A 72,089-nucleotide genomic window follows, 5' to 3' on the forward strand; every position below is an offset into this window, starting at 1 on the left:
GAGCAGCAAGTGCAAGAGCTCTGAGGCAGGATGGAAAATGAGGCAGTCATGCCTGCAGATATGAGAAAGTTGGGAGAGTGGTAGGAAATGATTCAAGGACAGGTTCTGGGAGGACATCTTAATATGGTCATGTCAATCATTGTAAGAATTTTGGCTTTTATTCTATGTGAAAAGATTGGGATTTGATAAAAGGAGTGACATATAATGTGGTTTAGATCTAGAAAAGATCACTCCAGTTATTCAGTTTAGCCTAGGCTCTAGGAGCTAGAATGGAAGCAAGACATTCCAATTCTGGATAATCTATACTTTGAAGGTAGAGTGTACAAATTTGCTGATACATGACATGTGAGGTTTATGAAAGACAGAAATCAAGGATGACTCCACATTTTTAGTCTATGCAATGGGAAAAAGGTACTGAGACGAGGAAACCATGAGAAAGCTAGGTGTGGGGAGGAAAATCCAGTTTGGCTTTGACTGTGTTAAGTCTGATAATGCCTAATGGACAAGGAAAATGGAGATTTAAAGACAGGAACTTGTGTAGATTCCATGGTGTAATGATGAGGTAGGTGTGTACTCTATTCAACTAAAAAGACAGCAACCTATACCTTAGGGGGGATTCAAATGAGTAGGTGTCCAAATTTCATAAATTTACTTGAAGGAATCCATTATATATATTTGGTTAGGCCTTCAAGTTTAAGATAATGGGAAGCTGAAATGTCTTAAGTTGTTCTTAATGTTTACGACTATATATCTAGTAATACTTTAAATCCTATATTTTCATATATTTATTACTTATGTTTTACCTCTCCCCTCCAAAAAGATATGAGGTTACATTAATGACGGTTTCACACTGAAATCATTAAAAAAAGGAAAAAAGAAAAAGAGCTGTCCACAAAGACTAGTTGCATGAATGTTCACAGCTACTTTATTCATACCAGCCATAAACTATAAACAACCAAAATACTCATACATAGGAGAAAGGATAAATTATGTTATATACAAAATATGAAATATTATTTAGCAACTGAAAAGAAACAACTTCTAATTCATCAGCATGGATGAAGGCCCAAAATATAAAAGTGGAAAAAAGCCAGGCAAAAAGATAATATATATATATTATTGGGTTTTGATTATTCTCTGGAAGTAGAATGGAGATAAATGAGTTTGCAAAATAAAATCAATAAAATAAAAATAGCTCTGTGTGAACTTTCTCTGGATGTCACTAGATTTGTGCTTTATAAATGTCTTTGGTTGAGAGGATAGAAAAGGAATGTCTAAATACACCAAAGAAGAGCTATGGAAACAAAATTGTATGAATTAGGTACAAAAACAAATATAAATCAAAATTTTAAAAAATCCCAAGCATATCAGCTATGTATGCTACCATGGAACATGCTTTGTTTCAAGTATGCACAATTTTATTCTCTGTGGCTATGAATTAGGACAAAAAAAAAGATTATGTACATACGGATTACATACTATATGATTCCATTCAAATAAAATTCAAGAACAGGCAACTAATCTGTGGTCATTGTTTTGCATGTAAATTATATGTAAAATATACAACAAAATGAAGAATTACTTCAAGTCCTACTGAAAAGGTTACATACTAGAAAACCTAGTTTAAAATTAATTAATTCTAATTAAGCAGAAGTTTCAGCTTTGAGTTTCTCAGCAATCAAAGGGAAGAAAATGAATTATCTAGATCTACTACATAATCAAAAGTATCAAAAGAGAAAAAAATTTCCTAACACTAAATTTTAGAACATCTAGACAAGGAACATGAGACATTAAAACGTTAAAGGAATGTTATTGACTCGTTTTTTCTACCAATCCTCAAAAAAGGAGAATATTAAGTCATGACTCTGTATAAAGGACTTTCTATGGGGAGTTAAAGGAAGGTATCAATGCAGAGTTGTCTTCCAGAATACCAGTTAGCTGCAGGGAGAAGAAAAGAATCCTCAGATTTCACAGGTTGTTACCTTTCTGGACACCTCAGTAAGGTTTGCTTATTTTATCTTTAATTTTTTTCTTTTCAGCAGGGTTTGTGATGGAATTTGGATATCAAATAAGTAGGGATAAAGTATAATGTTCTCTAGAGTTGATTAAATCTAAGTATGTCAGTTTAGCTACTAAACCAATACTTGGCTAATGATGAGGTGTTAAGAAAATGCTCTAAGAACTTGCCATGTTCATACTCAAATGGAAAACCTCTATTTACTTGAAGGCTTAATGTTTACCTTTACCTCTGGCATTCTGAAAACTCCATTCTGAAAGCTCTTCTGAGTCCCCTTTCACACTTATGTAGGGGCATAATTGAAATCAATAATTTGTTGTGAAGAACTCCCTACATTAACATTTGGCTCCATCTACTAAATATAAGGGTATCCTCCAGTCCTGTGTTAAAAAAAAAAAAAAAAGAAAAAAAAATCCTTTAGTACAGATGCCTTTTGATAACACTGGGTCTGGAAGAGCAGCTGGCCCCAAATACCAGTCCCTATAGAGGATGGATCTTGGTTTGAAATATTCACATCTACTCCTGTCATGTAAAAATCTTAATATGTCCCCAGAGAAAATTTAGTTTAGTTTTGTTGTTTGTTTTTGTACTAGGAATTGAACTCAGGGGTGATTAACCACTGAGCCACATCCCCAGCACCTCCCCCACACTTTTTTTTTTGAGACTGGATCTTGCTGAGTGAGACCCTGTATCAAAGTAAAAAAACATAAAAATGGCTGGGGATGTAGCTCAGTAGAAAAGAGCCTCTGGGTTCAATCCCAGTTCCAAAGGACAAAAAAAGAGAACTTTTTGGGAAATGATATATTATTGAAAACAAAGGTTACAATGGAAAAGACTAGGGTAGTACAGAAAGGAATACTTCATTCAATAAGTAATAAAGAGCTCCAACTATGAGCCAGACACCCTATTAAAATACCAGTCTAGGCACTAGAGATACAGCTCAGTGGCAGAGTACATGCCTATCATGAGGCCCTGGGTTTGATTTCCAGTAACACCAAAAAAGTAAAAAAAAGAAAAAGAGAGAAATACAGGATACTATGAGATTTTCTGAGAACAAGAGAAACTTTCTGATCAGTTCAGGAAAAGTTGGTTGCCACTTAGGGAGGAACACATAAACTAAATTCTGAAGACTGAATAGAAGCTAACTAAAGGGCTTAACAGGAAATAGATGGGAATAATTTCACAGGTGTGAGAATAGCATTCAGCAAAAAGCCACCAAGAGCCAGTGTGACAGATGCCAAGAACATCCTGTTAGATCAAGATGTGGTTGAGAGTGAATTGGGATTAGGCTGCACAGCAGTTAAGTATTTCGGTCTTAAAAACCAGAAGTCATGACAATGTTTCCAGCAGGAGGTGTGATAATAAAAATATCAAATTTGTGCTTTGCAAAGATCAGTGTGACTGCTGTATGAAGAAAGGATCATAGATAAATACAGGGTGGGTGTGGTGACGGGTTACCCATGACTATGGAAAACCCAGAAATTGTTGGGAAGACTGGTGACTGTCCAGTGTGTGGGTTTCTGGTTGCCTTCTTAAAAAAATATTCCAAGTTTGTTTGATGGAAAGACCACATCTTATGACCAGAGGAAGTAGTTTTTATCTTAGTCACTAATACAAGAACCAGGTTATCCAAAACTGTTGACAACAGATTCTCTTGGGGAATGAGACTGGAGTGAGGATGGTAGAAAGAGGAAGACAGTCATTTTTTACTTTTAACACTTCTATATCTAATTAAAAAATATTTTTAGTTGTAGATGAACACAATACCTTTATTTTGTTTATTTAGTTTTATGTGGTGCTGGGAATTGAACTCAGGGCCTCACATATGCTAGGTAAGTGCTCTACCACTGAGCTACAACCCCAGCCCCTATATTTTTTAAATAGTGAAAATGTAAATACAAATGTTTAAAAAATGAATATATGAATTGCATAATTTATATATAAATTATTTATAAATAAGTGGAGAGAGCTAAGGATCATCTTGTTTCATGTCATCTTAGGACTGGATTTTGAGCTCTGAAGAACTCACACCCACCCCTTTGGCTTCACAGGATTGAACTACAATAGAAAACTAGAAGAATTAAAAAGTGTAGAAACTATAATTTACAAATGGTATTTGGAAATATTTTAACTTATAGTTTCAAAATTCAGTTAATATTTCAAATTATCTTATATTGCTTTTAATTTTTTTTTTTTTTTTTTTTTTAGTAAGACAAAAGCCTAAAGTGATCAACTGTCAGAGAGCTGAGACTGAACTATGTTTTTTCCTCAAAACCATGAACCACAAAGACCTACGGAGTAGAAAGCTAGAGATGACTGAGGTCTGTGGACATGAAGGGTTGTGCTTTTTCTAAATAGAGACATGAGAAGTCCTTATCATGGAAACAGTCTCAAAAGTTAAACAAGAAAGGATTGGTGTCTAACATAGAATAGGATCTATATAATTCTGGGCAACAATCTCTTTGTTAGGTAAATCTTACAGATTTATTCAGCATTAACTCAGAACCACATTCAAATGTGGAATTTGGATTTTTTCATTTCAACAATCTACTTGATTTTCATTTGCATTATTAAACTGCCTTTGAATTTCTTTAATCTCTGTACTCCTACTTCTGATATTTGAGATAAACACTATTTAGAACACTGTGTACTTTTTTTTTGCATCCCACTTATGAATATGAGTGTAGAAAATATCTAAAAAGGATTCAAGAAAAAGCAAAGAAAAATTATGCATTAAAAAAATAAGATCAGTGTTTACTTGCTAACAGTGGTGATAAGGGTCACAAAAAGCATTAACACCTACAAAGTACTGAGCTATATCATGTGTACACTTTCACACTCATTATTTATTTGCCAATTCTGGATCAGAGATTCTCATTCCTGTGTCAGATAATTGATCATCATCAAAGTCCTAAAAACTTGCCAAGATTTATATTATCTTATTTTCTGATTTCTGTGCTCTTTATTCAGCTAGTACTTATAAAATGTGCTGCACAGGAGCAGGACTAGTGGTCTCAGGTAAAGTCACTCACATAGACACACACACACAGGGCACTTTATGATTCAAATGTTTGTGTCCAAATTTAGGTGGAAAATTCTAACCCCCAAGGCAATCACGGTAATTAGGAGATGGGCCTCAGAGAGGTAATAAGGATGAAGCCTTCACACGTGGGATTAGTACTCTTCTACAAGAGGCCCCATAGTGACCGGCCATGTGAGATCACATGAGGAAGCAAGCCCTTACCAGATAAGGAATTGCAGGCAGCTTGACCTTGGACTTTCCAGTCGACAGAACTATGGGAAACAAATTTCTACTGTTTATAAGCCATGCAGGTCTATATTTTGTTACAGCAGCCCAAATGTAGTAAGAATTCAAGGATAAGGAAGGATAGTTGAATCTGTTTGGAACCCACTAGGTAACTGGACAGTCCCCTCTGTATGTCTTGATTTTCTTTGTCATCTTTTAATTTCCATTGCACTTTGGTTTTTCCAAACTACACCAGGAACACAATTTCCAAGGGAACAGCCTAGCAACTCAGCTGGAGCACCAAAACTCCTAGAAGACATCAGAATGACCAAGCTTGGGTGAGAGGTGCACTCTCTATTCAACTGACTCTAAGTTAGGGAAATTACTAGTAATGGAAGTAAAGTCGTTATGAGCACCGTGGTAGATCAATCTGGCCAAATCAATTATAAATGTTATGAAGTATCCTGTGTTTTACTAAGACAATTATACAAAAATCTTTAAAAATTCTAATGAAACAATTGTGTTATAGTTAAGTACAATTATGGGTCTCTGGGAGGTTAGAGTCTGCCTGTCACACTGGACTTTGATGAAAAAGGCAAACACTTGAAGGCAGTGAGAAGTTGGGGTGGTTACCACATTTTGCTACCCTAATACCTCATTATGATCAATGGGAAAACAGAACATTTTCTTCCAAAATACAAACCTTTAATGGTCCATAGACTACTGAATAAAGTCCTCAAGATGGCATATAAAGGAACTGTGGGGGGGGGTAGCTCAGTGGTGCAGCATGTGTGAGGCCTTGGGTTCAATCTCTAGCATCACATTTTAAAAAAAGGAAAAATAAATAAATAATAAAATAGAGAAGGTCCTCCATAACTCAGTCCCATGCACTTTGCATTCTAAAGTTCTCACTAACCCTCCTGGGTCTGCTTTTCCCTTACAGCACTGATCATTGTGCATTATTGAAGCCAGATTTACAGATAGGTAGTTAGTGTAGTTAGGTAAATTGGGTCTAATATCGAGTAAGAGAACTAAAATGGAGGCCATTATAGAGAATGGAGTCCAGGAAAGCAGAGCAGCACTTGGTTAATGTCCCCAAGGCTTGGGACCCATTCTAAGGAACTGTTAATGAAACAGCTCTCAGCAAACAGGGAAATGCTGAACAAAGCTGCCCCAGGCCCTTCCTGCCCAGGTTACACCTTCAGCGCCCCTATCTCCCACCTTTTGGGCCTTCCCATCTGCATTCTATCACTGAAAGATAAAGGGAAACAAAATACATGAGTGTGGGAAAGCTGAAAGAAGACTTTAGCTATAAAAAAGGGAAGACCTGCCCCTTCCACGGATTCCGGATTCTGCCTTTTGGGTCCCCTTCTTCCCCTGGGGAGAAGTCCTTTCTGCCGTTCTTTAATAAAGCTTCTACTTTCCACTCTAAACTTGCCTTGGTGTGTTTCTCTGATGTTATACTTCAGCATTCCGGTAAGCAAGAACTCGTCACCAAGCCGATGAACAGCGGTAACATTATAATTGGCTGGTTATACATAAGTCCCTTTTAGTATATTGTAAGCCTCCACAAAGGTGTATCTTTTAACATACAGTGTTGGGTATATTTAGGATGCTCAGCAAGTATTTGATGAATGAATAATATGCTCCTACATTTTTATCATGAAGTCATAAAATTTTAGTAGTTCTCCTTTTATCAGAATGCGATCATTATGTATAATTTAAGGCACCAATTTTAAAAAAATGAACATAACTCTTTTAAAATGAATTCTCAATCCCTAGATATCCACCTAGCTGGCCTAGCACTTTAACAATGTTACTGAAATCAAACCAAGAACCAGGAGTTGAATATAATCTTTCTGAATTAGAATCAGTTTCTACATCAAATCCTTTACAGGTTTTTTAAAGCTTTAAAATTTTTGAAATTTTTTATCTTAGTAATTTGCAATTAAATCACTCTCTGGTTGGTTGGTTTTTTTTTTTTTGGTACTGGGGATTGAATCTAGGGGAACTCAATCACTGAGACACTTTCCCAACCCCTTTTTTGTATTTTATTTAGGGACAGGGTCTTACTGACTTGCTTAGGGCCTTACTAAATTGCTGAGTCTGGCTTTGAACTTGTGATCCTCCTGCTTTAGCCTCCCAAGCCGCTGGGATTACAGGCATGTGCCACTGCACCTGGCACTCTCAGGTATTTTAAATGGTAGTAGATTCTGAATTATTTCAGACAGGAAGCAAACTTTGACAAATAAATTCACTATAATAGCTTGCTGGACTCCTTGATGCACATCTGTCCTCCCAGTTACTTGGGAGGATGAGGTAGAGGTTCACTTGAGACAGCCTGAGAAACACAGCAAGACCTCTTATTAACACCAAATGAATATCACTACTTTAACTCAAAATGCACCACTTTTGCTGGGCGCAGTGGCATACATCTATAATCCTAGCGGCTTGGGAGGCTGTAGCAGGATCACAAGTTCAAAGACAGCCTTAGAAAAAGCGAGGCACTAAGCAACTCAGTGAGACTCTGTCTCTAAATAAAGTATAAGAAGGGCTGGGGATGTGGCTCAGTGGCCAAGTGCCCCTGAGTTCAATCCCTACTATCCCACCCCCCCATCCCAAAACGCACCATTGGTGAAGAGGATATACTCAAAAGAGTACAGCATTTTATGCTTCTTGGAAACTTTAGACTTTACTACTAGTCCTGCAATTAAACATAAAAGGTATTTTATTTTGAACAGCTTCATTCAAAAGTTGAGTCTTAAATGTTACTTTAATAGTATCCAAAAAGAATCTGGTTTAGTTATTAATGACTTATTTTTATTTTTAAAAACTCTAGTATTTTACTCACTGTATATAGAGAACTGAATTTTTAAAAAAGAGTTTCTATCTTTATGTGGATTATCTTGAGATATGAAGAACCAAATTATTCTTTGGTTTTATTACACGGGAAAAACAACACGCAGTCTAGTCAAACAACTTTGTGATATTTATATTCCATTGCACAGATATGGGTTATACAAATTAGTAACACAAGTTATTTCTTAAACTCCAAACATTTTCTAAAATATTATTACAGCATATGCCTAAGATATTAAAACATCAAGGTGGAAATCATACTCTAAATAGTTGAATGCAACACTGAAAATACTGTACATTTTAATTAAAAGAAAATTAAAATGTGTGCTCAAATGCTCTAACAAACTAGGCAGCAGGGAACTAACAACTACAAATAAGTCACTGTGGTCCATTTTAATGTATGCACATATATGATTATTCTTTAGATAACCCCTCCTCTTGAAAATGCATAATTAAAACATAAAAATCCAGATAAATGATTAAAAATTTTAATTCATCCTAACACTAAGATTGGTGGTGAAGTGCAGTATTATCCATGACTTCATACAATTACTAATTCGAATATAAAAGACACCACACTTAGAAAGAAGAAAAGATGTTTTTAAAGGTAATGGTTTTAATTGAATTAATGAGATGAAAAGATAGTGAAGCCCTGTTTGCTACTTACATGAAAGTAGATTTAAAAAATAATCACTGCACAAAATACAAAGGATGGGGTTATGCTGTGGTATTAAATTTTTCTTCATGTTTTTCTTAACTGTTCAAGAACAAATTAAAGTTTCCACGGCAAATTTGTTTTCAAAATGCCGAATTGTGACACAATTACTGGCTTCACGTTTCTGAATACCTGTTTGGGAGAAAAAAGTTTTTTAAATTTTTTGTTCTTTAATAAAAAATACATTAATCTTCAGATAATGTTTGAGATGCATGAAAACATTTCATTATATTCCATAAACTTCTATAGCTTTGCTTACATTATAGATAATTTCTCTCCCTTTTCTGAATTAAGCATCTTCACAGATCATAGCAACAATAATAAGACTTCCAGATTGTTTGCAAATTTTTTAACCTGAAGGTTTTGGAAATGTTTTACATCTTGACTGTGGTAGTATTTGCATGACCACGTGTACATTTGTGGAAACTGAGAAATATACAATAAAAAGGAAAAATTTCGGTATGTATTTTGTATGTATCCATTTGTATGAATCTGTTTTGACTTTAAAAAAATTATGAACCTATCTACAAAGAACAAATTTAAAAAATTATGAACCAAGATAATTTTTAAATGTTAAGAAATCAAGTGGTAGTTTTCAGATGACTCATCAGCCCCAGGTGAAGAGAACAGTATTATTATTGTTAATAAAAGCCAGGAAAGCTGGGTGACACAAAGAAGTCATACCACAGTGCATCTGAATGGCACTTCTTGATTTCTATAGTTCTGTCACAGGTACTCTTGTATTATTTTTACAATAGAAAATAGGAACATACTGTTATCCTTATTTTTCAGGTGAGAAAACAAAGGTTAAGTGATTTGGCAAAGTGACATTAGTTGGATCAAAGCTCTTAATTCCTCACCCTAATTCTTTTCTAACTAAACTATGATTATCCTCAATGTGATCTAAAAGACAAACAGCTTGCTTATGATCCAAATCACTGAAAATACAAGTGAAGATCTGGTCTGAAGAGACCTTCTGGATAACAGAATGGATGAGACATGGTGGGGATAGAAAGTCAGACTAGGCAGCTATATGGAAAGCGAGACACCTGTTTTTTTCAAGACAATGCCATTTCAAACTGACTTGTTTTCTCTATCTGCAAAGGGTATATTTAGAATTAAGACGATTGTATAAATCTGGAAGTATTACATAGTGACACAATATCATTTTATTTTCTCACCGCAAGCATACTGAAAACGATGATCAAGCTTCATCTAAATATTTTAACACAATGAAGTGGCATAATGGAATTTTCTGCCAATACTTTTAAAGTTAAAAAGTATTACCTTTAATAGTTTCTCTGCGTTGCAGTTTGTAAGTTTCCTTGTCATGACACAGTCGATAAATAAAGAAACCCAAGCGATCGATGTTTTCAATGCGATCAGTAATAACCATGTGCTCATGAATCAGGTATGACTGTGGCAGATAGGTTCCAGCCTACATTTAGAAAATAACATAAGAAAACCTCAAAATGTACATTGAACAAACTAGGAAAAAAAGGACACAATTCTTAGAGATTTTAGTATTATACAAGAATTGACAAACTACTAACCATCTACCATATACATTATATATATATATTCTTATGGATTTTCGTTTTTTGAGATAGGGCCTGCTATGTTGCCCAGGCTAGCCTCAAAATCTTGAGCTCAAGTGATCCTCCTGCCTCACCCTCCGAAATAGCTGGGACGATAGGTGCAGGCCACTATGCCCAGCTATAAACAAAGAGTTTTGTTGGAATACAGTCATGCCTAGTTGCTTACATATTGTCTATGGCATCAAAATTAAATAGTTGGCTAATACTTACTCTCTAGTCCTTTAATTGTATTTTAATTTCAAAATATAAAACTTTCAAAAACTAAAGAAGACAAAAAGCTATGAGTCTGAGTAGTTCTTTGTAAAACTCTTGGTTATATTTTGGTAAGATGGGTTCCTATAGTGCTAATTTCTCAACAGAGAATTCTAAGACACTGTGACAATATTATTAATGAAAATACTAAACATTTTTATACCTTGATGTTAATAAGTAACTCCAACAGGTTTCTGGGCGGCATAACAATGGAAGTGTTCAGAGGGATCACATAGCATTTATCCAGGTGAAGATCTAAATACGCAGTGAGTTTCTGGGAAGAAAAAGATGCATTTTAGTTAGATGAATATCTGTAAGACAGGCAGCAACTAGATTTTTGAGATTAATTGGTACCAATAAAATGGGTTGACTTTAGAATGTATCAATCATCTGTATTTCAATAAATTAAGAATTTGGCGAGATAGGAAAATAGGAATGGGGGAGAAAAAATTATTGCTAGTAAATAAAATTCTTCCAGGGGCTTGTTTCTATAATAAGTAATAATAGTACCTATTAAAATTAATTACAAATACCTATCATTGGATTGGGAGATTTGGTGCCCTTCATTTATAAGCCCAAATACCCCTTCCCCTCTTATGTATGTGAAATACTAGCACCATCCTTAGAGCACTGGGAAAACGACCTCTTAAAATGATTTTGTCTTCTGTGGTTCAGATGAGAAAGCCCAGTTCACAATATAGCTTTGAGGACAGAGTTAAAGTGAACCCTACAACACTGAGATTTCTAAGAACTCGGTGTTAGCTACTATTATTTACTGTTTGCTTTGGCTAAGTTTTTTAACTTGAAGTAATTTCTCAAAATGGTTTATATGAAATGTCTGCAAAATTAACTGCAGGGATACATGTCAATGTTCAAAATGGCAAAACCACAGGCAATCAATGAAGGTCTGAATCTCTGAATCCTGGTTTGAGGAAGCAAGTTCCTAGGATGAAAGTACTGGGGAAATTGAAATATAAACTAATATAACTAAATAATATGTTAATTTTCTTAGACATGATAATGACATTGTAGTTGTGTAGAAGAATATCCCTTTTCTTAAGAGATAACAGATTAAGTATTCAGGGGTAAATAGTCAAATGGTAGGAAAATAAAGATGAAGTAAATATGGCAAAATGTCGGAGCCGGATTGGAAGATTTGGGTATCACATCAACTCTTTTCCATTGCATAAAAATGTTGAAAAGTAGGGGGGAAATGCAGAATGAGAACTTAGACAAAGATCAATAAATAATTAATTTCTGAAAAATTCTATAAAGAAGTGGGAACACAAATTACATCCTTCTAAGAAAATATGGGAGTAAGAAAAAAAATAAAAATAATTTGCCAGCAAAGGAAGAAGAGCCATGAAGTGGGCTTTCACAGTAGGTAAGGCAAGGGAAGAATGGATGTAAGATGTGAGAAGACCAGGTCCCTAGGGGTCTGCTTGAGAGAAAGCAAAGAAATCCAATTCCATTTTTAAAAGTAAAAATTAAATAGAAAATTTAACAAACACTGAAATTAAACTACAAAAAGCACAAACGAAAAACCTACATTCTTAAAATTTTGGACACTTGGCTCACCTTGTTAAAGTCATGAACAATGTTAGCAGGATCACTATCTGCAAAATCTGGGACAGGCACGCTGATGAATTCAACCGCTTCTTCTTCAAAGATTTTAATATTTTCTTCAATTGTCTGGTAGCGAGCAGCTGGGGCATCTGCAGAAGGCTCATTTAAGATGACATCATCTTTGATGTACTTTATTCCACAGTAGTACACGTCATCTGGCTATAGAGAGTTTAAACACTCATTTCAGCAATTCAGGGTGAGACAGGTTTTTAAATGTAAGCATTACTTAAGCTGCCACCTCTATCTAAATAGCATTTTGCTTGCAAACTCTTACTTTTAGATGACAGGTCAGACAGTTTAATTACAGAGTTAACACATTCTTTAAGATCAGGTTCTGAAGTAATATTAAAAAAAAATGGCTTCAGAAGGAGAAAAGCAGCTGATTTTTCCCTTTACTTTTTGTGGTAGATAAAAACAGAGTGTAGGAGAAATTATTCATCTAGTGACAAGTAAGTGTGAAGAAACACACAGGCCTACTTCTACCTGCAGGCACTGATTTTCACAAAAGAATATATGAAGAAACAAGTCATGTTTTTGTCTGAAAGAACTTGCTTTTGATGTAGTTTACTTATTACATGATTTTTCCTTTATTAGCCAATACTGATAATTTTTTGAATTTTACACATAAGTACACGTAAATCTGATTTTTCCTTTATATCATAATTAAGTGAAAAACAGAGTAAATCTTTGTAATTGTATTATATTTAAATGTAAGCATTTCTGAAAATGCTACAAAGCCAAGTTCCAACCTCTATCTAAATTGCCTTTTTCTTGCAAACTCTTTTACATTTTGATGATAAATAAACCAAAATATAGACTTCATGTGTGTGTACATGTGGGGGGTTGTTTACAGTATACATAAATAGGAGGCCTATTAACAAAATGTTTTGGCGCCAAATGTTATCTCTGAACAGTAGAAATGCCAAATGATTTTTGTCTGTATCACATGTATTTTTATAAAAAATTATATTTTTAAAAATGACTAGTGGGCTGGGTTTGTAGCTCAGTGGTAGAGTGCCTGTCTAGCATGTGTGAGGCACTGAGTTCAATTCTTAACACTGCATATAAATAAATAAATAAATAAATAAATGCCGGCCCATCAACTAAAAAGACATTAAAAATAATGACTGGTATTTCAGTAATGTCCATCAACATGCTGTCATCTTGAATAATACAGAAAAAAGCATAAGATTTATTCATTCTATATTTCTAAATTAGTTACTTCAATTTTTAAAGTGAATTAGTTTTCAACTGTTTCTTAAAATTCTGAAACATTGAAATATTTGAAATAGTCATTAAAAACTTAATTTCCTACAGCAAAATTCCTAAAGGGGAGAAAAAGCCCTACTGCATGATTGCCTAGAGGAATATACACAAAAGAAGTCATAATTAATTGAAAGAAAAAAACCTATGTCTCAATTCACTGGGATTACTATTAAAAATTCTAATTTATAAGCAAATTTTACCCTAGGTTACTATATTATCACTGCTGCAGTTATCCTACTCTTAAAGAAATCAATGACTTTCGTCCGGGCTCAAGAGCAAATGGCTATTGTAGGGGTAAATCAAATTGGTTTACCCATTAGCCACAAATACTGTCTATCAACAGACAGTATTTGTGGCTAATGTATTTATTCAAATAGCAATTCATGATACTATACCTTTCAGCCGCTAATTATAGTAGGAAAATGAAGTCAAGTCGATTTTGAAAAATTACCCAACAGTCTAAACCCTTTAGTCAGCGACATCTCAAAATACTGCTATTCTGCCTTTTGGCAAACATATGATTAGAAGATTTTTTTTTTTTTTAAATACAGCTTAAAAACAGGACCACCATTCTGGCTAAAAGCCACAGACTGAAAGTAGAAGCTTAGGACTAGTTAGGAAATCTTTCTGATACACATGATGGGAAGGCCAAAAAAAAAAAAAAAAAATTTTTTTTTTCCACTTACTTGAAGTGCAAAATATTTGTACAGATAAGCTCCTCCAAGAATGACACCTGCTAGCATAAATGCTAGTCCAAAGCACATGCACCAACACCAGGCTCTTCTCTGGCCAACTGGTACCACATCATCTGGATCCTAAGATATAAAATGGACAGTTAATATCTCTGAGCAGAATCACAAAAGGCTCAGAACTAGAAAAACCTTAAGGATTATTGTTTTAATAAATGAAGACATAAAGACCAAAAGAGTTGAGACCCTGATCAAAATCAACCCAGGAATAATAACTGGTAGTAATAATAACCTCAATGCCTGCTCATCTGGAGGACACTGGTCCCTAAGGAGAATTAAACTGATTCTAATTTTCAATACCATATCTGCTAATCATGTCTAAAGCAATGATATACTCTATAATTTCTATTTTCCATGCATTTTTGATGCTATTATCTAACATCTAAAAATTCACAAAAGGTTACAACTTTGTCTTGCAGTATTATGATACCAAGCTTCATGTATTACACTGATCTAGGGAAACTTATCAGATCAGTCTCAAAATTATGTGTTACCCTGCTATAAGTAGTTCATGCCAGGCATAAAACCATTCCTGATTCATCCATAAGAACAAGTAACAGGAAAATAAGAAAGGACAGAACAGACAATACGATGCTAAAATTCTTTAAACAATTAGAATCTCAAAGAGCACAAAGTTACTCAGAAATAACCCTATAATTCCATTGTTCTAAATTAAATAACAGTTTGCTAAAGTTCCTCATTTTATTCAAAATCAAAGCAGCAGAAAAGAAAAAGACCAGTTATTAATTAAAAAAACTTATTCAATAATTAAAAATTAAAACCTAATATGGAGTATGTTAAGGGAGAAAGTGGACTTAACCTAAGCCATAGAATAGTATGTATAAATTTAGACAGAAAAACTGTATTAATGATGAACAAAAATATTGTGAGATTTATCAGACCAAGAAAATATATGTGGTTGAAGCAATCCTTTAAGAAAGAGAGTAAGGTTATGTTTTCAATTCCAAGATAAGGAATTTTATCTTGATTTTATTGGGAAAAATTCAATCCCAAATGTTACAGCAACCAAGAGCAATATAACAGTATGCTCCTAGATTGATTGAGGTTCTATTTTTAAAGATAGACTTTAACACTTAACAAATACTATTTAATCTAAGAATCAGATAGATCAAGCACTATGAGTATTACATTTTGCTGTGATACTTGTTCATATGCCAAGTGTGCACACTTAAGGCACTGAGTACACCACTGGGAAGCAGTATACTTGCAGATAAGCCTGGAAGACATACATGAAAATAAAGTTAAAAGAATACGGGGGAGTTACTAGGTATTATGACTCTTGAACGATAAAGTCTGTTTTGCTTGAGCCCTAGTCTGATACAAATATCTAGGGAGATAAGAAATTGTTCCTAACAATTTCAGGGCAGAGGCAGGGTGGGGGATGGGCATGACAGATGGAAATAAGTCATTTCCAACATTTGGTGTCAGCTGCTGAGACAGTCAAATGTATGAACACACCCACCCTATCTAGCAGGCTTTCTCTTTTAATAGCACATAAATAGACAAAGACCCCAGGCAGATACCTATAAAAGAATATGCAGCCTTAACAGTCAAGTTTTCAAGCTTTTTGATATATCATTTTAAGTGTTCAGCAAACAACAATTTTCAGAAAAAAACTGTAAATATCTACCAAGTGCCAAGAGCTGTGGTAGGCACTGGGAAGATAGCCTCTGCCAAGGAAAAGACCAATTGGATCAGTCTGAAAAACAGATACATTTACAATTGTAAAGAATGTAAATATGATACGGGCACATAAGGGATGAGTTTGGAAAGAAGATTTCTTGGGGAGAAAATAACTTGAGTGGAATGTTAAAGGATAAATATATTCATTACCAAAGCAGAAGATTGAGTTAAAAGAAATTATATGTAAGACAAAAGGATGAATAAAATCATGGAGCAAGAATGCACATTTCCAAGGACTATGTGCTATTTTTAGCTGGAGTACCCAATATGATAGGGAAGGGTCAAGACATGACAATTAGAAGGAACTGGGGAAGATTACAAAGGACCATTACAGGCCACGGTATGAACCTGAATTCTCATGTTATTAAAAAAATCACTTTTCAGAATTATTACAATAAAAGAAAAAAATAGCAATTTCTTGAAAAATTATATTTACAAAATACTTCAATTATTCACAGGTCATTTATTAAGTACCTCAAAAATGTGAAATTTATGGCTTAAGAATGAGAAAATACACAGTCTTTGAATAATCAAATTATGAACCCAAAGTCCATGCATCATAGTCAGAAGCTTCATAAGAGCTACCAAGGGTTCAAAGTCTAATTTCTTTTTCCTTCTCTACATTCCTAGTAATCACTTCCTATCTTATGTTTAAAAAGTTCACATACAGATCTTCTCTCTTCGTGATGCACTATAAGGTTCTTAGGGATATCCATTCACAGTCATTTTCTATTACTCGTAACTCAAAACTAACCATGACACTTAGTAGGCATGAAAATATTTGATGCATAAACAAAACTTAGATACAGAAAAAAAAGTTTTGGCTACTAAATTTTTTATGATTTGCAAAAGTTACATCAGCAACTTACAAGATAATGCAGGAGGGAATCATAATTCACGATGCAACAATAAACTGACAATTTAGCAAAACGGTAGCCTTACTTAACCCAGTTCAACATTTATTAAAGGCCTATTGTGTGCAACACAGCACTAGATCTTGTGGCAAATTCAAATGTGATTAAGACATGGCTCATACCATGAGCAATTCATGGTCAAGAATTAACTCTATGTATGACAGACAAATGTCTCATAATGTGAGTCATGAAAAACGGATTAAAATACATTCAAGATTAAGTTTTGATTTAAAGTATTCTTAAGTGATTAGATTTTAACATTTAAAAGAGTAAGCTTTACTTGAAGAAAAGCTCCATGACTATCCTTCTGCAAATCTCATAATTACTGGTAAAACTTCAGATTTATATAATGCCTTTTCAAGTAAGGAGTAGAGAAATTCCCATTAAAATTGTTTCCTTTCAACATTTTACCAGAGGTCCTAGTCAGTAAACAAGGAACAGGAACAAGAATAGGTATAGGATTAGAAAGAGAAAAAAAAATTGTCATTATTTGTAAATAATCTTTGTATAATATCTGAGAAAGTCAGATTATTCAAAACTAATTACAAATCAGCAAGATTGCTAAAAATCAAATATCCAAAATCCACTTAAAGATGTCTATGTGAATATTCATAATGGTATATTAAAAATAGCCTCAAACAAAAAAAAATATCTGTCAATGGTAAATGAATAAATAGTGATATATTCACAGTATGAAATAGAGCAATAAAAAGGAATAAAAATAACACACCCCAGCATGGCTGAATCTCAAAAACATGCTAAGTAAAAGAAGTCCTACATAAAAGAGTTTCATTTGATTTCATTATGAAATTCTAGAAAAGACAAAACCATGGTGACAAAATTCAGCTTAGTGGTTGTCATAGTGAGAGGCTGGAAAAACTGACTATACAGAAGCATGAGAATCATTTTAGGGTGATGGAAACATGTCCTATCTTGAATTTTACAGTGGACTCATGACTTTACATTGCTACCATAAACTCAAAGTGTACAAATAAAATGGGTAAGTTGTACTGCTTGACAATTAATTTCAACATGGAAGGTGGGGAAGACATCAACTGAGTTCAGGAAATAAAGAAAGTCTAACAATACCAAGTGCTGGGGAAGGAATTGAACAAAGGGAAGGTGTCCATCAAGAGAATAAAGTGTTGGGGCTGGGGTTGTGGCTCAGCAGTAGAGCGCTTCCCTAGCACGTGCAGGGCACCTGGTTTGATCCTCAGCACCACATAAAAATAAAATAAAGGTATTGTGTCCAACTACAACTAAAAAACAACTAAAAAGAGAATAAAGTGTTACAGACTTATATAATATTGTTAAAAAGAATCAAGTAGCCCTGTTGACTTAATTAAACATAATAATGGACTTAAAAAAAGGCAAGTTGTACAATATGTAAGTATATATTTAAGAATACTAAGTATGATATTTAAGACCTTAAAAATAAAATATACTATAGGTTCTCTATATATTCTCTATATTTTCATATACTTGGAATATTTCATAATTAAGGACAATGAAAAAAAATCACTAAGCAGCAGGAACTTCTTCACTGGAGTACATAACTTTACCTGGCCTCATTTAATAGAAGTCACCCAGGCATTTCCTCCCCCTGTACTGTAATAAAACTGGCACACCTTAAATTGTGTTTACAAGGTAACGGAACTCCCACAGGTGCTGTACAATTATCATCTCATTAATCTCCCTGAAACCTCAAGATTTTAGCCCAGTTTATAAATGAAGACACTGAAGTACATGCTGGCCTACAAACAATAGCAGATACAGAAATGGCAGATATACAAAGTCACGGCTTTCAAAGTATTTCACTGTAGCACCATACTAATTTCTGGCTCAAATAAATCTTACTGGATGATAAAGTAGAATTACTTAGCCACTATATTGTAAAATGAAAGACATAAATTATGTTCTGTTACTTCTATTAGTTAAGAATCAGGTCATCTCAATCAGTTCTCTAAGAGGCTTCAGTAAATGTGCTTGAGTTATAAATTTATAAAATGTTTTTTTCCAATAATTTTTTATTCTGTTCTCAAACTAACAAATCACTTCACATCCTCAGGCACTTCTACTGGCTCCTTTTTAATATGATAAATGAAGCTTGTAAGAGACTTTTTCAAAGCTCAGATGTACTATCCTCTATTATTAAAACAGCAATGCTACACAAAAGAGGAAAATATATCTTAGGTTTAAAATTAAGAGACAGAAACACATACACAATGGCACAGAAACACTTTAACTATAAAAATAAAACAGAAACATGGAAAAGTACCGACATAATTTACTCAGAATATCATGGGCTATTAAATCTTCAGAAGTAATTTTTTTTCTGCTAAGAAACACAATACATTTCAAAACATGTAAGACATGTAATGCATGTAAATTCAGGTATACATAGGTCATCTACCCATGATGTGTTGTTTGGACCACATGTTTCCCCAAACAAAATCAGCTGCCAATATTTTTAAAATTTGCTTATTCACATTTTTTAAAAAACGTTCTGGTGTTCTCAACTCCTCTCAACATTTTTCTTGCTGCTTGAAGATCAAACATACAATACAATGCTCTTTTCTACAGTGTTGCTTGATTTTGTACCCTGATCTTCATTTTCAGCTATGACTAAATAAGGCTCCTCCTGGAAACTTATTATATAATAAAACAATTTAAACTACTTTTCCATATAAAAGATTTTGCATTCTAGGTTTTAGAGGCTGGTAGATGTTCTACTGACCTAACTTCTACTTAGATTACTTTCTTTAATACAGAAATATCAAAAAGACATGATCTAGTGATCTGTCCATTATTAATAGCCTTAATTGCCAAATATATCTGCTATATGTAAAATAAACTCTCTAGCTGAGATGTTAACAATCTATAGATACCAAATATGTCTTTGTACTGTATTCTTATCCACTTAAATCAGTATCTGAATTTTGCTTCCTAATTTGCCTTCTCAAATAGGACTGCTATTGTCTTAACTGGCATTATGAAGTCCATATGGAAAATATTATGTTTGACACATAAACAGGAAGCAGTTTTCCAAGTGATTGGCATTATATGGTTAGAAACAGAAAGCTGGCTTAATATTTCACAAAGGTCTCTGACCTTTTCAGTACTGGCTTTTGTTCAGCCAAGTTAATTAGTATTGAGTCAAAGTTGGTAATTACACCAACATGTTAGGATCAATAATATTATTCCCTTATTCTGCATTTGGAATGAGGGAAGTTTAAATAAAGGGGAGAGAACACTCTCCAATTAGAATGTCTACAAGTATTTTACTAACATATTTTTTTTATTAACAAATCCTACAAAGTATAGCAGCAATAGAGGAAGAAAATAAAACCAAAAAGCTATTGCATAACAGTCTAACTCTTGTGAGAAATCTATGGAATCTGAATCAAATTATCAGCACCAGAGAAAATTAGCACAGGCCTAGGTAAAGAAAAATAGGTCAGAACTTAAAAAAAAAAAAATCAGGCAGACTATAAAAGCATTTAGGGCTGGATCATAATTTAATCACATGTGTACCATTAGTGACCAGCAGAGTATGTGGTACAAAGTAAAACACTACTATATGAATACCTTAAAATCTATGCTTTTTTCTATAGTTGAAAAGATGACCATCACTTCTATGTGGTATTTATTCAATCTATGGATAGAATTGTACTAGCAAGAGTAGTTTATGTAGTGAAATTTTAGCAGACTTTCAAATTCATATTTGGGAGTTAAAAGGTAATAGAATAGGAAAAAGAAAGCCTAGACTAGCACAATCAGATGTTTGTACACAGCGGTATTATAGGCAAATGTTCTTTACCGTGAATGATAATGATAAGCATGATAGGAATGCTCTACTCCTGTATAATTCATTATAAAATTCTCAGGATTGTAAAAGGAAAGCAAAACTGTTTTGGACTCATTTTTTGTATGTTGGACTTTAATGTCATTCACCAAGATAAATATTACTCGTTCATATTCAAATATGTGTAATTCCATTTGAAATGCAGAACAGAATGCTTGCCAAGAAAGAGAGGGGATAGGGAGGAGTGTTTACTTATTATAATATTGGAAATTGAATCCAGGGCCTCATGAGCTCTACCACTGAACTATACCCTGAGCCTATATAAAATAATTTAAATTTGGACAGTTATAGATTATCTTTCACCCAAGTTTGAAATTTTGAAAGTTACACAAAATAACTAACTAGGGAAAAAAAACTATAGTTCTTGATATCATAGATAACTGTTTCTCTATAGGGAGCTGGTGAGAAATGCTTTGACCCTCGGGCTCTAATGCCTGGCACTCAAATGTGTGGACTGTAAATACTCAGTGAAATTATTTGCTTGCTTTTATTTTTCAGACTCTTGGACTAGGGGACATGATTTTCTTGTGAAAGCAGACATAGACATTTAAGTAGGTTGTGATTAATTTGGTACATACTGCTTACATAACTGGTAGGTCTTTCCTAGCTACACCATGTGCTTCTGGAAGGCTGGGATGCTTAGGAATTTTTAAATTCTTCATATGCTGTCTGACCATGGAGTAGTTGCTCCTGAATATGTGATCAATACAGTTATCAGAAAGAAAGAAAAAAATCTCCTATGAAGGACCATGAAAAGTCAGTTATCCCAATACATCATTTTTTACAGAAAAACCTAACATAGCTCAGGGGAGTTAAGAGAAATGATTTGTGTAACATTACAAATATCTGGAGCTAATAAGGTCAACATCTGCCTCCACAGGCGACCTATGGAAAACATGGAGCTATTAGGTCAGCATCTGACTAGATAGCTTAGACAAATTAACTTGGGCAATAAATAAAGTAAAACAATGTCCCATTTGGACAACATACACCCAACCAGATATAATTAACCAGAAATTGCTATAACCATACCCAGAAAAATTGGTTACATGTGTAGTATGTAAATACAAAGAAAGGGCTAACTAGTCACCTTCCATTTAGATATATCTATGGGTAATATCTAAAACCACAAAACAAAACAAAAACTATGAAAGAGCAGTATAAGCCAGTATTTAAAGTAGCTATTCAACTATGGTCAAGGACCTTTGGGGTGAGGGTGGAGGTGTCCATAAGGTCAAACTATTTCCATAATAAAACACTGACACTGCTTCACTTTCATTCTTACTGGTGTGCAGCGCTTTCCAGAAGCTAAACATGTGATATCACAATAGACTGCTATTGAGCTATTCATTAAAGAACACTCTAAAAATGTAAAACAATGCTTAGTCTTTAAATCATTTTGGTTGCTTAGAAAATTTTATTATTCAAAAAAATGTTATTTATGGAGGCTGGGGTTGTGGCTCAGCAGGAGAGTGCTTGCCTTGCATGTGTGAGACACTGGGTTCAATCCTTAGCACCACATAAAAATAAACAAAATAAAGGTATTGTGTCCATCTGCAACTAAAAAAAAAAATCAAAAAATGTTATATGTTAACATACTAAGGTTTATTATTATTTTAAATATGTTAAGTTGTAATACAGAAAATATCAAGATATATAATCTGCATAAAGCAAAAGCTCTTTGGGATTCTGAACAATTTTTAATATAAGGAGTTCTGAGACCAAAAAGTTTTGAGAACCCTGATTTAGAGAAATACATAGCTCAGATCACCATGTATGGTCTGGGCAGGTTGTTTCTTGCACACAGATGCTAGCTAAGGGGATCAGTGGGGCTTGTCAAATCCACCCAACTGTATTCACCCAAACCCCAGAGAGGATACTTTTTTCTAATTTTCTCAAAAGCAGAATATCAGTGGCCACCCTGGAAGCAGAATACAAGAAGAAGCTAAGGAGTAAACATGATTCCTCTAATTAACTTAAGGGCTTAGAAATTAGAACAGTGATTGTTTCTAAGGAGAGAGGATAACAAACTCTAATAAGAGTATCAGATACAGCTGAGTTGACAACAGTGTTTTATCTTTGTTTAGTTCAGGTGTAATTTAAAATTATCTAGCTGGACACTCAAGATCTGTGCATATGATTTTTTAAAAGTATGTTCCTTTGAGATAGGACGGGACTATTTGCATTTTAAAACTAAGTATTAACTTGGGTAAAATCCAAAATTGAATTTTAAAAATTATATAAACATCTATTATGTAGGGAAGAAAAACAGTTTTAAATCCTAAGAGTTTTTATGTTGCAGGAATGAATCCTTGACAGTACTGCTTCCTCAACAGCACACCTCATTCAGTGAGGGCACTGAACAAAAGGGAGAAATATCATTCATTTGATTTTCCCCATCAACTATTTAAAAATGTACAAATCATTCCTACTTCACAGGCTATGGGAAAACAAGCATTATACCACATTTGAACACATGGGTCATAACTTTCCAGCCTGCTTTTTACTTTAAAAGGAGACTGTAAAATAATGGCCCAGTGTTTCTGGCTAACTTACGGCACGAATTCAAGTAAAATTCCTGATTTCTAGCTCACTTTTATAAACTGGAGGATTAGACTGGGCACAGAAGCACATAACTATAATCCCAGCAACTCAGGAGGCTGAGGCAGACAGACTACAAATTCAAGGCCAGTATGGGCTAGTTAGCTGGATCCTGTCTCTCCACATTCCCCTCCCCTCTCCTTTAAAAAAAAATTATTATTATTATTATTGGTAGCACTGGGAATTGTACACAGACCCTTGCACATGCTAGACAAGCACTCTATCACTAAGCTATTCAGCCCCAGCCCAACATAAAAAATAAAAAGGGCTGAGGAGTACCTAAATTCTACTTCAGTACTGCAAACAAACTGGAGGATTGAAAAACAAATGAAAGAAAAAGCTGGAGGAATATCGGGTTAAGGGTGGACTTCAGGGACAGAATGCAGTCTTAGTGTGTGGGAAGCCCTGGGTTTAATCCTCAGCACCATAAAAACTGGAAGACTGAGTATAAAAAAGAAAACCAAGAAAATTCTAATTGTTTATATGCAAAAAATCATTTTGTTAATTCACCTATTTGGGCTTAGGAGCACTGAGTGTACCATCTCTGCTTAACATGCTTAGCAATGCCCTAGTCAAAACTTAAGCTTGGGAAATTTTATGTCCTAGTAGTAAAATAATAGCAATGAAAAGATGAATTGAAGGAAAAAGCTATAAAATGTGAGATGAAAGACTAAAAATAATAATGCAGGCCTAAACAGACTGTCTCTCAAAATTGTTTTTCCCAGCATAAAGATGTGGTCTTCTTTTATATGTTGCAATGATTCAAGAGGTTTAATTAACAACAAAATTTACCATTTTTTACCATTTGGGTTTTTTTTTTTAGACTGGGAATTGAGCCCTGGGTGCTTAAATCACTGAACCACATCCCCAGCCCTTCTTTTTATTTTTTATTTTGAAACAGGGTCTTGCTAAATTACTGAGGGTCTTACTAATTCAATGAAGCTGTCTTTGGTCTTACAGTCCTCCTGCCTCAGCCTCCTGAGCCCCTGGGATTACAAGCATGTGCCACCATGCATAGCCTAGTTTTGGTTTTTATATTAATTTTAAACAGTAATATAACATTTTAATTATAGGTAAGTTGAGAAAAATTTAGATTTAAGCTTAATTTTAAAACTTATTCTGAAAAAAACCTGGATGTATAATTTTGGCATTAAAGGTTAAATATTTAAATGTGTAAAAACCCACCCAAACTCCTTGTTCCTTAAAGTATGGAATTCAACTTTGCCCAAAAGGTTTGTGTAAATATTTGAAATTTTGGAAGGATTAAGTATCTAACACAACGCTTAGAGTCAATTTTCCAAATAAACTTCCAGATATGTTACTTTTAAGTGGTATTTATAAACTGCAAATTTTATTTCAATGTTAATTTCTCTTGTCATATTTATATTAGCTCTAAGTCACAAAATTACTGCTGAAAACTTATCAGGATTAAAAGATAAAAGCATTAAGTAAAAAAAAATCAGAATGTCTATCATAGAAAGAAAGGGTAATTTTCTCATTTCTATAACTCAAGATTCAAATTTTTCTGTTTAGGATAAAGAGTCCATGTTCCCAGAATGTACAATTATAGAAATACTGCATAACCAATCAATCATAGAGATTTAAAAATCGGTAACTACTTAATCTTGTTCATTCAATTGTTGAATGAGATTATATTAATTTCCTTAAAGCTGCTAAAAATATACCTCAACTACTGATTAAAGGGGATAATCACAATTAAATGGAGATTTTAAAAAATGATGGATGTCCTCAGAATAATATCTGTAAAGTAATTTTCAGTTGTCTATTTGGTAAGACTTTCATTGTTAACTTTCTGCAAAGAGGGGCTGGCAATAACTATTTATACATTACACAAGCTTTAAGTACAGTTTCATTGTTTATTTTCTAGATCATTTACACAAAAACCATCTCAGTTCACATTCAGAATAGTTAAATCCTTTAATAGACAGTAGTTATGGCCTGAAGTCCTTTGGTGTGAAAGTCCTTAAGTTCAATAAAAATAGCACATTTGCCAAAAAAGTTTAAGAGAGTGAATTCATTTGTCCTAATTGAAAAGATGAATTTTTTTTTCCTGGATCTCCATTTACATGATGTTATACAAAACAGCTCACAAAGCTTCAGTTAAAACAGGAACTCAGAATTTCCTTTCCGGGGGGGGAAAAAAAAAATGTGGCTTTTGAAGAGACACTCAGTTATCTGTGATAAAGAAAATGTCCCACAATTAGATTGGTGTATATATATTTTTTTCCTATGGACAAAAGTCAAGCCTTAGCAATGCATAATAAGCACTTCCTAAATTAAATTCTAAATAAGCCTGTGCCAGAAATGTGTTCATCATTTCTGGTTTAAAAAAAAAAAAAAAACACCACATACACACACACACACAACACAAAACAAAAAACAACTTCTATTCACATAAACCTCTTATACAACAGAATTGAATTCCGTGAAGTCTTACTGGCTGATTATGCCCAGGATAGTACACTAGCTTGTCTATCTGGGAAGACTACAATCCTGGGAGACCTTCTGGCAGGTATCTTGCCCTCCAATGGCATGATATGCAATCTCACCCACACTCAACAGCAGCAGTGTCCAGCTGGGGATGAGTACCAGGAATGCAAACACAGGAGGTTTTGCCAAGGCACTTGGGACACACAGAGGCAATTCATTTATCTCTCAGCACTAAATCCTCACTTCAGATATCGACACCATCCATGGAGACCAAAATGTAATGACTATAAAAGTTTCACTGGCCAATGTTTGCAAACACAAAATTATATAACTAGGTAATGATATGTATTTGGTTAAAGAGAATTAAGTTTCCAATTCCTTCTCTTAATATATTTCAGTCCTATTATGCATTTTATGATCCTCCCTCAACCCCACAAAACCCATAAGAAACAGAAATCACTACCATAAACAATAGGCTGTATTAGGAAATCCTTCAGTCCTAATTGTGCAAATAGGTATAAACAATTGTGCAAAAAGTATAAACAACTAGGATCCACACAGCCATTTTGTGATGGGTAACTCAGAGCTTAGTTGTCTTTCACTTTCTCTCATGCTCCCTTCCTGCCCCATTTTCTCTCCTATACAAGCACTTTATTTCTCTTTCTTTTAAAGACATCTACGGACTTAGCAGGCAACACTCTGCATCAGCAAAACTGCTTGTGGGGATAACTAATGAAGCAAACGTAGGCTTTTTCAGGATCTGATATTGGGAAAGAGGTTTCATAAGCAGGCATCGCAACAAAAGAGTTGTTGACAACTTGTCTGTTCTACAGTGAGGTAACCAAAAATGAAAATTTGCTTTATTACATAATTCCTTTATTCATCTCCTTTTTCTTCAGCCACTGCTACTTCAGATGAGGGAGAAATGTAACATGTTAAACAAGGAAAGGAAGAAAGGGAACAGTCTAGTTAGAGTGAGGCAGTAGTTGTTATTTTTCACAATTAAAACAATTTAATTCTTGCCAAAATAAAATTATGCAATCCTAACATCTCCATAGAATTTTCAAAACTGGAAGAATCCTTACAGACCATCTGGTCCTACCCTATCTCACAGACAGGAAAACTAAAATTTAAGCCCAAGATCAAGCAGTTATATAATGACAAAACTGGGACTTCTGCTTTAGTACATTCAGTATTTTCTTTGATATACCATATACAAACGATTCTCCAAGGTTCAAAGCTACAGACATAAAATAAATGGGCTGTTACCTACAACATAAAATGTGTTTATCATTTCAAAATCATTTTTTGTCACTCAAAACGAATTCTATAGATTCTTTGGTGTTTCCATTCCTCCAAGAGCTTTGTGACCACCAAGCCAGGTATAGGAAGGTGAAAACAATTATCAGGAAAATTTAGGGGAAGAGAAAAAAAAAAAAAACGCAAGCTACTTGATTGAGATAATCAATAGAAATAGCTGCTGGGATTAACAGCTACTGAAAAGACAAGGCTGAAACCATAATAGAGCAATGGAACTGCTTCTGGAGGGTAGTTCTCCCCCTGTAGAAAGGAAAACAGCAAAAGACAGGAGCAGTGTAAAAGTATTGGAATGCATGTTATATAAGACAGCTGACTAGAGTGATTAGAATTCTTGTGGCATAAGGTAGTAGAATCTGCAGTTTAAAACCAGAACTCCAGATGATACCAGGGCAACTGGTCCTCAAGAGCACGTTTTGAAAAACACTGGTAAATAGACACTGTGGTCTAGGAGGGTTAAAAGGTCTTAAAAATTCTTACTCTGGTAAAAGGTATTAAAAATTCTTACTCGGGTGTACTAGTGTTAACTAGCCTCACTAGATCCTCTCAACCAACCAGGCAAAGGAAATGCCCCAGGCAAAACACATTCCGGCTAATTCCGTTCCCAGTCCAGGCAGTCAGACAAGGTGGTTGCCACACAGTCACCAGCAAGGAGCAAGAGAACATTATGTAATCACTGTCCCAGCTTTAAGATGAAGAGATCAGAAGTTCTTTCTCAATCGTCTGTCATTAAGTAAGGTCTCCCTTAATCTATTAAGTGACTGATTATAAGAATCCTATTTTTAATGTAGAGAAATATTTTGTTACCCAGTGAAGAAAAAAGTCTTTCAGCTTATAGGTGGGAAAAGAATTCATTGTTTTTCTATCTACCAATGAATCTGTGACTAACATGTTGGTTATAAAGGAAAAGTCTCTACTAGTTCCAGTATTTTTCTTTGAATATAGGGATCTGAGAAAATAAGAAATGAAAAACAAAGTACAGAGTTGTAAATGGTTACTTTTAATAGCTGCAATAACCACAAAATTTAAATTAGGATGAATTTGTGAGAAAGTCTAAGAACTGAAAATAGGGCCACTAATTCACAAAGAACAAAAACTGTCAGAAGTCGGACTTAAAGCTACTCAGCAAATTTAATTCTGATGTTTGTCCAGAGTTTCAAATCTTCTTCACTACAGTGGAACAGAGAAAAGCTATATGAAATGACATCATCCAATGCTTTCTCCTCCTCTTTTTTTTTAAATGGGAGGAGTTATATTTGTTTATAGGATTTAAAAATTACATACATATGTAACAGCATTACAAATATATATTTGAGGTTGTTCTGACTGGGTACTTGAATATTAATCTATTTCAGGTACCAGGTATGTTAGATTAATAAAGAGCTAAGATAATTTGCTACTGCAATTTTTCTCTGTGCATTCCAAACATTTTCTTTTAAGACCAAGACTGTTTGCAATGGATTCAGGAAAACAATACTAATACCAAAACCAAAACCTTTAATCCTTTTAGGGAATCAGTTCACTGTCCTATTTCAAGGCAAGGCAAGTCATTTAAAAACCAACCCCAGTTATTTCTAACTACAACATTGCCAGAAAATAAGTACAGGCACATTCAGATTATCATTATATTCTCAAAAAATTTATAGTATATTAGTGGCCCATTTTTCAGTAGTAATTTTCATTAGACCATATAAAAATTCTTATTACTCATAATTGGCACACAAATGATTTAAGTCAAAACTAAAATTACCCTGCTAAGTCTTGAAGAGCGCTGAGGAATAAACTAAGCAACATAACTTCTACAATTAATTTCAACCGTACTGAATTTTGCAACCTAAAAGAAAGATCTAGTAGGAAGAGGCAAAACTTCTGAGAAAATCATATTCATATTTAAACCACTAAAAGTTAATAACGGCTCCACTTGTGATTTTTACTTAGGGCTGAAGGGGGACTTTATAAAACGAAGGAAAATTTTAAGGAGCTGGAGACAAATTTTTTTGGTTTCACTTTGCACAAGAGGCGCCCACAAAGACACTGATAAAATATTGAAATGTCAACTGCTGGTTTTACACTTACATCCACATAGTCATTACTGACCTTTACCTGGAATATAGTTTTAATTATCAAACCAACAGCCAGAACCTACTCCTAGCCGACTATCGCCTCACCCCCTGCTCCAGACCCCACGGTGAAGTTCACCTGCCAACACCGAAGAGCTGTGGAAAAGGAAGGTAAAGAAGAAAACGCTTTTTTAAAAAATTAAGACGCTTGCAGTTGCTGGACTTAGTGCTGTTCAGCCTGGAAACGAAAGTAGGAAACAACAGAGGTTTAAGCTTGGAATGATGTCAGCCATTTTAGGCTCATTATTTATACTGGGAAGGGGAAGTGCCAAACTCGGCGGAGCTTGTTTTGCCGGTCGCAGCCGGTCCCAGGTGGAACCAGCCAGCTCCGGGCCCCGTGCACATCCCGGGACCGCTCGAGGACGGGGAACGCGCGCAGCTCCGCGACCCCGCGGGGGGCGCCGCTCGCTGCACACGCACCTCGGTACAAAGAAGGGGGAGCGCGGGCTCTCCCGGGGTCCCCCACCCTGCGCAGCTGCCCCGCCGGGCCCAGCCCCCGCTCCCCGACCTTCCCGGGCTCGGACCTTGCAGTCCACCGCGACGGCGTCGGGGGGAATGATGAGCGCCTCCTCGCCGCTCTTGGGATCGTCCTTCTTGGCCTCCTTCTGGGCCAGAGCCGAGTTGAACGTCACCTTCACCATGGTGCGGCCTGGAGCGCCCTAGGCGGGCGGCGATGGGCTGGAGGCGCGGGCTTCGGGATCCCGGCTGCAGCTGCAGCCTCCTCGGCCGGGCTCCGAGCGCGACTCAGCGGCGGCTGTTGAAGCTCCGGTGGCTTTGCAGCGGCTGAGGCGGCGACTAGCTCCGCTCTCGCAGCCTCCCAGCTCCGGCGCGGGGGCGGGCGGGGCCTGAGGTCGGGAGGGGCGGAGCTGGCGGGTGGAGGGGCGGAGCCTGAAGGCAGGGGCGGGGCCGAGCGCTGCGCCAGACCCTGCCCAAGCCCCCAAACCGCGCGCAGAACCCTACCAGTCGCGCTGGAACGGTGTTCTAGGAGAGGGCAGGTGGCCTCTCTGGGTCGCCTGGATTTTCCGGTTCTGATTTCACTTTCAACCGGTTTACCTCCAGGCCCAGTGTTGGCAGGTTGGTGGCAAAATCGGGTGAACTTTTGTGGTTCGCCGCACACAATGGGTTAACCTCTGGCAGCACTAAGGCCGCCTCTTCCTTGCCTGCTGCCCCCACCGCGAACTTAAGGGCCAACGACTTCTTGTGTTAGAAAGATCTCCATTTTTGCAATTTATTAGCGAACCGATTCACTACAGCACAGAAATGTTCAAAGCTCTGTATTTGTGATCTGATTTTATCTTCCACAGACCTCACCCAAGGGCGTTGCCTGACTGACTTGCTTCTCCCCTCCCTGGGGAGGTCATTGCCTGCCCTGCCTAGTCCCAGATCAGTTCGGATGAATCCTCTTAGCAGATTTGTATTTTGAACATCTCATCCTGGTAAAACAAAATGTTCCTCTCTTGTGCAGGCTTGGAACAAGCCCATGTGAACACTGGACTGATTTGTGATTCAAAGCAAGGTCCTTTTCTGCAAAGTGAAAACTACTCATTTAAGGCTAAAGCAAAATTCTCATATTTTGAAGAAGTTTCACTTACAGCTGAAACCTCTGTAGAGAGGGAGGATACTGGCCTGTACTATTTGTGGGTTTATGACTGTGTCACAGATGGCCCTTTGGACAATGGTTGATTCTGTATCCTTCTCCCAGTCCACTCTCCTGGTTCACCCCAGACTTGTGGCTGTGCTCTGCAAGATTCCAGCTGTGTCAACTCTGGCCTGGGTCAACCCTGAGAAAAGTAGGTTGAGTCTGAGGTCTTTGAGGATTTGACTGCTGAATGAGAGACTTAGGTATCTTAGATCTTCATAGAAAGTCAGATCACAAAATCCCCAAGAAACAGCCCAAGGTTACAAATTTCAGAAACATCTTGGACTGAGAAAGAAACCCAGGCCAGGCTTGGAGCCATCTTGGGTATTCTGAAAGAATTAAGTGTTCAATGAGAGTAGGAGTTGGGTTCCAGTTGTAATGAGATTTAACATAAGCTAGCCATTGAGTTGCAGCAACTTATTTAAACTCCCTGGGTTGTTCTCACTTGGCCAGATGTCAACTCTGGTGTTCACTTTGTGAACTGGCTTTTGGTAGTAAAAGTGGAATCTAATTCATCAAAGTTAAGTACTGCTACCAGCTCCCTAGTTTTGCAGATTTCCTGAGACATGCCAACTGAAGACCAAGGAATTCTGGAAGCAAGATCTGAAGGATTATAATTATACATATATCAATCTGTCAGAAGACACCATTACAAGTTAGTTTAAGGATCTTAATTGGCTTTACTTTCAATTCTAAAATTGAGCAACATTTCATTCCATAAAATAGAATAAGTTCCAATGAGGACCACAGAGGAGGTTAGTTTACAGATGGAAAAAAAAAAAAAAAAGCAGGGGATTGGGAATACAGTTCTGTGGTACAGTACTTGCCTGTCATGCAAGAGGCCCTGGGTTCCATCCCCAGTATGACAAAAAAAAAAAAAAAGAAGAAGAAGGAGGAGGAGAAGAAGAAATGGGTCATTTCAAAGTCACAGGGACAAAGAGACAGAACAATAGAAAAATAACTGGTTAACATCAGTTTACTTCAGCTTACCTTCTTTGTGTGTAAAGATTAAGGCAAAGGGAACTTTACTATCATGCCTATTAGGAAGCTTGACTGTTACCTCTCTAATCCTGACTTCTCTTAAGAACAAATAAATACCTTAGTTTCAGCTTGCTGACATGAAGCTTTTAAGCATGAGAGACACCGTTTTGACTTTTAGCCTGGTCTGCTGGGGTCTACTGCAGGAGCTTAGTCTAAAACAAAGGCATACTGTAATTCTTATTTAACACTTCTAGGTCTATGTTAGAATGAAATGGTAGAAAAGTACCCAAGGCATCTTATAGTAGAGAGAATTAGAGGGGAAAAAATTCTTCCTGAACAACACTATTAAACAGATGAGGAAACTGAGGCAAAGGAAGAACAAATGAGGTGGACAGAACCAGAAATCCTCCGTGATCCCAGGATCAGACGCCTGAATGGGAGACCTTTCATTATGTTGTGTACTATTAGTGAGCAACAGTTTAAAATCAGTTGGCAAACAGTCTGGAATAATCTCCTGGTTTTGTTTCTCTGTTTTATCTGGTGTGTCTACAGAGCTGTGTGGTGCACAACAGCCAGGATAATAAAGAAGCTGGATCAAGACCAAACATAGCAAATCCAGTCTCGTGATTTATAAAAGGTTGCCCGTTGACCCTGGAAACCAAGGAGTTGGGGAGGAGGAAACTTGGTGACTCAACAAAAAAGTTAAAAACATAGTCATAAGTTACCATTAACTATCAAATATAAAGGAAGTCTTAGAAAAACTTTGTTTTCCTTTTTCATGTTGATTTTGAGAGAGCCAGAAAAAAAAATCTGTTTTTCAAGTGAAACTAGCTTTAGATTTCACTAGGATCTGAGCTTGTTTTTCTACTTAACTGAGAAAGAAGACAAAATGGAATTGGGGAACTAAATTCTAGAATCATAGTTCATTTAGATTTGTGTGCTATGACTGGACATGGGTTATTATTGTTATTTTTATGTTCTTTACATTTCTGTTTCCTCTGTTCTTTCTCAAGGAAGCAATTCCTTCTTCAGAGAAATTTCTTGAGGTTTAGCAGAATGAATGGAAAACATTTTTTTTTTTTTTTTTGCAAATATAGGGTCTTTGGTGAAACAACATGACTGAATATGCCCTTTGAAATGTGCTCTTGGCACCTCCCCTATAACCCAGTGTGTGGTTTTAGCTAGGCATCTTGTGGCTTTGTCTCAATTTTCATAAGGGAAGTGTTCCTTCTAGGGGAGAGGGGAAGGCTTCCACTTGCCTCTTCACACTTTAGCACTATTTTTCTGTTCTTTATAACTTTGGGCATCCTTTATTGCTTCTAAACTTCTTACCTCCCAATTTTATATCTATCATCCACCTTCTACCTCAATAGCATTATGCTTTTCAATTACTTTATCATATCAGTTATTTAAATTCAATTTTAAAATAATGATAATAAGTTGTCATTATTTTCCTTAATGGATGGGCTAGATGAGTTTTTTTCTTAGAATCTTGGGCTACAATATTTAAGGCTGTTGAGAATTTTCCTAACAATGATGGCAGATCTCTTGATGTTTTGTTTGATTGTGAAAAAACTGGATCTGTGGGTGATTCAGTCTTCTAGTTGTCTTCTCTTGGTTTCCCTCCTCCAGAGCAGGGTTTTTCTAAGAGCATCCCTATTTAGAATATGTTCCTTCACACTAAAAAGGAGAGAAGAAAAGGGAAATGGTGAGAAACAAACAAACCAAAAGAAAAGAGTGAAATCAAAAGAATGAGAGGATGAGCCAAACACTAGGAGAAAATATTTGCCAAAGATATATTGAATAAAGGACTTGTATCCAAAATACACCAAGAACTCTTAAAACTGAACAATAGGAAAGCAATGACCCCATTAAAAACCAGGCAATCTCAATAGATACCACCAAAGAAGATATTCAGTTCAAATGGAAATAAGCATATGAAAAGATGTTTCACATCATATGTCATTAGGGAATTACAATTAAAACAGCCTCGAGCTACCCCTATATACCTATTTGAATGGCCAAAGTCCTATTCATCAACAATACCAAATGCTGGTGAGAATGTGGAGCAATAGGAACTCGAATTCATTGCTAGTGGGAATGAAAAGTGGTTCAGTCAATTGGAAGACAGTTTGACAGTTTCTTGTAAAACTAAACATATTCTGCCATACAATCTAGCAATCATGATCCTTGATGTTTACCCCAAGGAATTAAAAACTTATGTTCACAGTCAAAATACATTCTACTGTCATGTATAACTAAGTGGAACAACAACAATTGTTTTTATGTCTATCAAAAAAATAACTTGTATTTTTCTACCTGTTTTGTTTATAGTTGCCAAAACTTGGAAGCAAGGGATATCAAATATCCCTCAGGAAATGAATGGACCCATACACAGTGGTACATACCGATGATGGACAATTATTCATCACTAAAAAGGAATGACCCATCAGGCTATGTGAAGACATAGAAACTTCAGTTCATATCTCTAAGTGAAAGAAGGCAATCTGAAAATCTGTATACTGTATGATAGCTGTATAACATTCTGGAAAAGGCAAAACTATGGTGACAGTAAAAAGATCAAAGGTTGGGAATTGGGAAGGATGAATAGGTGGTACATGAAGGATTTTTAGGGCAGTGAAACTGTTTTGTATGATACTACACTGTTATACATACTATATATTGTACATTTGTCAAAATCCATCTGATGCACAACACTAAGAATGAACCCTAATATAAACTATAGAGTTGGGGTGATAATAATGTGTAGGCTCATTGATTCCAACAAGTATACCAGTCTGGGATGGAATGTTGATAGTGGGGGAAGTTGTATGTGTGTGGAGACAAGAATTTATGGAAACTCTCTGCTTTCTTGCTCAATTTTTCTGTGAACCTAAAATTGCTCAAAAAAAAAAAAAGTTTATTAAAAAGAGAGAGAAAGAAAAGGCACAAAGTTAGGTGGACCAAAGTACGGAACCCACTGAACCCAGATTCTTCTGAGTATCTTGCTTACAATTTATCATATATTGTATTTTCATTGGCAATACAGTTACCTTTGTTTGCATGGAGGTTTGGTTTCAAGACCTTTGTGAATACTAAAATTCTTGGATGCTTAAGTTTCATATATAAAACTGGCATAGTGTTTGCATCTAGCTTATGGAAATGTTCCTAGATTGCTTACAACACCTACTATAATGTAAATGCTATATAAGTAGCATTTCTTAGGGAATAATGACAAGAAGAAAAAGACTGTATGTGATCAGACAGATGCAATTTTTTTTCTTGAATATTTTCATTCTACCATTGATTCCATGGATTTGGAACCTGCAGCTATACCCTGCAAACAAACCAACTGTTTGTAGTAAGATATCAGAGTCTAGAATGAGCTGCAATAGCCTTGTAAGGTTTCGTGAAGAAGAATTTTGGTTGGAGGAATAAAAGGTTTCAGAAGATAGAAGAGAAAGAATAAAAAGAGCCTAAGAAGAGGGAGAGAAGACTGAGCCAGGGGAGAGAAGCTCTGGCAATTGGAATCCATCTGCTGAGTAATTGTGGGAAATGCAGCTGGAAGGGAACTGGCATTCCATGTTTGCATGTTGGGTGTGCTGGCCAGCTTTCTGTTACTGGAACAAATATCTGATATAATCAGCTTATAAAGAGGAAAGGATTATTTTTGCTCATAGTTTGGGAGGCTTAAAAGTTCATGAGTGGTTTGGGGCCTGTTGCTCCCAGCACATCGTTGTGGGAGCACATAGAAGAGAGAACTGCTCACCTCATGGCAGCCGAAAGAGGAAGAGAAGGAGACTGGGTCCCATAATCCCTTTGAAGGTGCACCCCCAATGACCTAAAACCTTCCATTAGGACTTATCTCTTAAAAATTATCCACCTTCTAATAGTGTCATTCTGGAGACCAAGCTTTTCACACCTGAGTCTTTGGAGGACTTATGATCCAAACCACAGCATCATGTTAGAATGTACTATGGATTTTGTCTTCAAGGAAACTGCTGTAAATTTCTCCAAATCTGAGTTTAAAATAAAATGACTCTATAAGGATTAATCTGGCACTGTGGGTGAGTAAGAAGGAAGGAAACACCAGAGGCAGAAAGAGAAGTTCAAACCAGTTTCCTTCCTCCTCTTTTTGAAAATATGGATAAAGAAGATAAATTTCTTAAAGCTCTTTTTATTTATATCAATAAAAATAATACTATGTCTAATAGAAGTGGTTATAAGTGAAAAGAGGTAAAAGACCTATGCACTGAAGCTGATATCATAAAAAAAATCAATCGTGCTCCACTTGAGCCTTCCTAAACATTACACTGGGCTTCATCCTGGAAGGCTCTGGACTTCTAATGGCATGAAGTTGTTGTATTGTCCTAGTCATTGCTTTGGTAATACGGGTCACAGAAGGCAATACTAATATTTCTCTATTGTGACTACATACACATATCCTCACATGAAACTTGTGTGTGCTTGTGTGTCTATAATTTAAATTCCTCTATGTGCTTTTCAAGGCCCTCCATAACCTGGTAGCATCCCTCCAAGTCCTCTTCTCATCTTCCATATACTCTCTCTATTCTGTTCTGTTCGGTCTGAAGACACTGAATTTGCCCTGTTTATATCTTCATCAAAATCATTACTCAATTAAGATAAAGCATGTAGTAAAGTTATTTCTAATGAAAGCAGAACATGAAGTTAGTGCTAAGAAATTAATTTCAGTGAGTTTCTTAGATGCTTGACTGAAGTGCAGAGAAAGTTAGTACCATCTTCTTTATTTCCTCCTGCACTTTTATAAACTGAAAGAGATCTGGCACATCTATAGTAAGAAACAGATACCTGAAGGCAGACTCCATTTAACCCCAATTTTAAAAATGCATTAATCACCCTAGGAATTAATTCAAATCATCATGTGATCCCTATATGTATATTTTTTTCCTTCCTTGTTTTATTTATTTATGTAGATACTGGGGATTGAAACCAGAGATGCTTAACCATAGAGCCACATCCCCAGCCATTTATTTAGTTATTTATTTATTTAAGACAGAGTCTCATTAAGTTGCTTAGAGACTTACTAAGTTGCTGAGGTTGGCCTTGAACTTGTGATCCTACTGCCTTATCTTCCCAAATTAGTGGGAATACAAACTCATTGTGCCCAGCTCCTTCCTTGTTTTTTTAACCTTTCCCACAGCTGGGATAAAAGCAGTGGTAACTCTATGTCTGATACTATTAACATTCTGACACATTTAAATGAGAGAAAGAGAAAGGGAGGGAAGGAGAGAGGGAGGGAGGGGGAACAGAGCCGGGAATACTTAAAATGTTGTTTAAAGTATAGATGCTTTTCTAAAAGTGCAGCATATAACAATATACACTATTTCCTAGAAATATTTTCGTAACTTTAACTGCTCTATTCCTTAAAATTTACTTATCTAGAACTTGTATGAAAATGACTTACATAATTTAACCATGGTTTTATAAATCACATCTCTAAATATTTTGTATCTTATATTTTCTATGTATTTATTAACTACATCTAAGACATAAGTGCTATTTAAATCTAAATCAAAATGGGGGTGGGGGGACGTACTGGGCAAGAGTTTCAAAAGAAATAAAACAAATTTGAAATGTCTAAAACCCATAAATTTGAAGTCTCATGTTCTTATACTTAATAACCAGAGGACTTTGCCTTTTGTTCAAACAGTGTTCTAGCTAATAGAATGAAAGTACTGGAAAACAACTTTAAGAAGTCTCTGGTAGTTCTTTTTCTGCCTAGTCTAAGAACAGATTATAGTCCAATGTAATGGGAAGGTCATGCTTATTTAGACAGACTTTATTTTTTAAAAAAAAACACAACAAAATTACTTTTCTTATGATCATTTAAAAAAACTTCAAAAATCAAAGACATAGTTGAACTATTTTTGTTTCTTGCAGAAATGAGATCAATGGCAGCTATTTGTGGGCAGGTACTAAAGTAATCTTTTCAGCCTCAAACTTCAAGACACATTGCATCTGGCAATAGTTATTAAGCAAGGAAGAGATTCATAAAGCAGTGTAATTAATGTGATGAAAACAGTAGGGCTTTATTGCACACTTAGTCTATATAACTTCTGGGTGGTGGAACAACTCAGCTACTCACAGTGCTGAGAAGAAGTCAGTTTCCTTCTCAGGAATCATTTCCTAGATCAGCATGATGTTTCTGCCTAGTTAAACTGTCCATATTTTCCCAGTCCCTAGATGACACATAGAGCTGGGAAAGACCTCCCCATGAGTTACTTAGAAGAAAACCCTTAGAAGCAACTGGCACAGTCAACCTGTGTTGTCCAGACCAAATTCCTTCTCTTGCTTTCTAGGGTGAGTGGAGGTGAAGCGTGGACTTGAAAGCCCTGTTTCTTAAACTTGGGGAACACTTCAAGATCTTTGGACTGGTGAAAATAACTGGTTTTTATTTTCCTAGGTTTTGCCCTAATACTTTCAGTTTAAAATTTTTTAAGCATTTGCTTTAATGCTGAAGAGGAAACTTAAAAATATTTATTATCCTTTTAATAAAGTGATAGCTATAAAGCAAACTGGGAATTTATAACCAAAGGAGCTCTAGGTGGGATAAAATTATAAGAAATGAACTGTGCTGTGTGACCCATGCCAGGCTGTAAAGAAGCACGTTTCAGAGTCTCCCTGTACAGACTGATTCCTACAATGTCCTCAGATACAGAGGAGAGTATCTCCTTCCCCAATCTGCCTGGGTCCTGTGCTAATCAACTGGCTAAAGAATATGGGAAGTACAAACAGGTCCACCAAAGCAGGAGGCATATACTTAGATTTTTACATTGAATCTGATGTGATCAACTTCCTTGTACTTTGAGTCTTTGCATAATAGTGAGGACTTGTACCCAAGAGAAGCTTGTTTGTATTCTGAGTCAGAACATATCTAAAGAAACTGGTTGTGTCTGATCTTTCATCTAGTTTTCCTCTGACTTGTTTTAAGAAAAGGAGAAAGGTTTGATTCGTTAAAATTCAAGAGAACCAAGATTCAAATGTGTTGTGTAAAATACAAATGTAAAAACCCCTTTAAAATTTTTTAAAATAAATTTCCCTTAATGGATGTTTTGGACAGATAAAATAAGAGCAGAGTCAGGATATACCTTTTGAAGGCCAAGGGAGATTCATGTGTGTTAAATATATTTTTTTTTTTTTAAAGAGAGAGTGAGAGAGGAGAGAGAGAGAGAGAGAGAGAGAGAGAGAGAGAGAGAGAGAGAGAGAGAGAGAGAGAATTTTTTAATATTTATTTTCTAGTTCTCGGCGGACACAACATCTTTGTTGGTATGTGGTGCTGAGGATCGAACCCGGGCCGCACGCATGCTAGACGGGCGCGCTACCGCTTGAGCCACATCCCCAGCCCTGTTAAATATATTAAACACAAAAATTTCTCCTTAGGATAATCTTGGGTTTGGTCGATCACACTGCATAAAAGCCCTATAAATTCCATCTTAAAGAAGGTGCACAATCTAAACTAGATACCGTATGTTTAACTGCCACTTGATTTAAGAGACCACACGGAAGAGAAAAAAAAATAAAAGAAAATCTGATCAGATGCTAAAAGATATGTGAAAGAAGTGGTCTGCCTTTGGTTTTACCAATGAAAACGGCAAAGGAATGAAAAACAGTCAGCACCTCCTTCCCTTTTCTAAGTTCTGAGTTCAAGACAGAAAATTATTAAAGGAATGAACACAATAAGATACCCCCATCACACACATCCCCAAATAAAATTACATAGAACCGCAAGCAAACCTCTACTTTTTTTTTTTTTAAAGAGAGAGTGAGAGAGAGAGAGAGAGAGAGAGAGAATTTTTAATATTTATTTTATTTAGTTCTCGGCGGACACAACATCTTTGTTGGTATGTGGTGCTGAGGATCGAACCCGGGCCGCACGCATGCCAGGCAAGCGCGCTACCGCTTGAGCCACATCCCCAGCCCGCAAACCTCTACTTAACAGAAAATTTTTTAAAAAATTACTAGTGGTTCAAGAGAATTCACTTAAGAGAATTTCCCCCAAGGAGTCTAATCAGTTAAAACTGCAGAAGTTACTAATTGGGGTGTGGGAGGGGCAATACTCCAAAGTGACAGCATTGATATCAGGAAGAGGGCCTTTGTTCTACTTGACTCTTTTAGTGCCCTTGCCTGGGTCAAACTACAGATGGATCATGCTACACCAAATATGCCTAAACTAGTTTTTACTTTTCTTGGTTTGGTCAATTTTTAAACTTTGATACATATGTCTTTCTAAGAGTGAATTAATTACATTTTTCAGAGAGAAAGATGATGCTTTGGAGGCATGATAAAATGTTATGAATTATAGTCATTACAAAAAAAAATAGCATGGCCATCATTCTAAAACACCAAAGTTAGTTTTATGAAGAATTGGAGTGCATATAAATGAAACAAATATGTAAACTGTAGACAGAGTCTTAACAGCATTTAATTAAAGCAATTCGATTCAATGTTTTAAAAGACTTTTGCAATATTACCTATTACTTTTACAGAGTCATAATGGAGATGAGAAAGGTCCGTCGTTAATGGTAAGTAGGTGAGTGGTTGCAGAAGACTGTGCAAAGATAACAATAAAGAAAGAGAAAATTGGGCAGAGAGGGCATGGGGTATGAGATGTGGAAGAAAGGACTGATGTCATTAAGAACAAGTGGTTCTATCAGGCAGACATTTGAATTAATAAATCCTGTTGTCTAATGGAATGTACTCCCAAAAGAAAATAAGCAGCTCAGTTGGTTGCAGATCGTTTTCTAAGAAATTTTCTTACAGAGTTCCCAAGAATGCCAATATTTCAGAAGCTCTGATATCCATGATCAAACAGTATTTTAAAAGAACTGAGGAAGGAAGACAAGACTTGAAGTCATGACATAATGAATAAAACAAGATAGTGAAGAATCATTGCCAAACTGCAGTCAACCCTGTGCCAACTTGGTCAGAATAAACAAGATTGGGTTCTTAAATGATGCAGCAGTCATTTGGGGAGCTTTCATCTCTAAGCCAAACTGAAGAAGGCTGCTTTTAACAGGCTCCCTTTGCGAGGAACCTTAGGAAAGTCACCAAAAAAAAAAAAAAAAAAAAAAAAAAAAAAAAAGAGAGAGAGAGAGAGAGAGAGAGAGGAAGCCAAAGAGTGTTTTTAGCCTCACACATCCTGTGCTTTTTTTTTTCCTGCTGCTATTTTAAAAGATAAACATTACATTTGTGGTTAAGTTTGTTTGTTTGTTTGTTTGTTTCCAGGTTAAAGAAAACAATATGGTCATGAAAAGAAGAGACCTGAGATGCAGTTAATGACCTTGGAAATGCAGGCTCTTTTCCTGATTTCAAAAACAAAATTAAAACAAAGAAAGAAACATTTTTAAAAATATGGTTTTAAGAACAATGAGGCTCTTGAATCCATTAGGCCTACTGGTTCTAGAATGACTTAAACAAAAGACACTCTGTCTGCTGGGAAGCTCTGAGCAAAGAGATGGCCCACCTTGCTGTATAGCTGCAGTCCACTTTTAGGTTTCATTCAATTGGTATTTTGCAGGCAAGAAGTTGTGTTCATCTATTTTATGGAAACTAGACTGTTTCATATTATTTTTAGTTAGAAAATGAAAACAAATTTTATTTAGAAAGTATTTTAGTCTGTTTCATGCAGTTGTAAGAGAAGATGGGAGAACAGATTATTTATAAAGAAAAGAAGTATATTGGCTTCCAGTTCTGGAGACTGGGAAGTCTGAAATCAAGGGGCCACATCTGGTGAGGGCTTTGTGTCCATCATGCCATGGTGAAGGGCATTGCATGGTGAGAAAGCAGGTGTGGGCAAGCTTAGCTCTTTCTCTTCTTATAATTCCACTAATCCCATCACAGGGGCCCCATCCTCATGACCTCCAAACAGCCCACTTCCAAATACCACCAATATATATATATTTAGGCACTAGGTTTTCAACACATGGACTTTTTTTTTTTTAAAGAGAGTGTGAGAGAGGGGAGAGAGAGAGAGAGAGAGAGAGAGAGAGAGAGAGAGAGAGAGAGAGAAAGAGAGAATTTTAATATTTACTTTTTTAGTTTTTGGCGGACACAACATCTCTGTTTGTATGTGGTGCTGAGGATCGAGCCCGGGCTGCATGCATGCCAGGTGAGCTCGCTACCGCTTGAGCCACATCCCCAGCCCCAACACATGGACTTTTGAGGAACTCATTCAACGGTAACAGGAAGCCAGTAGAGTTTTCTTGTGGGCTTAAAGGCAATCCCACTTTACCACCAGGTTAACTTCTGTACTTAGATTTCACAGATACCAAAAGTGGCCCTTATTTTATCCAGGACTCTGCTGTCATCACACAGGACACTACTAAAAGCTAAGCTATCATTTCCTGGTAGATCAGATAATTGGAGAGGTGGAGATGAACCTATGTGGGAATGGTTGGGACAGTGGGTGGAAATGCCTGCTGTTCTAGATAGATCTTGAGAAAGGACTCAATCTGCTGATAACAATCACTGAAAGGTGTTGCAAAGTGGCTTCCTTGACACAGTCTACAAGTGATTGACCTGGAAGGGTGCCTTTACTGCAGAATTGGAAGACAAAAAGGATTCCAGGAGATCCCAGGTATATGGTCTTATATAACTCCCAAAACAATGTACTGATCAGCCTTGTATTGGTTTTTAATAAAATTTTAATGTAATTGCTCTAACAAATTATCACAAACTTTATGAGATATATGTAATTTCACAGGTCTAGAGGCTAAAAGTCCTAAAGCTGTGTCACCAGGCTGAAATCAAGATATTAGCAGGGTTGTGCTCTCTCCAGAGATTCTAGGGGAGAACCGGTTCATTCCTGGTTTCAGTTTCTGTGGATGCTTTTTTGGGGGACTTCATCACTCTAGTTTTCAAGGCCTGCACCTTCCAATTTTTCTCTGCTCCTTCACATGCTCTTAAATCATATGAAGATCAGAGAAGAAATCAGAACTATTGCTAAAATGGGTAATATTGCTAGAGATAAATTGCACATGCTTGAAAATGTTCAGGGGTTGATGTTCTAACACCTGTTCCATTCCAAATCATATTAATAGGGTTTGGCTCTGAACTGGGCATATATTCAATTTTTTTCCATGGAGCCTAAATGTGAAGCAATACCTTTTTTTCTATCAAAGAATTAAAAGAGTAGATGGCCTCTCTTCTTCATCTAGACTTTGACATATCTGGATATGATGCTTGTGATTATTTATCAATATTTGCAAATCAAAGAGAAGGATAGAGCCTGGGTCTTTGATGGCATTATTAAATGATATATTGAGAAACTTCACATCTTACTCTATTCAGACTTTCTATTGAGTTACTTAAGACATTTCCTCTATGTTGTTAAAAGAGATATGCATGCTGTGTTAGTTATCTATTGCTAGATAACAAACCAACCCTAAATTTTATGGTTTATAACAATTATTAATTTTACTCATACATCTTTAATTTGGGCATGGCTCAGCTGGGATGCCTTACCTCTACCCACCCCCACTGCCTCCCCCGCTTCCTATCACTGCGGTGGTGTGGCTAGTTTGGGCACTGAAATGTGTGCTTTCAAGATGACTCACTCAGGTGACTCGCACATTGGTGCTGGCTGTCTACCGAGCTCAGCCAGGGCTGTGGGCTGGGCCTCTGCATAGATTCCTTGAGCTTCCCCACAGCATGGTGGCTCAGTTCCAAGAGCAAGAATATTGAAAGAACCCAAGAAGAAACTGTATTACCTTTTGTAATCTCACCTGAGGTCACACAGTTTCACTTCTTCTGAAGTCACAAGCCAGCCAGATTCAAGGAAAAGAACATAGCTGTCACCCCTCAATGAGACAAGTGTCAAGGAAGAATGTGTGACTTTGGTTGTTGCAGACAGATTGGGAAAGTATACTCTGCCACAAATATTTTCATACATGAAAGAACACAGATAGGATGTTAGATATGAAATGAGAGAAAGAGTCGTAATGTGGAAAAAAAAAAAAAGTTAGGGATGGGGTGTAGGTCAGTGATACCTTGCATGCTTTAGGATGTCTCAAGCCCTGGGTTCAATTCCCAGTACTAAAAAAAAAAACAAAAATCTAATTTAGAAACTTCCAAAAGAATAAATATATTTGAGTATCATATTTGGCTTGGCTAATGGTGCATTATAAATTGATTAAAGTTTTTTGGAAAAATGTTTAACAGTGTTGATATTCTGACACAATATAAAAATATATAAGTATCCAAATACTAACAAGATGTTAGTAAACATGATGATTTTATGGTTTAATAAGTATGTGGATATTAAAAATGTCAACTGTATAAATTTGTAGATAAAAGTGAATACACACATATTAACAAAACATTACAAAAACAGTATGCATGAAATATTAGAACTATGCTATATGTATACATCTGTATTGATAGATTAGAAGTATGTATGGAACAATAGAACTTGAGTTTAGTGGACTTTGTGTTTTTTTCTATAAACTTGCTTAGATGAATAGTACTGGCAGGAGGTTACCAAGTTAAAAGCCAGCCTCAGCAACTCAGTGAGACCCTGAGCCACTTGAGATCCTGTCTCAAAATAAGATACAAAAAAGCATTGGAGATGTGGCTCAGTGGTTAAGCACTCCTGGGTTCAATTCCTGGTACCAATAAATAAACAAATAAAATTAGTACTAACAAATAATTTTAACACATTATATAAATCAAATATATCACAAGTTCCAATAGTCATAAATAACAAAACATTTTATATTGTGAACCACCAGAGTTTTAAGGAAAACCAAACTGAAAGACAAGCAGTAAATTCAATAAACATAAGCATGAATGCTAAAGGAAATAGTTATTAGAACAAATAAGATTTAAAACGAACTATAATTGAAAACCTTAGAGCCGGGTATGGTGGCACACACCTGTAATCCCAGCATCTCAGAAGGCTGAGACAGGAGGATCACAAGCTCAAAGCCAGCTTCAGCAAAAGCGAGGCACTAAGCAACTCAGTGAGACCCTGTCTCTAAATAAAATACAAAATAGGGCTGGAGATGTGGCTCATTGCTACAACACCTTTGGGTTCAATCCCTGGTACCCCCACCCAAAAAAAGTATACTGCAATCATAATTGCTCACAATTTTTATATTATTTTTAGTACTAGGTATTGAACCCAGGGTGTCGTAGCACTGAGCCACATCCTTAGCCCTCTTTATTTCTCATTTTGCTATAGGGTCTCCCTAAGTTGCTGAGCCTGATCTTGAACTTTCAATCCTCTGGCCTTAGCCTCCCAAGTTGCTGAGATTATAGGCATGTGCCACTGTGTCTGGACAGGCAGCTTTTAAAAAATTGTTATTGATAAAAATTAAAAATGATCATTGAAATAATAGGCCTACTAGACAAACCAAATAACAATTACACCAAAGAATAAAACAGTGAACTGTGAGAAATGAGCACAGGAATTAAATTATAATAGAGTATACTAGACAGAAACAGAAGGCACTGCAAAAAATAAATAAAATGATAAATTAATGCATTTTAATCACATGAATGTAATTTTTGAAAAAAAACTTATACCTACAGGTAAATGTGATAGGTAAACCTCTAAAATGGTCCCCAATTATCTATGTTAGAAATGTAATATTGTAAAGCTTTAGTTTGCTTACGTTCAGGAGAACTTCAAAGTACAAGTTGGTGAAGTTCTTCATAGAATCATTGTGAAAATAATTACCACAAAATACACCTCAGCTGCACTTTATGAAGTAAGATACTCTACTTTCCTCTCAACCATTGCCTTACTGTGTGACTAAGATTTTTTTTTCTATTGCACAGTGGGATCTTAGCATCAATAAACAGGTTTGAAATGATCCAACAACTTTCTCTTACTGTTGCACCATAGCACTGAGTCAGTTGGAGAAAAACAGCACATCTTAAGTCAGGTGAATAAGAATCACATTAATAATAATAGCTTTCAAACTGCATATTTACGATTAGTAGTTAATTGTAATGAGAAACTAATTATCCTTGTATCATAGTTCAGGCAAGAAGAAAGGCAAAAGTTGTATGATTTTTTTCCAAAGATGTCATACAACAGCAAAATTGGAATATTTTGTAATTTCCAGCTTCTCATATTCCTTTGGACTTCTGTAATGGAGTTTTGGTTTGGATAGACTTAACTAGTTTCAAGTAAAGATAATAGGTAACACTGATTGAACACTGTTATATCCAAGAACTGTGCAAAGAGCTTTATATGTATTAACTCACGTAATCCATCCACAGGACATCCACAAAAGGTAAGTATTATTATCTCCAATTCTAAAGGTAAGAAAAAATAGGTCCAGAGATACTCAAGCCATGTAACAAGGTCCTGCAGCTAAGTACTGAAGTCAAGTAGGAAGCAGGCAGTGAACTTTGTGTGCAGTAGAGACACGTGGGTGCTGTGGAGTGGAGGTGCTAGGGGATTTCAAGTTTTCATGGGGTGGAAACTGTGAAATGAATCATTTTATTGGGCATCCAGGAGTTTCAAAAACAGTTGTCACTGCCTCGAGGTAAATGCTGATGCTACTTCTAACAGTTCATTTATACCCTCTTTCTGGTTAACTTTGTTTCTTCCTCTTCTTCTGTGGATTGACAGCTAAGGAGGAGTGGCCACTGATACCAAGCCAACAGGCCTCTTGTGCTGAACAGTATGTACACATGGAGTCAGAGCTTAGAGACACCAGAGGGAGGCACACATATGGTGAACTTTCAAATTTCAAATATGGGAAGCCTCCTTTCATTCTTTTACCATATTGATGTTTTTTTCAAATCACATCTGTTATTGGTTTTGCTTTTGTCAAGATTTTCATAGAAAGACTTATCTGTACTAGCTAGTGACCATATTTTAAATTTTTAATAATTGGTAATAAAAATATATGCTAAATAATTAGTAACTAAAATATTGGTAATTAGTAATACATGCTCACTGTAACAGATTTGTATAGATCAAAAACGTTTCACTTGGATCACAAATTTAAAGGCAAATACAAATCTACAAAATTGCTGGAAGAAAACATTGGCAATTTTTTCTCTTTTCAGTACTGGGGATTAAATTCGGGGTGCTTTACCACTGAGGTACATCCCCCATTTTGTGACAGGATCTCACAAATTTGCTAGGACTGGCCTCAAATTTGCCTCCTGACTTGGCCTCCTGAGTAACTGGGATTACACCAGGCCCATCTAAAACGTTGGTGAATTTAAGTAATAATTTTGATTTAAGTTCAGGACTCTGAGAATAAAACAACATCTATAATAATAAAGAAAAAAAATCAATACATTAAATTGCACAAAATCTTCTCATAATAATATACCATAAAAACTAAGAGGATTAGCAAAATCAGAACAAAAATTATAAAACCTATGATAAATAGCTCTTTTAAATTCTATACAAAGAGCTACTTCAAATTAATAAGAAAATTATATCTATAAATATAACTAAAATTATAACTAAACAGAAATTTTGCAAATGTTGTAAATAGTTTACGAAAGAGCACATAAAATTCTTTGACTTCACTCATAAGTAAACATATTAATATACTAATGAAATGTAATCTTTATTTGATACCAAAGACTTAAACTCAGTGTTGACAAGGATGTGAAAATGTGACCTGATATAACCTTTTAGAAGCCATCACTGTAGTATTTATGAACATTTTAAATTCTCAGACTTTTGGATCAAGTAATTCCACTCAGAATTCATTTTGTGTGTATATTAATAAAGACAAACCATATAATGTATGCCCTTGTGCCACTGGTTTTAATAGGGAAAAATTGCAAACAACTAATATTCTTCAGCAAGGGAAGGGATAAGTAAACTTGATGTTTCCCTTCCACAAAATACTGCCCAGTATTTAAATAATAATACAACAGTAAACTTGCTTACTTAGTTGGGCACAATGGCCTGTGCTGATGGTCCCAGATCCTGTTGAGATCTATGAGTTTAAGTTCAGCCTGAGAACACAGTGAAACCCTGTTTCAAGTGGGGAAAAAAGTGCTTACTTGGAAAGATGGTCAGAACATATTATTTAGTGGAAAAAGCCATTTGCAGTACAATATATATGGTGTGATCCATGTGGGTATGTGTATATTACAGTATTGGCATGTATTGATTAAGATGCCTTGTTACAAGTAAACAAGAAAGCATGGAATATATCAGATTCTGTAATTGGTTGTCTGGGTTTGGGGTTGGTGTTAGTGGCTTAGTCCAGTGGCCCAGTTTGGTTTCTATGATTCTCCTGGCTCAGCCTCCTCTGCCAACTCCTCCAACTGGTTCCTGTAATAGAGATCACCTCCAAGCTTGGTTTGTTTGAGGGGAAACCCCCAGCAGATTTCCCTTTGCCTCTTATTGCTCTGAACTGGGTCATGGTAGTGACTCATGTGCCCATTCTCAACCCAGTTCCAAGACAGGCAAACATCTATACTAGTCTCTTAGCCCTGGAGAAATGGTTACTGGCGAGGAAGAAAAACTGAACATGATTGTGTTCATCTAAGAATTGGGGCTCACCAAATGACATGGCAACTATACATAGAATGGAATGGATCAAGGGCTGTAGGGGTAGACACAGACTTTTAATTTTCATTTCTTCTTCTACACCATCACTTTTTTTATATAGTTGCATGTGTCTGATTCAGCATTTTAGCAGGAATTATAGGAACAGATGGTGTACTCAAAAAGGTTTAATAAAGAGACTTTAGTGAAGAGACTGCTTATCAAGGTGTGGGCAAGTTTCAAAGAACAACAACAACAAAAAAAGGGGGAGTAGGGAAGTATGCAGGAACTAGCAGCAGCTAGAAGTTGTCCTATGCCTAGGTGCAAAGTGGGGAGGGGTAGGAAGGGGAAGGCAAAATGGTGATAAGGGAGCCTAGGATGAGTTGTGGCTAAGGAAAGACTGAAGAGCAGCTTCCACCTGAACAATAATGAGACAGGAAGGCAATGCTAGTGTGGAGAAATAATTAAATAATCCTTATACTCCAGTCTCTTGTTGATGTTTCCCATTAGCCAAACCCAACCAGAAACCCAAGCACAATCCATAAGATGAGGTAATCTATAGAGGTCAGCTTCCTGGGATTCATAGCAGAGGGAGAGTGATGGAGAAGAGATCCTATGGGGGCAGGGGTACACAGATGGGACTATCAAACATTAATACATGTGATGGTTAGTTTTCCATTACTGTAACAAAATACCTGAGATAATAAACTGAGACAATAAATAAAGAGAAAAGGTTTATGTTTGCTCACAGTTTTGAAGTTTCCAATTCATGGTTAGTTGGCTTGTTGCTTTGGAGGCTGCAATAAGGCAGCACAACATGGCCAGAAATGCATGATAGAGGAAACCCTCACTTCATGACCAGAAAGCAAAAGGGAGAGAGGAAAGGGAAGGGATCCCAATATTACCTTCAAGGGCATAGCCCCAGGGACCTAAACCCTTCCCACTAGGCCACACCTCTTAAAGGTTCCACTACAATCTAACAGTGCCATGGGGTAGACATCAAGTCTTTAACACATGAGACTTTGGGGTACACTAATCCAAACTATAGCAATGCCTTTTTAAAGGAATTAAATCAGAGACACTGTGTCTATTAAGAAGAAAAAGTAGGCCCAAATCTCCATCATGTTGGATTAGGCCCTGAATTCCTTAATGAGATTCTCATAGTGCAAGAATTAAAATCAAGAATCAATAAGTGGGATAGATTCAAACTAAAAAGCTTCTTCTCAGGAAAAAAAAAAAAAAACAATCAGTGAGATGAATAGAGAGCCTACAATTTAAGAACAAATTTTTACCACAAGCATGTCAGATAGAGCACTAATCTTCAGGATATATAAAGAACTCAAAAATCTTAATACCAAAAAAACAAATAACCTAATCAATAAATGGGCCAAGAATCTGAACAGACACTTCTCAGCAGAAGATATATAATCAATCAATAAATATATGAAAATATGTTCAACATCTTTAGCAATTAGAGAAATGCAAATCAAAACCACTCTAAGAGTTCATCTTGAGTCAGAATGTCAGCTATTAAGAATACAAACAACAATAAGTGTTGGTGAGGATGTGGGGGGAAAAGGCACACTTATACACTGCTGGTGGAGCTGCAAACTGGTACAGACAATATGGAAAGCAGTATGGAGAATCCTTGGAAAACTGGGAATGGAACCACCATTTCACCCAGCTATCCCTCTCCTCGAGATATACACAAAGGACTTAAAAACAGCACACTACAGGGACATAGCCACATCAATGTTTATAGCACTCAATTCACAGTAGCTAAATTGTGGAACCAACCTAGATTCCCTTCAGTAGATGAATGGATAAAGAAAATGTGGTATATACACACAACAGAATATTACTCAGCATTAAAAGAGAATAAAATCATGGCACATGCAGGTAAATGGATGGAGCTGGAGAATATAATGCTAAGTGAAGTTAGCCAGTCCCCCAAAACCAAATGCCGAATATTTTCTCTTATTTAAGGATGCCGATTCATAATGTGGTTGGGAGGGCATGGGAGGATTAGATGAACTCTAGATAGGGCAAAGGGGAGGCAGGGGAAAGGAGCAGGGAATAGGGGTAGGAAAGACTGAGATGGACAGCATTACCTTAAGTACATGTATGAAGACACGAATGGTGTGACTCTACATTGTGTTTTACCAGAGACATGAAACTTTGTGCTCTGTATGTGTAATATGAATTGTAATGCATTCTGCTGTCATATATAACAAATTAAAATTTTAAAAATCATATTAGTTAACCACAGAAAATTTGAAATAAACAAAGCATCACAAGTAAGAAATAAACTCACTTGTAATATAAAAAATTTTTTTTAAATATGGGAAACCCTTTGACAGATTTCAAGAGAATGAACCTTGAGGATATCATGTTTAGTAAAATAAGCCAGTCATTAAAAAGTAAATAGTGTATAATTCCACTTATTTAAGGTAACCAAAATTGCCAATTCATAGACACAGAGTAGAGTGGTGGTTGCCATGGAGAGGAGAAGGAAATGGAGAGTTGTTGGAATGGTAGAGAATTTCAATTTTGCAAGATGAAAAAGTTCTAGAGACCTAGGACTCTTGTACAAATGACAATGCGAATGCACTTAACACTACTGAACTGAACATTTAAAAATAGCTACAACAGATTCTGGCCATTCTAATCATTGTTTAGAGGCATCTTGTTTTAATTTACATGTCCCTGATGACATTTGAATGTGGAGCATTTTTTCTTGTGCTTATTTGCCACTGTATGTCTTCTTTGGTGAGATGTTCATTCAGATCTTTTGTCCAGTTTTTTAAAATTTGGGTTGTTCATGTTCTTATTGCTGAGTGTGAAGGGTTGTTTGTATATTTTGGATCTGAGTCCTTTAACAGATACGTCACTCCCAAATATTTTCTCGAAGTCTTTGGCTTGTCTTCTCATTCTCTTAACAGTGTCTTTTGCAGAGCAAAAGGTTTTAATCCAGCTTATCAATTCTTTCACTAACAACACAGAAGGACATGGAGTAGTGAGAAACCTCATTCAGTCCTAATGGAATGTGAAATGGTACAACTACTTTGGAACACAGTTGGGCAGCTTTTTTACAAAATGAAAAATACTCTTACATTCGACTCAGCAAACTTGTGTATACACAAAAACCTGCCCAGGGGTGTTTATGACAGTTCATAATTGCCCAAAACTTGGAAGCAATTGAGTGGGTGAGTGGATAAATGAATTGTGACACATTTATACAATGGAATGTTATCCAGTTTCTTGTCATTGTGATACTTAATGCCTCTGAACTTCAAACTTAAAATGGCTAACATGGTATCTTTTAGGCTATGTATATTTTATCACGATAAAAAGATAAATGCATAAAGAAGCCAGTCACAATACAGTACTCTCGTGTATAAGAAGGTCAAGGACAGGCAAACCTAATTGGAGGTGGGGGTAGGGCTGCAACAGCGGTCACCTTGGTGGGTAAGGAAAGGATCGTGTGTGTGTGTGGGGGGGGGGGCAGGAAATCAGAGGAAAGTAAAACACAAAGTGTACATTTCAAGGAGTCTGAAAAGGGGACAAATTGGGGGCTATTAACTTAGAAAACCTGGAGTGAAGCTTTTTTTTTTTTTTTTAGGAAGGGGAAAATCAAATGTATTTTTAGTTTGAGGAACAGATGGAGAGGGAAGGACGACAGTGCAAGAGAGGGAAGGGACAGATGACATCCGGAGGTGTGAGGGGAGAGGATGGAGCAGGCAGCAGTGGGGTCATCCTCAGAAGGTACAGGGACACCTCTTGCACTGTGACCATGAAAAGAGGGAGCAAGGACGTGTGAGGGCTGACAAAGCCAGGAAGTGAAAGGGAATCATGCCAAAAAATTCCGAGTTGCATGGTCTTTCTTCACCATAGGCACCTGCCTTCCCTGCACCCGTTCAATATCACGGATATCTGAAAACTCTAGCCCCTGTCATTGATTTCTCTTTCAAAAGCAGCCTCTGCCACCAACTACTGTTTTTCAAAAGCATGTCTGCTGAACTTCTCCCCATCTGAACATATAGGTATTTGATTAGAAGACCTCTGTTCAAGATGCAACATTTTGCTTTACTATGGATGTGAATTTTAGAAAAAATCAGTTGGAAGATGTACGTATTTTTAATTTCCTCTGTGTCCTGAATTTAATAAATGCAGCTGGGAAATAGGTATCTTATGCCAAAATTATGTTGAAAATAGAGAGAGCTATCTGCTTTCCCCACAAAAGTTCTGTTTTTTTTTTAAGTGGAAACTTTCTTTTCATTCCACAGAGAATATTGATTTCATACTTAGATAGCTAAATTAAATACATTTATATGCACTTGATGTATCAGAATTTTGTTAGTAGGAGGAGAATAATTGGAACATGATTCCTTGTCTATTCAGAACACTGAATATTTCATTACATCGTATCAACCCATGATAAGATTCTGGGATGGCTCTAGAATGTGCAGTCTCATTAACTTGAGAGTAGAGGCTTTTGTTGAAGGACAGGAAATATTGCAGTAGAGGCCTAGCTAGAAAAAAAGTACTTCATCAAAAGTGTTCTGAGAAGCCCCTATGGAAAGGCACACACAGGCAGTTCAACAGGCAAAAGTAGGAATGGCTAATGCAGGGGAGGGGGGAATGGAAATCTCAATAATATTTAAAGGGTGCGAATTAAAATGATACTGAGACCCCACTTTGTCTCATATAATTAACAAGGTTTGTACGTAAAAGGGTAAAAGTGTAGAGGGAAATTTTATGGATTACTTGTAGAATATAAATTGATTTAATTTTTTCAAAAAGCAATAGAAGGGTGTCCATCGAAAGACTTGACAATGGCCATACCTTTTGAATTGATATTTAAGTGTCAGGATGCCATTCTTTAAAGAGTTTAGAAAAGTGAACGAAAGCTTTCTCACGTAAACATGTTCATTACAGTGCTGATTATGATAGCAAAGGCTAGAAATACAGATGTCTAGCTATGAGGATTTCAATGAAAGATATATATGACAGTGTAATTTTTATAGTCATTTAAAAAGTTTATGAGGAATTTTTAATGATGTGGGGGAAAATGCTATGTAATAATAAGTGGTTTAATACTATTTCTACTGTGTGTATATAGAAAAAGACTAGAAAACATCACAATTTAAAGTAGTTATCCCCAAGTGACAGGATTTTAGTGATTCCCCCCTCCTGTATACAGCTGTCCATTTTTTCCACAATAGATGAATTGAAAGTTATTCTTTGGTAAGGGAAGAAAGTTCTCTTTGATCACTTTTGGTAATGGTTAAATTCCCTTACTCTGGTAAAATGGGCCACAACGTCTAGCTACAGTCAGCTATTCACTCAACAGTATTTCCTGAGAGTCTGCTGTATACCAGGCTGCACCATATGTTCTGGAAATCAAGGGCAAAGCAGACACCCAGACCTCAGACTCACGCTGGCCCTCACAATCTTGCATCCCAGTGAGAGCTACAGCATATTAGTTTTCTAAGGCTGCCATAATGAAGTACCACACACTTAGGCGGCTTAAAGCAATAGAAATGAATTTTCTCACAATTCTGAAGGCTAAAAGTCCAAGATCAAGGTGTTAACATTGGTTTCTCCAGAGTCTCTCTCCCTGGCTTGCAGATGGTGGTCTTCTCTCTTTTTCTTTATATCATCTTCCCTCTGTGTGTGTCTGTATCCATATTTCTGCTTTTTGGTGATACCAGTCTTGTTGGAGAGGGTCCACGCTAATGACCTCATTTTAACTTAATTACTTCTGTAGGTATTATCTCCAAATACAGTCACATTCTAAGGTACTGGGGGTTTGGACTTCAAGTTGTGAATTTTGAGGGTGACACAGCTCGGCCCATAACATCTAGCATGATCATCACATCAGGAAGAAGGGCTTGAAAAGCTAAGACCAAACATTATTCTTGCACTCTCAGCACTTAACTTCTAGAAAACAGTGTCAACTTTTAGAAAACAGTGTTGTGTTGACTGGATTTCGATACTTGATGATTTCAGTTTTCCTCAGTGTGTTTGTACATTTTGTAGCTTCTTTATTTCACAGATTAACAGGAGTGAAACACATTTTCATCTAGTTTTGATGAAATGCAACTGACATTTAAAATTTGTTTTCTCTTCAGTGTCGGAGAATGAATATTTATTCTTTGATGGCTGATATTACAAAGTCATTCATTATCTCTCAGAGAACAGATTGTGGTGTGAATTGATACCTGCTGAGTTCCCAGATGAGTATGTCATGATTCCCAAGAAGGTTTTGGCTGATTCTAAGTCCCTAGAGCTGTAAACAAACAGAGGTCTGGGGAATGAATAAATTCTGCCCAGGCTAATAACTTCTCTGTGACTCGTTTTCAATCATATTCAAAATTCAGAAGAATACTTTTTTTTTTTGATACCGTATAGATTCTAACTAAATTCACGATCTGCTTCCTATAAACCTCTCATTCTCATTTGTTCTCAAATCCTTCATGGCATGTGGCTGTCTACAAATAAATTTGTTAAAAATAAAGCAGATTCTGGAGGCTGCATGAATCACAATTGGAAAATGTTTGTTATATTGCATGCATGCATACAATTCGTTGCCCCTCCAGGTCAAGAAGGGACCGGATTTTGCATAATCACTTGAGCAGCAGTGGAAAGGTAGAGAGGTGGAGGCAGCTCTAGCACTTCCCCCTTCCAGGAGGACTGCAAAGATGGAATGAGTGAATCCTCAGAGAGCTCTTGCAGTAGCTCCTGCTGCATCGTGATGTGTGCAATATTTGAGAGCTGCTATTATTAGATCTTGCAGTGCCTGACTTCCTGTCTTTGATGGGCTCTGGCCTTCTTGCCCTTTTCCCATGCTGCCTCCAGGCTTAACTCTAGTCAGTTACCCAAGGTCTAGTTCAGAGTCAACAGTGTGTTCTCTATGACAACTTGGAGCTCTTCTGCGGGTGACATTTTAATAAAGGACACACTTGACCTCTTATCTATTTGAAGTTCAGCCTCCAGCTTATTCCATCCACACAATTGGAGCGGTCCTCTTTTCTACGGCTAGCAAAATTAAAATTCGTGCAACTTTGGAAGGATATTTTTGGTGTTCTTCCACTAACCTAGAAGTACTTCTTATTCCCCTGGATTCCTCCAAGTCGTCTGTGACTCGTCCCTATAGCACAGTCTCTGCCACCACCTGCTCCCTCTGAAGGCTCTTTAGTAGGTTCATAGGACTCAGTTGATTCCATCAGGATAGCCATGTGGTTGCTCTTCTCTGCTGGCAATGTCCTTGTCTCTCTTCCCCAGCATGACACCTCCTTTATTAAAAAATGGAACCCAACCCTCTGGGATCTTGCCCCTGTTTAATGCTTACTTATCTTCTACGTTATGCTCGTTTGCCCTTGTGAGTTATTGCCTGGAAAGTGTGCTGCTTTATTTATATACCATTTGGCACTCAGATTATAGCCTCCTTGACAATAAAGTACACGTCCCTGAATTCTTTTGTAGATGACCCTACTATTTTAGATATATACTGAATATTGCTTACATTGGTCTTTTTATTACCCCCACCCCCAATTACTCTCCTCTAGCTTTTCTAGCTGGTCTCCTTATGTTAACACAGACTGTCTAGACTTTTCTATCCTCGTTTATCTTGGATCCTCAAGTATCTTCTGATGCTTGTTTTACTTTTTCCTTCGACCCAATCCGTGTGAAATTAAAGAATGTTTCCCAGAGTATACAAAAGGGAGAAAATAGGCAAAGTGACCTACTCGAGGTAGAACTGAGCCTTTCCTGGTTAAGGCACCCACAGGCTTCTTTACTGCACCTTGTCATGTATCTTTCACTTATTTCCCTCTTTTTTTTTGGATTGTTAAACTATATCCTATTAGTCTCATTAATCTCTAGTTCTTGGCCCATTGCGCAGAGCACAGTAAGTGCTTAATAAATGTTTATGGAGGAAATGAAAGATTTGCCCATGAGGATAGTAATACTTGTCCTACTCTCCTTTGTTTTCTAAAAACCTAGTTTTAGAAAAATGCTGTAATTTGTGGGCACTGGAGTCAGAATTCATGATTTTTACCCCAGCTTCACCACTTTTGGCCGGTGACAGAGGGCAAATTACCTTTCTGAGACTAGTTACATCATATGTAAAAACTCACAGGAATAGTAGGGCGCAGTGATGCACACACCTGTAATCCCAGTGGCTCCGGTGTAATCCCAGAGGCAGGAAGATCGCAAGTTCAAAGCCTGCCCCAGAAAAAAGCCAGGCGCTAAGCAACTCAGTGAGACCCCGTCTCTAAAAAAATACAAAATAGGGCTGGGGATGTAGCTCAGTGGTCTAGTGCGCCCCTGAGTTCAATCCCAGTAACCGCTCCCCCCAAAAAATCTTGCAGGGATGTTGTAAGAATTTTAATATTTAGACCACTACACAGTATATAGTAAACACCTTAGAAATTTAGCTATAGTTGGATTTTTAAAAGGATATTAAAATGTATTAATATTTATTTATGCACAGAGACCAGGAAAATGACTGACACACCATTTATTGAGTATGCAGTTCTCCAGAGACTGTTTATAGGATAGGGACAGAGTTTTTACTCACGCAAATAATCAGCAATATCAATATCTAGATATTTTTTCACAATTACATTTTTTATTTTAAAAATTATTGTAAAATGTGTATGACCTAAAGCTTGCAATTTAACCATTTTTTTAAAAAAATTATGTTTTAGTTGTAGGTGGACACAATACCTTTATTTCATTTTTATGTGGTGCTGAGGATCGAACCCAGTGCCTCATGCTAGGCAAGCACTCTACCACTGAGCGACAACCCTAGCCCCCCATTTAACCATTTTGATACAGTTCATACAAGGCATTAAGTACAGTTCCATTGTTAAGCAATCATTGCCACTATTTCCAGAACTCCTTTCGTATTGCAAAACTGAAACTTTACCGTTGAACTCCCCGGTCCCTTCTTCCCCCAGCCCCTGGCAGTTACCATTCTATTTAACGTCTTGATGAATTTGACTGCTCTGGATACTTCATTTTTTTAAAAAAATATTGGTTCTTTTTAGCTATACATGACAGCACAATCTATTTTGATATACAAGCATTGAATATATCTTATTTTAATTAGGACCCCATTCTTGTGGTTGTACATGATGGTGAGCTTCACTGTGGTGTATTAACATGTGTACACAGGAAAGTTATGTAATATTCATCCCACTGTCTTTCCTTTTCCTATCCCTCTTCCCTTCCCTTCATTCTCCATTGTCTAATCTACTGTACTTCTATTCTTCCCCTCATCTACCCTCTTACTGTGGGTTAGCTTCCACATATCAGAGAAAATATTCAACCTTTGGTTTTTTGGGATTGACTTATTTCACTTAGCATGATAGTCTCCAGCTCCATCCATTTACTAGCAAATATCATAACGTCATTCTTATTTATGGCTGAGTAATATTCCATTATGTATATCTACCACATTTTTTTTTACTCCTTCATCTATTAAAGGGCACTTACATTGGTTCCATAGCTTAACTATTGTGAATTGATATGATTGCATCACTGTAGTATGCTGACTTTACATCTTTTGAGTATATACTATGGAGTGGGATAACTGGTCACATGTATGTACTTCATTTTAGTAAATTCATCCAGTGTTTGTCCTTTTACTTCTGTCTTATTATACCTCACATGTCTTCAAGCTTCATCCATGTTAGAGCATGTACCAGAATTTCCATACTTTTAAAGCTAAATACAATTTTTTTAAAAATTTATTGGTTGTAAAACATTCCCTTTCTATTGTTGTGTGTTAATGTGTCCTGACTTTTCATAACTGTAACTAATGAAAATTGAGCTCTGTCTGTATAAAGTTATCCAGGTTTTTTGAGGCCTCAAACAATAATAGAAGATTTAAAAAAAAAAAAAAAAAAAGGAAGAAAGACAAGTCTGGTGTTCAAGAAATCTCATTAAAAACGTATCTTTTTGCTTTTACCAGAAACACATAGATATATTAAAATGCATCTGAGAGTCTGTTCAAGAAGCAAAGAAAAAGAGTTGCTACAATGTGTGACTTTGCTGTTATCTACCACTGATGATTGCCACATCATCTTGGTTAATGTATTCACTAACCATAAAAGGTGAAAATGTGCACTTCCTTGATAATATTGAGAATGAGTTGGCAAATGATCTCTGTGCTCTGAGATGGGTGGAAAGGTGAAATGGAAGATGTCTAACCTGGGCTGGGGCTGGGGCTGGGGCTCAGTGCTGGTGCACTTGCCTGGCATGTGTGAGGCACTGGGTTCGATTCTCAGCACCACGTATAAATAAATAAAATAAAGGTCTTCCAACAACTAAAAAAAAAAAAAAAATTTAACTGGCCAAGACTTGAGTTTAAGCCCCTAAAACAGTTTCGTTTCCAACAATTGCTAAGATTATTAAATTGCAAAACTGGATAAGGACACTTCTGGCATGTATTTTACTTCAGACAGCAAGCTACTAATGAAAAAACAGCGAGACATCAAGGAAAGAAAGAGCAAAAATTACATATAACAATCTTGGTACTTGAAAATGTATTTTTCAGTATGAATGAGAATTCTGATAACAAGCGCAGGAAATTTGCGAGGTATAGATGTTCTCTTTTTTTTAAGGGGAAAAAATTTAAATTGGATTTTATGTTGTTACTCCAGGTGGAAGAAACATTTTCAAATTCATTATTTATCCACTGCCTAGCACAAGAATTATTTGAGGCAAGTGACAGAGTATTAAAAATGTAATGTAAGAGATCGGAATAGAATTTCTCCTGTTTGCCTTTCTTTGTCCAGGCTCTGACCTTTACTTTGAAAATATTAACAGAAACATTCGCAAAGAATATAAACTCTAATGACTACAGGGAAACAGTTTTAGCAGCTTCTGGGATGGAGTGGCTGTGTCTTATCTACCTAGGGTTGGTCAGTTGGGCTCTCTCTTGTAATTAGGGTTTTCTTGGCCTGTAAATACAGTAGCCATATGTTCTAGATTTTTTGGGACAGCCCCAATTAAAACACTCTTTCCTGTTGTTAGACCATGTGTCAGACCATGTGTTCTGATATTTTTATGTAAAATGTGGTCAGCTAAACCAAAACCATTAGTATTTCCCTAATGGGCCTTTTCTTCAGGGTCCAGAGAGGCCTGTGTGTCTGGGTTGGGGTCCAAGTCCTAACCATTGTGTGAGATCAAGCTGAGGCTTTTGTATTTCTGTAAATCCCGTAAATCTCAATCTGATCTCTTCAACCGTCTCCAGGAACCTCTCCTCTCCCGTCTCCTCCTCACCTGGACCGCTCTGCCTTGCAATGGATGGCACACAGTCTTATATGGTTCTGTGTTGTTGTATGTGGGTGAGTCTCCTCTCCTCGACAAAATTCTACAGTACTACAGTACGGAGGAAAGGAACATTGTCCAAATTTCCCCCACAACTCCTACTGGGCCTCACTCAGTACTGGCTATATATATATATATATATATATATATATATATATATATATATATATATATATAATTTTTTGTGTGTGTATGTGTGTGTATTATTCAGGACAGCGACATCTTTTTAAATAAGTCTAGAACCCTAAATGAACCTGTAAATAGTCTTACTTAAACCCTCACCACATCTTTCAGAGTTCAAAAGTATATTTTCAGTGTTGGATTTCTCTGTCTGTGTGTGTGTGTGTGTGTGTGTGTGTGTGTGTGTGTGTGGGTAAGACCTAGCCCTTGTGGCTGGGGTTGTGACTCAGAGGTAGAGCGCTCGCCTACCATGAGTGAGGCACGGGGTTCGATCCTCAGCACCACATAAAAATTAAATAAAGATATTGTGTCCACCGATAACTAAAAAATAATATTTTAAAAAAAACCAAGCCCTTGGCTTCTCACGTGTCCTAAGGTAAGTTCTGTGACTTTGTTATGTTATTCTAGACATATAGCTAGACACACGTCCGTTTTCTGTCATTTCTGTTGTAATACCTCTCTTCTTGGTGCACTACTTGCTAAACCTTGGCTCTGTGGGAGACCATTTCCCCTAGATGATTGCTAGCAAATCTGCATCCCTCTGTTACTGTCTAGGGGTTCTGGGTTCCTTGCTGCTGTTCAGCAAAGAATTGAAGAACAGGACACAGAGATAGCAAGCAAGAAGTGGCAGACTTCTCTGAGGAGAAGGGTCCCAGAGCTGGGAATCCGATGGGGGAGTTTGGGCCTCTTCTTTTTATGGTTTCTGGAATTTCCTCCTTTCCTTATCTCCTCCCCTGTCCACACGCTCCTCACTATATTGATGGGTCCCTCTGTCCATGCATCTGTTTTAGTATTTCTATTGGATCCCTGTTTAGGGGCAGGAGTACAGAAATGTCTGTCTGATTGGGTCCCCCGCTTGTGTCCAGGAGCAATTTCATCAAGCTCATGGACAAGAAGTTGACCTCATCAGAAGACCCTCTCAGGGTCCTTTGTTCTGACCCGGCTCCCGACCTCCTCACTCGCCATCTTGCCCTGGCTGCCTTAGCCCTTCTACCTCTCCCTCACCTCCCTTAGCTCTTCTCTGCATTCCTGCAATAGGCAGAGGGTGTAAGACCTGGGGAGAAATGGGCAACAGCAGGAATCAGGTTAACCTCTTCAAAATACGCACAGCAGATGAGATTAGATAGGCCCAGGGTGGGGTTGGGGCCTGTGTATCTTGAAGGGCTCCACGGTTCTGATTTCAGAGGACAGTGGTTCCAGAACTCTTAGTACCAGTTTCTAATGGCACGTTTGAAGGCTTCTTGTCAGCAGGTCTCAGTCATACCACCTTCTCTATCCAATTTCCCTGCTTCATTCGGTATTAATGTTCTTCTTTTTTTTTTCTGAGGAATTGGAACGTTTAAGAAGATTAATTTGCTATAATTGTATGTTTAATGTGTTAGATTTATAGGAGTTATTTAAGAACTTGGGAGAGGTTTTGCTCATTAGGTGATAAGTTTGCTCTGCAGGCATTTGAAATGTTAAAATAAAAATTGACTATTAAATTTATAAATGCAGTTTAAAATGTTTAAGAAGATTTAATTATCCAAGTTTATAAATGGTACTGATTTCTATGTTTAGTTTCTTTAACACGAACCCACTAATTATTAATCAAAGAAAAATGAATTACTCTTCATTTGCATATCAAAATTAGTAATTTAAACTAAAACAAAATCATGTTTTCATTTTGTAACTTTAAAAATGGAATTTAATTTGCTATCCCAGTATGTATGAATTATTTTTTCTACTCCTAAGGATTCTTTTCCTGCCCAAGTCATAAAAATAAGAAAACAAACCTCTGATAACATCAAAAACAGACCCTGTGTTTAAAACTAACTGACATCTTAGAGTCTTTTTGTTTCTCAGAGTCCTGAAATTTCTGGAATATAAATGATCCATGAAGCCTTTTTTTAATCTGAAGAGAACTATTAGCATTTTTTAAATTCCCTGTTAAATATAAAGTTCTTTCAACCATCAGGTATGGAATATGCAATACTTACACAGAATGGAATTTGCTCACTTGCTTTGTAAGTGAACTGTGCTAATGCAAAAGCATAACACTAAATAAATGATGGTGACTCTTCTTTTAGCTGGAAAAAGATCTCATACCTGGCACCCCAACCACTAAATCACTTTTTTTTAAGGGTCAATCTAGGTTTAAAAGAAGAAGGGAGAGGGTTTGGGGTTGTGGCTCAGTGGCAGAGCACTTGCCTAGCACATGTGAGGCACTGGGTTCAATCCTCAGCACCACATAGCAATAAGTAAATAAAATAAAGGTGTTGTGTCCATCTACAACTAAAAATATTTAAAAATAAATAAATGAAAGAAGAAGGAGAGGAAGAAGAAGAAGAAGAAGAAGAAGAAGAATCACTGTGCCAGCAGATTCAAACACAAATGCAAAACCTAATTTCTCTGATATTGGGAGAGTTGAAACTTTAGACTGCTCTTTTCTAACTTCTAGACTTCGCACATCTGTTCGCATTAAAGTGCAAATGAAGCCACTACTACTGCATAGGCCCACAATCCTTGATTTAATATCTGGATAGATTCCAGAGTATTTTTCAGGCTAGCACACCGTTGGGTCTACAGTGAGAACATGGTAACAAATGACCTGTATGTATGTATGTATGTGTGCATATAATTTTTTTTTTTTTTTTTTGGTATTGGGGATTGAACCCCAGGGTGCTTTACCACTCAGCTACATCCCTAGCCCTTTTTATGTTTTAACTTTTGAGACAGGGTCTTGTTAAATTGTCCAGGCTGGCCTGGAACTTGATCCTCCTGTCTCAGCCTCTAGAGTTGCTATGATTACAGGTATGTGCCACCACACCCAGCAACAAGTGACCTATATAATGGCTTATCATGATAATCCCAAACTGTCTTTGGCCATGAAGTTTTAAACATTTTTTTTTCTTTGGCACTTCTTGCTATTTGTGTTTTTGTTAAGAAAAAAAAATGCCTACAACACTACCTTCTGGATCAGTTTAGTGGAAGAGTACCAGGCAATTGCAAAACAAACAAAAATTGCCTTGGGCAAGTATTATTTGTGCAAATACAGATTTTTCTTGCTATTTTAAACCAAAATAAAATTCATGAATAAATTGGATGCTCAAACCAATATTAGATGCGACTATCTTCTTTTACTCCAGAGTTAAGACTTTTGTTCATTTTATCAGCCTCCTTTAGTTTGGGTGTACTATATTATAAGTACATGTTGTACGTTCAAAGCTCTCAAATACACATTCTAAAAAATATTGGTGTGCCTCTGCTCCTGCCTCCCACTTTATACTGTTGGGATTTCTCTTTTAGAAAGTGTTCCCTGCCAAGGAAAATTTGAAAAGCCTCTGGTTGACCTTACACGAAGGGCCCCTAGTTTTCCTGTGGGATTCTAGTCTTTCCACGCTCCATCTGATGGAGTGCACCAACCCTGACAACATATCAATTTTCCTGAAGATTGCATTATATTCCTTCCCTTTCCAATAATCTTTAAAGGCTCTTTGTGGACCACTAAATTCAATTCCATGTTTCTGGCTTGGCTTTTCAGATAGACACACTGACTTTACTCTAGTTCCCCTGAGTCACCCACCAGACCTCCTAGTCCTGGAGAGGCATGGTGGTGCCTCTATTTCCTTTTCTCCTGCCCTTGACAGGTCCGGCTAATCCTCCTGCACAGAGCCATTACCAACCTCTTAGAACTGCTGTGTGAAATGAAGCTCTTTTCTAGTCAGCCTGCCTCTTCACTGTGTCCCTCATGTGCCGTGCATTTTGGTTCATTACATCATTAAATCTGAGATTCTCCCCCGCTTCTCCTTTCACCTACTCTGATTCTTCTTATCCTTCACGGTCCATATACCCATGAACACTTTGTTAGCATTCTGAGTTCACAATGATCTTTTCTTCCCACAGACTTACAACTAAATTTTGCCTAAGAGCTTTCTTTGTTCCATGATCTTCCCACTGGGGTCACAAACTTCTACAATTTTTTTTTAATTGACAAGCTTGTGATAACTGTATGGATCTATTCCTGATGAATGAAAAGAGCTCTTTTTTTTTTTTTTTTGGAGTGGGGCAGGAACCAGGGATTGAACTCAGGGACCCTCGACCACTTTGCCACATCCCCAGCCCTGTTTTGTATTTTATTTAGAGACAGGGTCTCACTGAGTTGCTTAGCACCTTGCTTTTGCTGAGGCTGGCTTTGAACTCTTGATCCTCCTGCGTCAGCCTCTTGCGTCAGCCTCCCGAGCCACTGGGATTACAGGTATGCGCCACTGTGCCTGGTGAAAAGAGCTCTTAAATGCAATTATAGGACCTGAATTTAGTCTCTGGTTTTATCATTCATTGATTCTGTTCTTTTAATCAAATCACTTACACTTTCATATTCTTGCTTTTTCCTCTGTACAAGGGAATAAGAATCTTGGTTGTGTTGTTTAGAAGTATTTTTTGGTTGTAGGTAGAGACAATACCTTTATTTTATTTAGCTGAGGATCAAACCCAGTGCCTTGCACATGCTAGGCAAGTACTCTACCACTGAGCTACAAGCCCAGCCCCCTCTGCTATGTTTTAAAATAGAATTGTCACCCATGGGATGGTCTGCTGCTTGTTCTGGTGAGCTTCCTTGCTGCAGTCACCAGGGATAAAGTGATGGTTGTTAAGCCATTCCAGTGGAAAAGCCTGATCTTCAAAACCCATCTGGAGTTACAGGCTGTAGGAATCTGACTGATGAGAATATAACTCACAAGAGACTGGTGGCTCTTGCTTCTTTTCTACATTCTCTCCCTAGGTAACGTCTTGAATTCCAAGGGCTTACAATGCTTTTCAGATACCAGTGACCTCCAAATGTTTGGGATACCCCAGACCTCTCCACTAAGCTTCATTGCTATATTATCTAAATGCACTTTTCTCTTGGAGGTTTCACATGCTTCTCAAACAGAACAATTCAAATTGAACTCTTGCTTACTCCATAATCTTCCCACTCACCTGCAGAGTCATATCTGATCTATTTCTCCTACATCATTTTAGAGAACGAGAAATGGCTCAGGTCAGAATTCTGAGACTGCTCTTTAATGCTCCTTTGCTAATCAATAACCAAGCTCTATTATCTTCTCTCTTAAACATACCACACATTTGTCCCTTTTTTTGTCTTCTGCTACCACTCTTGTTCCAGTTACCATTATTCTTTGATTGGACTCACAAAATTCTAACTTGTCTTTCCATGTTAACTTTAATGCCCCTTCAATCCATTCTTTACTCAGCAACCAGAATCATTTTTTTTTAACATTGCTGGAGATCAAACCTAAGATCTTGTGCATATTAGGAAATGTTTTACCACTGAGCCACATCCCTGGCTTCAAGAATTTTTTTTTCTTTTTTTCTGGAACCAGGAATGAACCCAGAAGTGCTTAACCACTGAGCCACATCCCCAGACCATTTAATTTTTTTTTTGAGACAGGTCTCACTAAGTTGCATAGGGCCTCGCTAAGTTGCTGAGGCTGGCTTTGAACTTGTCATCCTCCTGCCTCAGCCTTCTGAGCAGCTGAGATTACAGGCATGCACCACCGTGCCCAGCCTCAAAGGATTTTTTTTTAAAGCCCAAATATTATTATGTCTAATCTTATCTTTATATTTTACACTCCAAGTAAGTCTACACTATTTCCAAGTGGCTACTAAGGGCCTTTGTGACCTAGTCTCTGCCCACTTCTTCAATCTCATTTCACAAGCTTTCTGTTCTCCTTGATTCCTTTCAATCTTATTGACCTTTCAGATCCTCCAATATACCAAGCTCTTTACTCCTTCTGTCTGACAGCTTTCCCCTCACCAAGGGTCTAACCTGCCAAGAATTGAGTTAAAAATCTTAAAACTGTTTCTTTTCCAATAATTGCTAAGATTTTATTCATTGACACTCCTCAAAGTGTCAGAAAAGCTTTTCCTATTCCTCTATTCTAATACAGTCTTTAGCACAAGATGCAACGGAACTTTTATTTTTAGGATTATTTGTCTTTCTCCCCATTGGAGTACAACAGGAGAGCAGGAACCACTTTCCACTGATACCAAGCTTACCGCTGTGTCAGCATACTAACAACTAGGACCAAGGGACTTGTAAGGTCTCGGAGAAAAATGATCTGTGAATTTTCCCTCTCTGGCCTCCCACAGCCATTCCTCTTCAGGTTGTGCTGGGTAAACATTACCAAATTCTGCTTTCCCCCTTCTTCACTTCCTCTGCCCTTCTAATATGTCTGTATGATCACAAGCAATTGCATTGCTTCAGACAGATTATGATACCATTGACTGGGTAACAGAAGTACTCTACTACGAATAACAATAGCCACACCACACACATTTGCATCATACTTCCTGATGTTCTAAGTGCTCTGAATGTCTACTATCTCATTTAATCCTGGAGTCTGGGTCTGAAGATGTATTTCACTACCTCATTCCTGTGGATAGTTTTCAAAGCTGTATTGACAGCAGCTTATATCTAATTCATCACCGAAGGAAGGATGACTTTAGTTGAAGGCTGAATATATGCTTTTTGATGTTAACTTTTGGTAGTTTCATTTCAAGACCGTGACCTTTTACCTAAACTTACCTGTACTCAAATTCTGGGGGGCTGTGGATATAGCTCAGATGGTAGAGTGCTTGCCTCACATGCACAAGGCCCTGGGTTCAATCCCCAGCACCACAAAAAAAAAAAAAAAAAAAAAAAAAACAAGAAAGAAAGAAATCTGGGGACTCTTACTGTATGTTCCCTTCAGCTTACTGACGATAATTCCTTTTAAGATTCTCAGGACAGATAAATGCGATACTACTAATTCATATTTATCAAATGCTTATTGTATGCCAGATAAAATCCCCATCGCTTTATATTCATGAATCCATTCCAACTTCACAACAGCCTGTGCCATAGATTGCTTTGTCAGACCCACTTAGGGAGAAATTGAGAAAGATACAAAGAAACTATATCATTTGTCACCTTGCTAGAAAGAGGGGAACTTGGAATGTGAGCTCAGCAGTGTAGGCTCTTTTGCAGCATATACGTGAATGTTTGTTCTTTAACGACGTTTATTCTTTAATGTATTCACTAGCACTTTAAGCAGCACTTACTGTATGCCAGGCATTTAGCATTAGGCAGACACATAGTTTGCACCCTAGTGAAGAAGATGAGTTTGAACAAATGATTAATGATGTGCTAGGAAATCCCACCCTGTGCTGTGGGATCATAGATTGCAGGGACCTCCTCTAATCTGGAGGCTGGGGAGGCCTCCCTGAGGAATGGCTTTTGGCTGAGGCCTGCAGAATGTGTGTGCATAGGTTCAACAAAGGGGCGCTCAGCAGCAGTGATTAGTTGGGGGATGTCTTGGTCCATTTTGTGTTGTTGTGACAGAATACCTGCCCCTGGGTTATTTATAAAGAAAAGAAATTTATTCTCACAGTTCTGAAGGTTGCAAAGGGCAAGAGCACAGCATTGATATCTGGAAGGGGCCTCTGTGCTCCTCTGTGCATGGCAGAAGGGCAAGAAAGCATGTACCAGAGACAAGCCAGAGAGGGCTGAACTTGCTATTATAGCAACCCTCTCCCTTTGTACCTGAGATAATGGCATTAATCCATTCACGAGGGCAGAGCGCTCATGGCCTGATCCCCTCTTAAAGGCCCACCTCTTAATACTAATAGAAGGGCGATTAAATTTCAACATGATTTATTTTTTAATTTTTTATTTCTTTTGTTGGAGATAGACACAATACTTTTTATATTCTTTATGTGGTGCTGAGAACTGAACCTAGAGCCTCACGGGTGCTAGGCAAGCGCTCTACCACTGAGCCCCAACCCCAGCCCTCCACATGAGTTTTGAAGGGGACTTCACATCATAGCAGGAGGTTGTTGCCATCTGACAGGAGAGAGAGGCTGGTGGAGGCAGCAAGAATGGCAGTCGTGGGGCTGTGGAGTGGAGGGGGTCAAAACAGATCTAGGAGGGGAAACAGACAGAATTTGATGATTGATTGGATATGGAGGTTGAGAGGAAAGAAATCAAGCTTTCTGACTTGAACAAAGTTTTTTTTTTTTTTTTTTAATATTCTTTTAGTTGTCAATGGACCTTTATTTATTTATTTATTTATTTGTCTATTTATACGTGGTGCTGAGGATCGAACCCAGTGCCTCACACATTCCAGACAAGTGCCCTACCGCTGAGCCACAGCCTCAGCCCCTTGAACGAAGTTTTGACAAAGAGAAATGGAAACAGATTTGGGTGAATGGATTGATGAGATGATGGATCTAATTTTAGGGTGTTGAAATAGAAGCACATGTGTCCATCTAGCATTTGGATTATAAGGGTCTGAAGCTCAGCCAAGTGTAGTCAACAATATAATTAATATAATTTCTTTAGTCCCCAAATGAACATTTTTCACTTTACTTTCTAAAAGTAAAATGTTTCTTAAAATAACTTGTCTGTTAAAAAACGTTTTTTCTTCTGAAAAATTATTATTAAATTAATGATAAACTATCATAAAACGAGAATGTCCTATAAAAACCTCATTAATTGGTACTTAATGGTGTTTTGAGAAATCAGAGGAGACTTTAAAACATCCTTTGGTCTGGAAGAAAGATAATTAACAAAGGCAAAACTCAGCACTAGCCCTGAATTTTGGCACAAATGCCAAATTGGTGAAGTCCAACTTAATGAGGCTTTACCACAACAGTTAGCAGGCTTGAAGTGTTTGTTCTTTTTAAGTCAGTCCAAACCATTCCTTCCTCCCTTTCTACCTCCAACACAATTTTGTTTACACCATTAACTTGATTAGCAGTCTCTGTCTACATATTACAAAGGTAGGCTTTGTCAACCTTGGATAGAATAATGTGCCTAGGAACTTCAGAGTGTTTTTCTGAACATAAAATGCTGCCTCTTTTAGTGTAATTGTGGCAGGGTTCATTGCCCCCACCCTCGGCCACCTAGGTGGGAGAAGATTTATAAAAAGAGAGAACTTAGTTTAGCAAAAGAAACTTCAGACATCCTTTTCTGAAATTTTATATCATCTACTGACTCTAAGGTATTTTTTGGCCAATTACCATAATATTTTCATTATTAATTTAATATTCATACGGGCATGTATAACCGTTTCAACTAGATTTTTCACCTGGTAAGGGAGGGAACACTTATAGCTACTCTTGGGAAGGGTTTTTTTTTTTTTTTTTCATGCTGGAAATTAAAACCAGGGCCTCATACAAACTAGGCAAGTGTTCTACCACTGAGCTACACCCCCAGGTATAGCTACCGTCTTTAATCTCTAGCTTCAGGCTTTTTACTGACTTTCTGCTCCCTTCCTTCTAGCCCTACCTTAATTGGGTCCTCTAATTAAGATCTTTTAGGTATCCAAAGACTAACCACTAGTATAACAAAGGCACAGGAGACTTTAAAAAACAAACCTTTAATTATTAACTTGTTCTATGAAACTGGTATTACCTTAAGACCAAAATCAGATAAAGGTATTACAAGAAAGAAAAACTACAAACCAATATCTCTCATGAACATAAATGCAAAAATTCTCAAAATATTAGCAAATCAAATTCAACAATGTATAAAAATGTATACACTGATGACAAGTGAGATTTATTCCAATTATGCATGGCTGGTTCAACATTTGAGAATTAGTCAATATAATGCACCATATCCACAGGCTAAAGAAGAAAAATTATGTGATCATATCAATTGATAGAGAAAAATCATTTGACAAAATGCAACACCCATATTATGATAAAACCTCTCAGCAGACTAGGAACATAGAGGAACTTTCTCAACTTGATAAAGAACATCTACAAAAAAACATAGATAGCATCATAATTAATGATGAGAATCTGTATGCTTCCCCACTAATATCAGAATAAAGGCAAGGACAGCCTTTCTTGCTGTTCCTAATCAACAATGTACTAGAAGTCATAGCCAGTAGTGTAAGACAAAGAAATAAAATGTATATAGATTAAGAAGGAAAAATTAAAACATACCTTTATTAAGAAGTAAAGGGAGACATTTGAGGTCTCTTTTAGAATCTGTAGACTTTTCTTACTGCATATTTTCTTTCTATTTCAAACATGTCTTATCTTTATTATTGCTTTCCTTCTAATTCCTCTGGATTTAGTTTGCTATTCTTTTGCTAGCTTCTTAAGATCGAAGTTTAGACCATGTAGGCCATTAACACTCCTGTATCTAGATGTTTTTAATGTTTTCACTATTATTTAGTTTAATTTTTTTCTGATTTCACTGCAATTTTTTCAGCCCTACAATCTATTAAAAAATATGTTGCTTAATTTTCAAATTTTTTTAAAAAATTTTCTTTTGTAGTTGTAGATGGACAGAATACCTTTATTTTATTTCTTTATTTTTATGTGGTGCTGAGGATTGAATCCATTGCCTCACGCATGCTAGGCAAGTGCTCTGCCACTGAGCTACAGCCCCAGCCCAATTTCCAAACAAAATATTTAAAATATTTAAAAAAATATTTTTATTAGTTATTGATAGATCTTTATTATATTTATTTATGTATATTCGGTGCTGAGGATTGAACCCAGTGCCTCATACATGGTAAGCAAGTGCTCTACCACTGAGCCACAGCCACAGCCCCCCAATTTCCAAACATTTGATGGGGGTTTTCTGGTTATCTTTTTTCTTATTCATCTCTAGTTTGGTTCCATTATAGCCAGAGAGCATTCTTTGTATGATTTCAAATTTGTGAGACTTGTTTTATGGCTTAGCATATGGTCTATTTTGACAAGTGTTCATGTGCTACTGAAAACAATGTATATTTTGCAGTTGAGTATAGTATTCTATATATTTCAATTGGGTCAACTGCCTTGTTCAAATCTTCTTCATCTTTACTGATTATTTATCATTTGTTCCTCAGATATTGAAAGAGTGCTAAAATTTCCAATCATGACTGGGGACTTATCAAAATTTCCTAGTTTGTTCACTTTGCCTAATATATATTCAAATTATGCTATTTTTTTTACAAATTATTTACATATTATAAGATTTTAGTTGCATGCAAATTTAGATTGTTTGATTTTACTGTTAATTGATCCTGTATCCTTATGAGATTCCCTCTTTATCTCTAGAAATATTTCTTGCCTCAATGACTATGTTGTCTGCTATTAATATAGTACACTAACTTTCTTTTGCTTTATGTGGCTTATTTTTTTCCATTCTTTTTCTTGATGACTTTGTGTCCTCATATTTAAGTTGAATCTCCTCTAAACAACATATAGAGTTTGCTTTTATATCCAAAAGAAATTTTAGTCTTTTAATTGATAATCCATGAACACTTAATGTAATTAAAGCTGTGCATGGTGTATATGTCTGAAGTCCAGCTACTTGGACAGCTGAGGCAAGAAAAGCCCTTGGACCCATGACTTTGAAACCAGCCTGGGCAACAGAGCAAGACCCCATCTCAACAAAAACAAGAAAAACATTTAATGCAACTAGTAAAATATTTATGTGTAAATCTATTCTCTTATTTGTTTCTATTTCTACCTTTTATTTCACTTATCTTCCTTTTGGGGGAAGGGAAGATTAAATTATTTTTTATTATTCCCTTTTTTTGTCCTATTGTAGCATATTGGTTATGAACTTTATGAGGCTCTGGATTATTTTATGTTCTCCTAAAATGGAGGCAGACAGAATGCAGGTAGATCACCTTAATCCTGTTAAGCTAGGTTTGAAGCTTTATTAAATTAAGTCTGTTTCATTTTTGCCTTTGTTACCAGGCTGTAGTCTTTGGGGGATCTCATCTAGAAGTGTGGGTGTTGCTATTCCACCTGGGTGGGCCTCCTAGCACTCTCTTCAGTAGCTAGGAGCTGCAAAAAAACCTTTACACAGCTCTTCAGCCTCCCAAGATGCTGCCTTCTCTTCCTTTTCTTGCAGCCTCTGCCTGTGCTTGCTCAGCTTAGAAGTTGGCAAACATCTCAAGGAGGGAGTTTGGGGTTTGCTTCTCTGCAGTACTTCTCTCTGGGATTTTACCACCACAGCCTAGCCACATTAGCAGCTTTGAACAGCACTCTGTCTCTTCAGCTCAGTGGAACTGCTGCTTGCTCTATTTCCTGCCCTATGAATTGGGCCAGGGTGAATATGAAGCTAACTTGGATGTGGCTGCTTTGTCTCAGACATCA

The 72,089-nt window shown here is 36.7% G+C and overlaps 1 protein-coding gene across 1 annotated transcript; it reads right to left on the reverse strand.

Annotated features, from left to right (window-relative positions):
• Positions 1–8,230: 8,230 nt before the first annotated feature.
• On the reverse strand, positions 8,231–30,141 carry Itm2b (integral membrane protein 2B). Its single transcript, XM_026393696.2, has 6 exons — positions 29,826–30,141; positions 14,267–14,395; positions 12,267–12,473; positions 10,852–10,962; positions 10,126–10,276; positions 8,231–8,970 (listed from the first exon to the last, which is right to left on the reverse strand). The coding sequence occupies exons 1-6, from the start codon at positions 29,940–29,942 to the stop codon at positions 8,885–8,887; spliced, it is 801 nt and encodes a 266-aa protein (XP_026249481.2). The 5' UTR covers positions 29,943–30,141; the 3' UTR covers positions 8,231–8,884.
• Positions 30,142–72,089: the final 41,948 nt, after the last annotated feature.

This window comes from Urocitellus parryii, chromosome 2 (genome assembly GCF_045843805.1).
Source record: "Urocitellus parryii isolate mUroPar1 chromosome 2, mUroPar1.hap1, whole genome shotgun sequence".
NCBI lineage: Eukaryota > Metazoa > Chordata > Mammalia > Rodentia > Sciuridae > Urocitellus > Urocitellus parryii.

Bases quoted from the DNA above. Each gene is read 5' to 3' on its own strand.
- Itm2b (XM_026393696.2), bottom strand. From the start codon at position 29,942: ATGGTGAAGGTGACGTTCAACTCGGCTCTGGCCCAGAAGGAGGCCAAG. The intron at 14,396-29,825 runs GTCCGAGCCCGG...TTTATATCTTAG, and splicing joins CCGTCGCGGTGGACTGCAAG to GATCCAGATGATGTGGTACC. The intron at 8,971-10,125 runs GTAATACTTTTT...TCTCCCAAACAG, and splicing joins ACGCAGAGAAACTATTAAAG to GTATTCAGAAACGTGAAGCC.